The sequence below is a fragment of the Nicotiana tabacum genome, chromosome 14 (genome assembly GCF_000715075.1).
Source record: "Nicotiana tabacum cultivar K326 chromosome 14, ASM71507v2, whole genome shotgun sequence".
Lineage (NCBI taxonomy): Eukaryota > Viridiplantae > Streptophyta > Magnoliopsida > Solanales > Solanaceae > Nicotiana > Nicotiana tabacum.
This window is the reverse complement of record NC_134093.1, coordinates 23,147,944-23,220,032: the sequence shown is the minus strand read 5'-3', so window position 1 is coordinate 23,220,032 and position 72,089 is coordinate 23,147,944. Positions and strand designations below refer to the sequence as shown.

Genomic DNA, 72,089 nt, shown 5'->3' with positions numbered 1-72,089 from the left:
AATAATTCTCCTTTTGAAAAATTATTTGTCTGGATACCTGATTATGCTTCTCTAAGAACTTTTGGGTGTTTATATTATCCATGGCTTAAACGATACTCCAAAAATAAACTTGAACCAAAATCCACCCCATGTGTTTATCTCAGTTTTTCATTGTCCCATCACTGTCACTAGTGCTTTGATCCAATCTCATCAAAAATTTATTTATCCCGTGATGTACATTTTGTTGAAAATAACTTTTCATTCAAAAATTTGTTCTCTAATATTGCAATTTAAAAAGTCACCTGGAATGGACAACTAGTACAATTCTTAATTCACCCAATCCCACTCTTAATATTTCTAATATTTCATATTTGCCCCAACAAATTAAAATATCAATTCCAGTTGCAGAACCCCAACCCCAAACGTCATCTCCTTCTCTAAACCAAATAGACCCGCCACTACAATCCCCCATCTCCAGCATGCCAGCGGCAGAAGCGTATTCAGACTCTTCAAAGACTTCTACTCCAAGTAATCCTTCTTCTTTTTCTTCTTCTATAATTCTGACTGCCCAGGAGTCTAATTGTCCATGCCCATCTTCTTCAAAGCCTTCGAGCACTACCCGTCAACCGCCAAACCCCAACACATTTGTAAATTCACCAAATTCTACATCTAAAACATCACAAACCTCTCCACCACTTATAGTGTATCACCGCAGAACACCCCAATCCAAAACCATGGCACCTCTTCCTACTGTCTTTGTTCGAACCAGCAACACCCAAGCGGCATCACCAGTCGAACCCATACTTTCATGCTACCCTTCCCCTCCTAATCGCATTATCACTCGTTCACAGAATAATATTCAAAAACCAAAAGCAAATTTTTAACTACCTTGCTCACTTAGAAACTTCACTTATACCACATACCTTCAAACAAGCCGAGAAACATCTTGAGTGGAGAAAATCAATGAAATCAGAATTTGATGCTTTGCTGAATAACCATACTTGGGAACTAGTTCCAAATGATCCGTCTAAAAATGTTGTTTCATATAAGTGGCTTTTTAGGATTAAAAGGAAAGCATAGGGGTCTGTTGATTGCTACAAAGTGAGACTAGTTGCCAAAGGATTTACTCAGAGGCCGGGTGTTGATTTTCATTCGACTTTCAGTCCGGTAGTCAAACTCACCACTATCCGAATTATTCTTGTTGTTGATCTCTGATTTTATTGGCCCCTTCGTCAGCTCGACGTCAACAATGCATTTCTTCAAGGTGGTCTTGAAGAGGAGGTCTACATGAAGCAACATCTGGGGGTTACTTATGCCAACAACCCGACTCATATATGTAAGTTGCGCAAGGCAATTTATGGCCTGAAGCAAGCACCTCGGGCTTGGTACAATGCACTCAAAGATCATCTTCTCTACATGGGATTTTTCAAGACTGAATCTAACAACTCTCTATTTGTTAGGATCAACAACGCTGGTTTCATGTTCATTCTGGTATATGTTGACAACATCATCATCACCGGCAGCAATCATATCACTGTGAATGAGGTTATATCTTCCCTTGCCTATCGCTTCTCGATTAAAGATTTGGGAAACCTTCATTACTTTCTTGGTGTTGAGGTGATTCAAAGTTCAGATGACATTATTCTCTCTCAAGCAAATTATGTCAATGAAATTTTAAGTGCTGAATTGATGTCGGATTGCAAAAGTACTAAAACACCAATGAGTAACTCTGAGTTACTCAAACTCAATGATGGGGCTGACCTTACAGATGCAACTCGCTATCGTCGAGTCCTAGGCAAACTTCAATATCTGTCTTTTACAAGGCCGGACATTTCCTATGTGGTCAATAAACTGTCCCAGTTTATACAATCGCCATCGGACCTACATTGAAAAGTTGTGAAACGTGTTCTCAAGTATCTTTGTGGTACAATCCAGTTTGGCCTCCGTGTGTCCCAAAACTTTGATTTTAATATGCACATGTATTATGATGCTGACTAGGCTGGAAATCTCACTAATAGATCCTTCACATCTGTCTATATTATGTTTCTTGATTGAAACCCTATCAGTTGGTCTTCAAAAAAGCAGAAAATTGTAGCTCGCTCATCAACTGAAGCTGAATATAGAGTTGTTGCCAATGCTCTTGCTGAGCTGTTATGGGTGAGAAACCTATTGCTTGAGATGAAGCTTCTTGTCAGAGATACTCCCACAATCTACTGTGACAACATTGGTGTCACTTATCTTAGCGAGAATCTGGGCCTTCATAGTCGCATGAAGCATGTTGAGGTGGACTTTCACTTTATGCGCAACCATGTTCAACAGAAGGGGGTTCAAGTTGTTCATGTTCATTCTGCTGACCAACTAGCTGATACGCTCACCAAGCCACTTGCCAAACCAACCTTTGACCGAAATCTGTTCAAGTTAGGCTTAGTTACATATCGCCTAACTTGAGGGAGGCGTATTGGAACAACAGTTGTTACCAGTTGTTTATCCCTTTGGATTAGTTCTTAGCATTTATGCTTATCCTAGATTAGGTATAGATTTAGAGCTATCCTTTAGTTCATATTTATCATTCAGTTAGTTAGCTCTTGATAAGTGAGGCTTGCTCAGTTGGTAAAACACCTCCACCCACGGCCGTTAGGTCCTGGGTTCGAGTCACGCTGGAGGGAAAGTGTGAAAACACTATAGATCCTCCTAATTGGGAGGGATTTTAAAAATAAAAAAAAAGTTAGTTAGCTCTTGATAGTATTTTGATTTGAATAAGTCTCCTAATTCAAGGAGTACTCTTAGGAAGACTTGTATTTAAACTAAGCTTGGCATTCAATATAGATACAATTTTTCATCATATTCTTGAGTGTTTATTCTATGCCTTTGCTTCTTGCCCCTTATATCAAATACCGATACGAGAAAGATGCGCTCAAATGCCCAACCAATAAAAGAGGCTTGAGCTCAATAGCCACCTTACTCAACTAGGTTGACTCGTTAGGTCCAAAATTATAAACCATTATACGCTATGGTGTCGATTTACTACTTCAACACCACTATCGGACATTGCATGTGGAGCATCTATTTATCGTATATCGTTTCACATCAAGAAAAGGATTGCTTTATCTTCTTTTTAAGAAAAATTTCTCCCTTGTACAATTACAAAATTCAATGTAGAACTTAAAAGAGGGCATTCGGATTTAATGAGTAAAAAGACCTCAATATTTATAAGTTTTAAGACAAATTAAGAATATATAGTTAGCCAAAATCTTCTTTTGCTTAATTTCACTTGAAAATGAAAAAGGTAATGTGATGGGAGATTTTGACAGTTTTTTGCATTTTGCATCCCTAATATGTACATCATTTTTCAATTTGTACCGTAACTTTGATTTCTCACAATTGCCCCCTACAATATGACCTCCTTAATTTTAATCATATCCAATGTTCTTATAATTTCCTCCCTAATGTATGTATATGCACCATTATTTGATTGTATAATCCCATTAGAAGTAGGCCAGCTTTTGCAATAAAAGTAACTAGTCAAAGTTTAATCCCAGGACTAGAAAATATAAGTAATCAACACAACTAGCTACCTACCTACCCAAAAGAAAAGAAAAGGAAAAAGAATTTGAGAAAAGAAAGTCAGAAGTAAAAATATAAAGTATATAATAAGAAGGAAATTTTGAATAAAGCATAAATGGGTTAGGACCCGTTTGTCCCCACTCACAAAACTGCAATATTTTTTCAAGTAAAATGCATGTCCAACCATAATTTCAAATTTCAAATACCATTTTTTCAACTTAACTCCAAATACTATTTTTTTCCCCAAAAAATTACAATCTTTTTTGTCCAAACGCCTACTAAGTCATATGTCATGCATCTTTGACTAAGTTGATAAAAATTCATAAAGATAACTAATACATTATAATTTGAACTAATCTTAATTAGTTAATTAATTAATTAGTCTAACCAAAGGTGCTATATTCTAAACTTTATTAATGAAAATTCAAAACCCTTTGCTTGTTGACCAAGTATAAACTCTCAATATTTTCTTTTAAAATGACAAAGAAAATTCAGAAACTTAGAGACCAAAAAATGGATCAAGATTTGTAGCTATATGGTGCATGGCCTAGTCCTTATTCTTTAAGAATAATATGGGCTCTTAAATTAAAGGGCTTATCATATGAATATATAGAAGAAGATTTGGCAAATAAAAGTGATTTGCTTCTGAAATATAATCCTCTTCACAAAAAAATCCCAGTTCTTGTTCATGTTGGAAAACCAATCTGTGAATCTATGGTCATCCTTGAATATCTTGAAGAAAAATGGCCGAATCAGTATCCATTGTTCCCAAGTGATCCTTATGAAAAAGCTGTGGCTCGATTTTGGGTTAATTATTTCGAAGAAAAGGTAACATTATTTGCACTCATGTTTTAATTTTATTCTTCCATATTATAACTTTGGGGCTATTCGTTATTCTTGCCGTTAGCAAATCGGCATGTATTTTCTCCAAAATACTTTGAGAAAGATATTCAATTTTACATTTTTACTTTTGAGTATATATAGTTCAAATTTTACGCTTCGCAGCTCTATTAGGATTAACGGCACTATATGTTAAAATTATCATTTGTTATGCTTCAGGTTGGAGCTGGTTAGAGTTGAGGACAAATATATATGAAATAATTTGCTAACGATAATTATATAAATCATCCTAAAGTATAACATATAGTAAAATTATAATATTTGTGTAGTATAAGGGTATTTTTTATCCTTTTCTCGTCGATTTCCAATGAGTTTATCTTTGAATGTAATTTTTTACTATCAATTTATTTAAATTCATATAAGGTTTATACACTGATGTAGAATTTTTTTATAAGATTGACTTTTAGTTAAAAGCTTATTGCACGTAATTCTACCGATATGAATAGTCTTCATTTCCTTCACCTTTAGTAGTCTCCTTTTCCTTCACTTCTCTATATTCACAGGATCACTCTCCTCCTAAAAGTTAAGAAAAAATGAACAAAAACGATGTCTAAAAATTGTTACGTCCAAAAAAAAAAAAAAAAAAAAAATTTCACACCTAATATTTTCATTCATAACTATTACCTCTGACCTTGATAGTATATTTGAAAATATTTTGCAGAGTGTATCTCTTTGGATTATTTTTAGAGCCACAGGGGAAGAACAAGAAAGGGCAGTAAAGTCCAGCTTAGAAATGTTGAAAACAATTGAAGAACATGGTTTTAGAAATCAGAAACTATTTTTCAGTGGAGGAAAAATTGGAATAGTTGACATAATCTTTGGATGGATTTCTCATTGGCTAAAAATCATAGAAGAAGTCGGAGGTGTCAAACTGCTTGAAGAAAACTCATTCCCTAATTTACAAAAATGGATGAAAAAGTTCAAAGAAGTACTTGTGATAAAAGAGAGTTTTCCTAATCACCAAAAATTATATTTTCCTTTTAAACTTACAAGAGACATGTTGCTAGCATCTTGAGTTTGTTGAACAAAATAAATAAAAAATTAATTAATTAATATATGTGTGTGTAAGTTTTTTCTTCTTGTAATAGTTTCAATTTTTTTTTATGAGTTTAAATTCTGTTATCAAGTTGAGTTAATTTATTATACTAGGTAATTACTTATTGCATGTCAAAATCCGATAACTTGAAAATAATTTGTATATTGTAATTTATAACATGTTAACTATACCAATCACTACATGAAGTAGCGACGAACAAATTATGTAGCTAAACAGAAAAATCCGTCGCTAATTATATTTAGCGACGGATTAGTGATCGATAATTTTTAAAAAAAGTGTTAGGTGCGAGTGATTTAGCGACGAAATTCGTAACTAATTCTATTTTTTTTTATTTTTTTTATTTTTTTTTGGTAATGTATAAGGGTAATTACTAATTTGAACACTTTTCAGTGTTATATAACTTGATTTTTTCGGCAAAAGACGTAGTAATGAGTTATACTTGTTTAATCATAAGAATTTCATAAATAGCTCTTCTCTTATAAGCGACCAGGAATTTTCCATTTTCATGTATTCACACAATGAATTTAATAAGTTTCCTATATTTAAAATATGAATTCATTTTTCCTATATAAAAATAAAAATTTAGCTTACAACGATGCAGAGAATAAATTTAACTTCAAATATGGTGCCATGATATCAAACTTCAATCTCTAAAAAAATATTCAATAATTTTAACACTTGGGTTGTTAATCTCTCTGCAATTTAGGTAAGAAATCTATACTTCAAAAATGAACTGATTAATAAATTTCCAATCCTCGTATCAACATGCTATAATAAATTCATTTTTTAAAACTTCTTTTAAATGGAAATTTCATGAGTTAAACTTTCATAAAAGATCTTTGTATTGACTGTTGAATTATTTAAATTACTGTCTTACCCTCTTTTCCCTTAGTATAAAATTAGATCAATTGTCATTCCAATCACCAAACTTTATCCTTTCAATATGAGTTTTTCCTCAGTCATTAGTGTTATTTTATTCTCCATTATCTTGTCATTTTACATTATACCAAGCTTAAATGCCTATAACCTCCCAACAAATAATAAATCTTCTTGGGGCTTACCAAAAAGTGTAGTTAATATTACAAATTCCTTACCCAGTGGCCCTCCTTTGGTAATTCATTGTGCATCAAAAGATGATGATTTTGGATTTCACACACTTCAAATGCAAGATACATTCAGCTTTACATTCAAAAGAAATATTTTTGGAAGAACTTTGTATTTTTGTCACTTTTGGTGGGGTTCAAAGAATGTATCTATTGATGTGTTTAAAGGATATTCTTGCAGAAATAAAGCTTCACAAATAATATCGGAGTGTGACTACAGTGCCAGGGAAGATGGGATTTATTTATCATATGACATCTTTTTTGTGCCATATACAGATTTGATAACTAAGTGGTGATGACTAAGGTCTGATGTATTTTCATCGATCACTTCAGTAATGAGTATCTTGTTTCTTATATATTTTTTCATGTATTTTTGCATTCCGAAAATGATAGTTGGAATTAGGGGTGTATATAGGTCGGGTTGGTTCGAATTTTCTAATTATCAAACCAAATCAGGGGCGGATCCAGTCCTCTAGCACCGGGTTCAACTGAACCCAGTACTTTTATTGCGGAGTATAAATTTATGTGTAAAAATTTATTAAAATTACAATAAATAGTAAATATGAACTCATAACTTTAAAAATATAATGATGTAATGCTAAAAACCTTAATGGTTGAACCCATAAAATTTAAATCTTGGATCCGCCTCTGAACCAAACCAATTATATCGGGTTATTAAATCTAAAAACCAAACCAAGCTAATAGAAGTCGGGTTTTTAAATCTCGATTTTTCTCGGGATTTTCGGGTTGTTTCAGGGTTTTTTTTCATAAAGTCTTCATAACACAAAATATAGAATTTGTGCTCCAAATATTTCTTTAATCCTAGTAAGACAGAACTATATAAGGTATTTTTTTAATAAAATAACATAAATATGAGATGATTCATGGCATTGTACTAAAATATTCAACAATAAAGATGAAAAAATTTAATAAGCCATAATGAAAACAAACATAATTTAAAATTACCAAAAAATTTAATAAGCCATAATGAAAACAAACATAATTTAAAATTACCAATAAGTTGCTAAAATAAGTATAACTCATATTATTTACATGAATAAACACTAAAAGAAAAATAAGTTATGCATTTTATCTAAACCACGGAAAAATTAAAAAATAGATATCCAACACTATTTTCATTCACAGTACAATTGAATTGAATGACTTTTATTATCATTAGTATTGATTTGATTTTGGTTTAGGATTTATTTGAGTTACTAACATTTATGAACTATAAAACTTTTTGGAGCATCCAAAAATTATAAGTCCAAGCTTGAAATAATACGTTAAAAGATAAAATTATTAAAAAACTTAAGAAATATTTATAAACTACACTACAATAAATATTTTCATGTATTAAATATATTTAAAATTTCTATACATATAATGTCGGGTTGGTTTGGTTTCGGTTTGACTTTTTTTAGTTAAAACCAAACCAAACCAAATATCGTCATTTTTTTTCAACACCAAACCAATCAAACCAAACCATTAGGATTTTTTTCGGTTTGACTCGGATTATCGGGTTGGTGCGGTTTATCGGTTTCATTTGTATACCCCTAGTTGGAATATTGAAATAGGTCGAGGTCATTTTAGATATGATAAGACGATTCAGGTGAAAGGGATATGTTTAGGGGCGGAGGCAGAAGCCGAGCTATGGATTCGGTCGAACCCAATAGTTTTTGCCCAATAGTGTATTTCGTGTTGAGAATTTTATTAAATATGTAAAATTATTAAATTTAGAACTCAATCATTTACACTTAAAATCGTGTTTTAAAATTCAGAACCTTAAGGTTAAAATTCTGGCTCCGCATTTATATATGTTGAGCGTTTAAGGGATCTTACTCATTTGTTAGAAGAAAAAAAGCTTTCACAATAATGGTTGTTCCCAGAAGACACGACTAGTTTATTTGTGGTGTTCAAAGAAAAAGAGAATCTAAGCTACAGTGAGAGGCTATATTTGTAAAAATAAATAAAAGAGGCAAATTTGAAGGAGTGTAGCCTCAAAAAAGGTTATGTGGTGCAATTCTTTTCTCCATTAAGATCAAAAAAAATTGCATGGGCGCCTTATTTGGCCGCTCCCATTTAACTTATATCCATTTTTTTAAAAAGTTTTAACTTGTATCCATTTTTTAAACAACTTCAAGCCCCTTTCTCCTCCTCCTTTGTCGTCTTCTTCTTATTCTTCTTCTTCGGGTGACAGAGATTTTATATGATGTTTGTGAACATATTTTAAGGTAGTTTATGATGATTTACAGTTGTGAGCTGTTATGACGTTTTATTTTTTACTATTGCTTAGGGTTTCTTCTTCTTCTTTTTCGTAATTGCAAAATTGGTTCATTAAATTTATTGTTGTTTTGACAAATTGATGACTGGGGTTCGTTCCCGATGATATTTGGAGGTTATGTTTCAAATTTTAGCTCATTTGGACTAGATTTAGGTATTAAATCGTATATTTGATTGTTACAATTCAAAGAATAAATTTCTGTTTCTGGGCAATTTGCACTTAACATTGGTTGCACTTCAGACCTTTTGGTCTTAAGTGCATCTGAATTGCAATTTTTTACTTCAAACTTATTGGCCTTAAATGTAGCAAAACGTTTATTGCACTTCAGACCTTTTGGCCTTAAGTGCATCTGAATTGCAATTTTTTACTTCAGACTTATTGGCCTTAAATGTAGCAAAACGTTTGTTGCACTTCAGACCTTTTGGTCTTAAGTGCATCTGAAGTGCAATTTTCACTTCAGACTTACTGGCCTTAAGTGCACGAAATCATTGGTCACAATTTAGACCTATTTGGCCTTAAGTGCATCTGAAGCGCAAATTTTCACTTCAAACTTATTGGCCTTAAGTGAATGAAAACGTTTGTTGCACTTCAGACTTTTTGGCCTTAAGTGCATCTGAAGTGCAATTTTTTCATTTCAGACTGATTTTTTTAAACTTCAGACCCGATAAGTCTGAAGTTGATCGTAAAGTGGGTATATTTGCAAACTTTTTTGCAAAGTGGGTATATGTTCAATTGTGATCCCAAAATCGGGTATATTGCAAAAGCCCCCATATAGATGCAACATAGCCCATCAGTAACATAATTGGGTCCATCTGACCAATTGCAATACTTTCGGGATCTTTACATAAATAGCCTGATGAATTAACTGTTCACTTTTTCTAGTCGGTATGTATATATTTTACACTAATAATATATAATTCTACATATATTATACATAAATTATATATATAACGATTGGGTGCCTACTACTTAAGTTAATTCTTCGATAGATCGTTTCAGTTACTACTTAAGAAAGAAGCGTGAATAATGGCATTTGAGTGTGTAAAGGCGTTACACCAAAGTGATACTGAAAAGAGTTACAAGTGCTGATCAAAGTTGTGTTCATATGTCGAGCTTTAAACCTCTCAGTAAAAATAAAAATTTACATTGGCCACATATTATGAAGTAATCCAGTAACGACGACTTTTATATTCATTTTACTTTATTTTGTGATTAAATTTTACAATGGAATTACTTTTCTGCCTTTTTATCCGAGCTACAATAATTGGGTTTCCCTAATATAGTAATTTTATCATTACGTCTAGCAAGATTGACTAGAATATATTACTATTAATGTAATTGAGCACCAAATCAATATATTGTTGCGTTATTACCATAATCTTTCATCTAACATCATTTTTGCACCCACAGTTACTACGAAAAGTTACCAATTTTGGACAAAATAATAACAGCTATTATTCATTTCCAAACTAATTAGATTCTAATATATGAACTATTAAATATACATTTTACTGAATTTGGACTTGTATCATATTCCGATAATAATTTTTTTGAAAAGGTACAACAAGTCATAAATTATTTTTCATAAGGTCTATCTAAAACTTAAAACCTAAGAGCTGTAATGTCATTTTCTAAATTAAAAAGTTCAACAAAATTAAGAAAATTTATTCATTTTTTATTGACTTAATCATTGTTGCAGGTGTGTCACGTGCCATCAAAAGTACACGTGTCCGACTATAAAACCTTGCTGCAACGTCATATCTGTAACTGCTGGTGGGTAAAACAAATAATTAACGTCATAACAAAAAAAAAACAAAAGAAACACTAAAAAAGCAAAATAACAGAAATTTAAGAGCTGCAAATCTACAGAAAAAGAAAAAAATAGAAAAACATTTGAAAAGAGCCTTTTCTTTTTCTTTAACTTTCTCTTCTTCTTCTTCGATCCCATCAGAGCCCTTATTCTGAATCAAATTTAGGTTTTTTTCTTCATCATTTTCAAAATTCCAAATTTTGGCCCCTCAACTACTCGAATTTTTATCCATTTACCCCGAAATTGAGAATTGAATTTGTTGTTATTACTCACAATTATTTCTTGTATATGAAATGAAATGTAGATTTGATTGACCTGTTTTGTTATAAGAGAATCTGGAGTTAATTTTTTTAATTAGGGTTTTGGGACGAGGATTTAAGAGGAAAGTTTTGATTTTTCTGCGGTTTTGAATGGCGTCAGCTCAGGTGCTAAAAAAGCAAGAGCATTTGCAAGCTGGGAAAAAGAAGGTATTTGAGTTTTTTTTTTTGAATCTTAGAAAAGAGATGCTTTGGTTTGGTTTAGGGATTTACTTTTTAAGGTTGTAGGATTACTTAATTTACTTGATCGTCTGCAAATTAATGTTTAATTTGTAGATAATAATAATGAGCTGAATTCTATGCGTGGAGAAGGTTTATATTGAATCATATTCTACTTCTGATTGGTTACAAGTTGGAGTGTGGTAAAGAAATCTCTTATTTTGAATTATCATAAGTACCTTTGAATTGTTATCACCTAGTTGAAGTTTATGGACTCCCTTTTCAAGAACGTGACACACCGAGTCAGATCCAGGATTTAAACTTTATGAGTTTGGGATGTCATTGAACCCACTAAGCATTTGAGTTACTGAGTTAGAAATTTAATATTACATATTTAGAAGCTCAGTTGAACCCGTAACTCGTACTGTAACGGGAAATTTTAGGTGCATTGTCTATTTATCCTTTATCATCCATAAACAAGGATTGCGACATGGCTTTTGATTTGTGAAAATGGTGCAATTTCAATTATCATGTATGAAGTTAAAACACATCAAGACTAAGATTTGAGGTTGTAGCTTGAGAAGGTGCTTTTTGTTGGTTGGATAAATTCTAGATTTTCAAACTGTTATAGACAGTTCTACTCGAGTGAGGCTGGCAGTGAAAGATATCATTGCCTAGATCATCTTCTATAAGGATTAAGGGCATTCTTTCCTTATCAAAAAAAAAAAAGGATCATCTTTTATAAGGGCAGATCTTATAATGTCACAATACTTGAATGAAACTAGCATGAAATGAATCTGATGGGTGATACTTTTTCAAAGACTTTGTTATACAAAGATTTGATACTCGGAAATATATAATCAGGTAAAGCTGGCCAGGGATTGATTTAGATGATAGAAAACCTTTGAGCCTAATGTGAAGCATCAGCGCTGATCAATCTGATCTTTCAGGTAGAAGTGAACATTAGCTGTGTTGAGATAGCTGTTTTTTTTCTTTTTTGCTTATCCCTATAGCTGACAATACTGCATAACTGGTACTATTGATTTCAGAACATCTTCTATTAAGGCAGTAGTTACAGGGTGTATACTCGTAAAAGAATTGTCTTTCGTCAGTACAAAGATTCTAATATGTTGGCTGACTGGTTTTGGGTGGGGTACACGTTCTCTTCCTCATCTGCAACCAGGTTTTGGTGTCCTATACTACGACATTGGTGCTGATGTCTTTCGAAAGCACATTGGTGCAGATATCTTCTGAAAGACCGCGCCTTAAAAGCTCCGGACGCCATCTTTCAAAATGTTAATCTGTTCTACACTTTGCCGTTGTTTAACAATTTAAATACTTGTGACATCAAGAACTGCAAAAAAATATGAGTTGGTGTTGTCCCACAAGCTGTGGCATCCTGCTAAAATTATGGTTATCATCATACCAACATCTAGATTAATCTTCTTTCGTATTAAAAGAGGTTGTTGGCTGCTCCCTTTTTTTCTATTGTTTCGACTTCACTAAATTGCTATTGCCTTGTCTATGTTCTGAACATCACCTGCTTTTGGTCTTTATAGAATTTGGTGCAATTCTTATTTATCTGATACTTTTGCAACTGTATCATTTGCAGCTAGAGGAGTTTCGCAAGAAGAGAGCAGCAGAGAAGGCTAAAAAGTCGACTCCAAATAGTCAACAGCTTGCTTCTGATGGAGGCGTAGAGAATCAATCTTCGGGAAATGAACACTCTAGAATTAAGGACTCCAGTGGAGCTGGTACATCTGATACTGTTGACAGATCTGTTCTAGAACCTTCTGAAGTACATGCTAAGCATGATTTAGCGAAGCCTGATATTACCCAGAAGTCTGATTCAATTTTTCGCCAAGATGCTAATGCTGGTGCTACGGCTAGTTTGTACAAGTACAACGATGATGCTGTTCTAACTTCTGCTGTTCGTGCCAACAGTTATGATTTTGGTTCTTCCATCTCAGCGTTATCTCATTTAGAAGATAAAGGGTCTAAAAGTGATGAGAATCTTAAGGTTTCTGAAAGAGTTAGTGATACTTATGACTCCACTGAGAAGAGGGAGAATGATGGGGCCTTAGAAGGTCTTCCATTCGGATTTACGACTAATCACTCTACAGCCATTTTTCCGTCATCGTCCCCCAATAATGACAGAATTTCAAGTCAGTTCACTTATGATGATCTGGGTAAAAGCATATCAGAGGAGAATCATGCAAAGGATCATTCTGTAACTAATGATGGTACTTATCATGCTTTTCCAGAAAATGTCTCACCTTCAAATTCATTTGGTTCTCATCAAGACAAGCCAAGTTATACAGATCGCTGGACTAGTGGCATGAGTTCCTCTTCATATGGTGGTAATTTTCTTGGTTATAATGTATCTGTTCTGCACCTGAAGGACCTTTGTTTCCATAATTTCTTTATCTCCTTTTCTCCATTCTTCTATGGTTTCTTTGACCCAGCGAACCGATTAGTGTAGTGCACTATTTACTTTGCCACATTGATGGTGCACAATCTGATATCTATATCCCCTTTTTTGGTAGATTACATGCCTCGTGCTACCAGTGTCACAAAATTTTATCCTGAAGTTGGGCGAAATGATGTTGCTGTGGGATCTAGTAATTTTGTGGTGCCTGATAAAGGATACAGCCAGTTAAGCAGCTCCGGTATTGACTTGACTAAAACTTCTCCTTGGGCGTCGGACTCCAAGTATGACGGTTTTAGTTTTGATGCTAGAAGTTCTTCTAGTTACTCACAGATGTCTCCGCCCACAACTGGGGCAACTGGGAGGAGATCTCCATCTTTCCTTGATTCCATCAACATTTCAAAAGTTTCTGCTGCATCCCTTCCCTCAATAGGATCATTCGCTACAGACACGTATGACTTGGTTCACCCTAAGGACAGTCTGGGTTCATCAAATTCTGAGAACTTGACAAAACCTTCAAAAATTACTGGTAATGGGGTGGATCCATACAAGCATGCTGTTGAGAAAGATGTGGGAAACATGGACAGTAGACATTCATTTTACTCACAAAAGCAAAATGAAGATTTTGCTGCTTTAGAACAGGTTATTATACAATTTTCCCTGTTTTACATAGTAGGTCTACAATTGTTGAATACCATTTACCTACAGAAGCTCAAATTGCTCCTTACTTCCTGGCTTTTGGGTTGGCATATATTCTTATTGCCCACTTTAGTGAGAACATTGGGCCGGAAACAAATGCTGTCCAGTCACCAACAATGTGATGCTTCTCATAAAGCAGATTGCATATTCAGCTACCAAAATTTCCTAAGTACCATGAATTGGTTCAAATAATGGGCAATTGATAGGCACAAGATTTAGAGTTTCCTACTCAGTTGACTGTGAAAACTAACTATTTCGTTGTTTCAGGCCGCTGTCAAAAATAGCAATTTCATGAAATTCAAGTTGTTAGCCACAATGGGTGTAAACTAGGATGTAGAAACTCTACTCATAACAACAGATCTTGGTACAATTTTAGATGAACTGCTAATATAGGGCATGCTAACATAGAGTTGTGTTTTGTCTAAGAGCATGTTAGATCAATTAGGTAGCGTGAAAATACTTTGACAAAAGAAAGAAAAAAGAATGATGTCTGGTGCTTTTTATTTATTTATTTATATTTATGAAAAACTGAAGAATAATATACCTTATTCTCAAGGTTTTCTTTTGGAGTAAATGAGTAATAAACATATGATCTCTATCAAATAGAAGATATTAAGTGCTGGTCAGTGTTATCAAAGGCGAAAAGCGCAAAAAAGCTCTAAGGCCCGTTGGGGCTTTAAGCGCAAAGCGCAAATAAAACGTGAGCTGTAATGAAAAAAAGCGCAACTGGATTAAGAAGTAAAAATATGTATATGTAGTCCAAGACCAACAATTATAAGCAAGAATAACAAATATATGGAAAAAAAATTGAAGAAAAAATAACGATAAAGTGAAATATCAATTGTTCAGTGTCGCATTTTCAGGATTACACTCAGTGGCAAGGAAAGTATGCCTTAGATCCTTGATGCAACACTGAAGCATCCGCAAAGCGAGGCGCAGTGCTCAACATGTTCTGAGCCTCGCTTTAGGGCTTAAGCGCGCCTTTGACAACACTGGTGCTAGTGAAGGTTCTAAAATAGTGCACACTGTCTAACATGTGGAAATAATGCCATCCACTTTAAGAGATTCATTAGCCAGAGCTTTATTTAATTTGCACCTTGTAATATATATGGTAGGCGAGTAGCAAGTTCAAATCCTGCTGGGGAACCAGGTCTGGTATTCATGTGGAGACGGTTGAAGCCTTGAAGGAGCGATGCCCCATTATCTACTGACTTTTGTAACCGGAGCCTATGGTTTTGTCGTTTATTAATATATATACACACACACACACACACATACATACATATTTACATATGTGCATATACAATTTAAGCTGGAAAAAGAGAAATAATGTCAGGTATGTTGAATGTGCTGAAAGGTAATTTGATGCGAACTGAACACTGCCCAATGCCCAATCATGTTTCTTTTCTTTAATTGTGAACTACAGAATGTCCTGTGCATTTATTAAGCTAAAAGAGTTTTTTCCTGCAGTGAACGGATATGAGTAATAAACACACACCTTGTTGCTTCATTCAAATAATACTGTCAAGATTTTTGAAGGTCTCATGCATTTGTTTATTTTTCTTGTTCCAATAAAAGAATGGTGCCATGCATTTGTACATATCCAGGGTTGATGGAGCTAAAAGAAAAAGATAGAATAGGTATTTCTGGTGTATACTAATAATTAAAGGACACTTGAACTTCATCATTCAGATAATATCCAAAATCAAGAATTGGCATCTTCCGTTTCTATTGAGGGGCGGGACAGCCTATGGCAAGAAAAAGACAGGGACATGCGTGACCCATATTTGTCCGGATATAGGATTTTGTATAGGATCTGCAGTGGTAAACAGTAACATGCTCTATGCTTATTTTCTACAGCATATTGAAGATTTAACACAAGAGAAGTTCTCCTTACAACGCGCTCTTGAGGCTTCACGAGCTCTAGCAGAGTCTCTAGCTGCTGAAAATTCAACTCTGACAGATAGTTATAACCAACAGGTATACTTTCATACTTCTGCATTTATTCAGAACTGTCAAAAGTCAAAACTTAGCAGGCTTTCCATAGGGAAGCATATGCAAGCTTAAAATATATGTTACATAGGCCATGTTGTTTCCAAACCCAATGAGAAGCTTTCAGATTAACTGTTGGCAAAATAGAAGTTCTGATTCTCCCTTATACAACTGGTCAGCATTATTATGTGTCAGCTGTTTTCTTATGGTAACTTGTACATTAATTATTTTCTACATTCTACATTTTTGTTGTCAAACCTAATGCATTACTAAAGGATTACGTGCCATCCTCATGGTTTTCTGGTAGAAGTATGTAATGAGTATTGTACGACTATTCTTTTCATGCGTTTTTGATGTAAATCCTAAAATCATTATCAAAGAAATAGTGTCGTTTTCTTATACCAGTGTTAGGTACTAACATAGAATAACTAAGTCAAAATTGTTACATCCTGTCTTTATAGTGTTCATAAAAGTGTTCATCGAGTCCCTTTAGTCTAAGATATAAATTACATGAGAACTTGCTGGCATATATTGATAGAGAAATATAAATTAAAATGGACTACAAAGTCATGGAAAAAATGTTGCAAGCAGAAAGGCACCAAAGTAAACTAGAGTAATGGGGCTTTTGTTGTTGTTGGTGGGTCGTGCTGCCAACATTAATCTCATAATAACATTTTGACTGGATAAATAATATAGGATCCCAAGACAACTCTCATTGTTACGTCCTAGTGGCATACCTACTCTATAAGCTATTTACTTGAGCACGTTTGGCGTAGCTGATTAAAAGTAGCTGAAGAGCATCAAGTGCCGAAAAACACTTTTTAAGTGGTGAACCTGAATCTATAAATAAGTAATTACATGGTTGGATAGAAGTGCTGAAGTTAATAATAAGCAATTAATGTGTTCGGTAAAAAAGTTCGCACTATTTTATTAAGATGATTGAAATGCTCTTAAAGCTATTTACAAAAAATATAAACGTAAAAGTATCATTACATGGAAAAAGATCAACAATGGAAATGGATTGGAGAGGGAGTTTTGGGTTTTGTTCTATCAAGCGTTGGGGATAAAATAATACTTTTGAAGGGCTTTATCAGAAAAAGTACTACCTTTTTTCAATTTATGTGACATATTTTCCTTGTTAGTTCATTCCAAAAAGAATAACACATTTCTATATTTGGAAACATTTTACCCATTTTACTCTTAATGAGAAGCTTTATAGTCACACAAATGTATGGCCCCACAAAGCTTTTACCCTTTAAGCTTAAGACCACAAGTTCCAAATTTCTTCTCTTTTCTCTTAAACTCCGTGCCGAGTCAAAGTACGTCACATAAATTGAAACGGAGGGAGTGATACTTTTGAAGGTGACCAACTTATGGATTTTGGTTTATTTTGCTTATAAATGCTTGTCTTATAAGCACTTTTCATGTTTACTAAATGCTTAGATAAGCCAAAAGTGCTTATAAGATGGTTTCCACCAGCTTAAGAGCTTATCCAAACACCCACTTATTTTCTTCATAGTTAAAATACCTTTTATGCAATATATGCTAGTGAAGATTAGCTCTGGGTCAGTGTCTAAATGTCTTCTTGGAGGCATGATCGAAGAGCTAACTTACCTTGAAAGCTACATCAGTGTGAGAATGAACTACATAGAGCTTCATAGACAACTATGCACTAGTCTGCACTTGGCCCCTGTGTAGGTTCTGATCTGAGTAGTTATGTTACATGGAACGAGTACGGGTATCCGATACGCTGTGCAGATTCATCATTATTTAAATCTTGAACTCTAGGATACAAATATAGGTGCAGTTGGCAAGACATGGCTAGTAGATGTATACATATCTCAGTATTAATTGAAAAGTCATAGAACTAGAACAAGTGTGTGCCTTAGGTGTGTGTGTTTGTTTATCTACATATGTATATTTAGCAATAATTATGAGAATGAAAATAAAAAACTGGAGTTGCAGGGCAATAAGCTCTCGTCAGAGAGCTTCAGAGACAACAATGCGCTAGTCGGGCACTTGGCCCCTGTTTAGGTTTTGATCTGAGTAGCTAAGTTACATGGAGATGGGCACAGATATCCAATACGGGTGTGGATTTAGAAGTTAGATTCATCATCATTTAAATCCTAAAATTCTAGAATACGAATAAGAATATGGTGCCAATCCTATGCGTATCCCACACTCACACCCAAATCCTGCTGGATCAGACATGGTGTGGCAGGTGGTTTTGAAGGACTTGTGTAGCATAGCTGAACAGTTAATTAGTCACCTGTCAAAGCTAAAGGTTGTTAAGAAGTGCTGATCATAAAATTTGAAAAAGGACTTTTTGAGTCCACATCAGTTTATGAATTATATTCTCCTTTCTCTTGGTTGAGTTTTAGTTCGTATGTGTGCTTTTTTTTTTTTTTTTTTAAAATCATTTTGCAATACATCTACATGACCAGTTCATATGGCTGGCCTCTCCTTGAAAATCTTTACACTTTTGGTAATGATGTGTGTGCCTTTACATTTTGCAATAAATCTACATGACCTGTATTTTCTTTTGCAGGGAAGTTTTGTTGCCCAACTAAAGGCTGAGATGGAGAAGTTGCAGGAGGAGATTAAAGTTCATCTGGTCTGTACAATCTTGTTCTGTTTCCGCAACATATTTGAAATGTTGAACTTCTGGAAGTTGTTATTGATGACTTGCGTTTATTATCATTTTTTATAAGGACTTGTATTTATAATCTAGGCACCTTTTAAAGTTTGTTTTATTCTGTTTGATTATTATTTATTATATTTATTATTATTATGATTAGTGCACCCTTGAAAACAACATAACAACATTCCTTTTGAAAAAAAAAAGAATCTATTCGAGGGGAAGAGGACTCGAACCTCCACGCTATTTAGCACGAAATTTTGAGTCTCGTGTGTCTACTACTACTACTACTATTATTATTATTATTATTATGTATATCTGACTTATTCACTTTTTATTTTTATTTGGTAATGATGATGACATGAGTTGAGCCTAAATGGAGATTCATATAGCTGACCCCAATTTGTTTTGTAGCTGAGGCGTAGTTGTTGTTGTGTTTTATTCCCTTTGATATATCAAGAAGTGTTACTGATCAATTTGTTTTGGGGTTGTTGATGTGACATCTTAAAAGTTAGCATCCAGCACTATACAGATTGGAAGAGAACTAGTTTAAAGACGTTCTTTATCTTCTAACAGACTTGATTTGCTCTATGTAAAAGTTAGAAAGTGAAGCAATATATACTGGTTATCCGAATCTTCCATTTCTTTGCTTCCTACTTCTTTTTCCCTTTCTGTGGAGTGTGCAATAGTAATATGGTTTTAACTCTTTAGAGTACAAATGATTTATTAAATGATCAAGAGAGTTGATTGGTAGTTGAAGAATTTAACATGGTTGCTTCTCAAGTATGTCACACTAGTATCTATTACTCCCTTTGTTTCATTTTGTATGACACTTTTCCTTATTAGTCCGTTCCAAAAGAAAGACACCTTTTTATATTTGGAAACTTTTAAATTTTAAACTTCCAAATTTACCCGTATGACATGCTCTTATAACCATAGAAATGTTATGTGATGTTTAAGACCACAAGTTTTGAGGGTGCTTTTGATATGTACCGGAAGTCTTTCTTTCTTTTTAAAACTATTTGCGCAGTTAAAGACCACCTTTTAAAATGAATCAGAGGGAGCATTTATCAATTTGTTTTTTTCTTTACTCAAATTTCTGTCTTTCATGATCAAACCTTAGTCCTTGTTCCGCACTTTTTTTGATCTGGCTTCATTAAGTTTGTTTACCATCTCATAGTCTGACATTTGGTCTGGCAAATGGTAACGGATTCCCTAACTGATTGTGAATGGTTCTCCAGATTTAAATTTTGTCAAGAGGCATACATTTTGAGGTATCTGTAAAAACCTGTTGAAGAATGTATTTAATCACCTTACTTATCAAAAAAATGTACTTGAGCATCTAAACTCTGGTTACATATATCTAGGATCTTCTGGCCAAGGTTTCTGGAGCTATATGATGTACTAATTTCATTTATTGTCTTTGTTTAGATGAGTTGTGTGCCATCTATACATGGAAAACTTGCTCTTTTTTCTTTCCATCAATTTTTGTAATCAGATGGCTGGATGAGTCAGTAGCTTTCAGTATTATTGTAATTTGAGGTATATGATTTGCTTTCTTTATTGAATTCAATGTAACTAGGGTGAACTTGAAGCCGTGAAAATGGAATATACAAATGTACAATTGGAATGTAATGCTGCTGATGAACGCGCCAAGTTGTTGGCGTCCGAAGTGATTGGCTTGGAAGAGAAGGTAATTAACTGCAGTATTCCCTTCTGTTGACCCAAATAATTTGTTAGGCGTGTCTATATCAATATAATTTGTTAGGCATGTCTATATCAATATAATTTGTTAGGCATGTATTGACTTTAAAGTGATTTAACACTACTTCCTCTTTGTTACTGGTTTCACATTGAAATTTGAAACTTGTTTAACTTCGTCATCATAGCTTGAATTAGTGTAATGTCATTTCATTTTTAATTATAATTTAGTGAAAGTCATGGTGTATAAATAAGTTGACTGTATTGACTTTGAAATAAGGAATTATAGACTTTATGTTTCACTATCTAATTGTTTTGTTTTGAATTATAAGTCGGGTTTGTTCAATGTAAAACAAAACTTAAGCTGTTTAAGGTGGAGCACAATGTCTGGAGCATTTTTACCTTATCAGACATCAGGTGTTTAATCACTTAATACTTATTCAGTTCAAATGGTAACAGCATTTCTTGCAAACGTATGCTATTCTTGTAGTTCACATTTTTGTATGGAAAAAATAATTCTTTGTCAAAGAAATTGATTGTTAAGTAACTGCAAAGAAAATTGAAACTGGCTTCTCCAGATGTCTGCAAAACAGTTTGTGTTATTTCACTGATTTGTTTAAACTATCTTCTACCAAGTATTCCAAGATGATGTCTTGTTAATGTTTCTCACATATAATACTATGGCAGTTAAGAGGGAAATCCGGTCTTTTCTTCCAGCTTTCTGATGGTCTAAGGATAACGGTTAACTTAACTTATAGTTACTTAAATCAATAATGCTAGTCTTGGGTGATTGAGATGTCCAACCAGTGTATTCTTTTTTACCCGTCCTTTTAGGTAAGTGAATGCTGTTGCTTTTTTCTCTCTTTTTCTTTTTCGTGTTTCTTTCCTGGGGATATAGAATCTTTGCCAACTAAATATGAACTCTCTTTTGTGCCTGTTCTTTCTTTTTATTTTCTCCCATTCTGTTTGTAAAAAAATGTTATTGACAATTGGCTGAGACCGTAACTTTTGTTCTTTTTTTAATTTTTTTAATTATGGGATAGATTATTTTTTCTGGTCTTTATATTTTTGTCTACAACATTTTGTAGGCACTTCGTCTAAGATCTAATGAGCTTAAACTGGAGAAAGAGTTGGAGAAGTCACAAGCTGAACTGTCTTCTTTCAAGTATGTTCGAGGCTTGACTGTAAATTAATTAAGGCCGTCATGTTTCCACATAACTTTGTTCTGGTTATAGTTGTCATTTTCTTCTGTTCTCCATTTTCCTCCCTCCTGTCATTTAGACTCCCCACCCTTTTAGAGTGGGCATGCATCTTTTCATTTTGTAAAGTTGTAAAATTTTTCTCTGGTTTCTTTTTGGTGTACCTATGAGGTCCCTATTTGTATAGATAATCTGGTTTTCTTCATTGAGAACCATGTTTTGGTGTAGGTTCTCTTTTGTTGGCATACAACTTGTATACGGGGTTCTCCCCTTCTTTTAATAAAATTATTTACCTTGTCAAAAAAATAAAAAAGAGGGAGCTGAGTTGTGGTTTAATTGTTTCTTGGTAATGGAAATACTGATTGTTTGATGAATATGAAAAAGATATGCCAAATGGTGGCAGAATGTATTGCTTTTACTTATGATACTTCTAAAAAATTCGTGGCTTCTGAAATTAACTAGTTGGAAATCATATTGAGCAGCTGCATGTATATGATCTCATACTAATCTGTATTGGCATAAAAGTTTTAGCGTTGAAGTGAATGTGGGTAGTGAATATCAGAATAAAAAAGTTGAATCTTTTTCCCATTGTCATTAACCTTTAGATATCTATGGAGATGTGTATTGATCTCACTTAACTCTCTATCTTCCTGCAGGAAGAAAATTTCTAGCCTTGAAAAAGATCGTCAAGATCTGCAATCAACAATTGATGCTTTAAAAGAAGGTAAGATATGGCTATATCTGCTTGTGCGTACAGAAAAAGCAGTTTGCTTTTTTTATTGGAATTCAGTGTGTCTGCAGGGACACATATGTTGTGTCATTTTGACAAGTTTCACTGCCTTCAATTTTCTTAAATATACATCCCAGGTTCGATAAATACATCCAACTATCACAAATAAAATCATTAATCACACTCTGTTCAAAACGATTAAAAAAAAAGAGATTACACTCAGTTCAATAAGTACACAATAAGCCACAAAAAAAAGTATGTAATACTGCCTATTCTGTTGGCAAAATGGTTCCGAATTTCTTAATTATTTGTGATATTCTAGCTGTAATATCCCAACATTGGTTGCGTTTTGGGAGAAATATAGGTCAACACGTCTGCAGCCTGGTCATTTGATTAAGATAAAGTACCAAAAATAATTTTATTGGCTGGACTTATTATGCATATTCTCATGGAAGCAGTCGTCCAAAGAGTCTATAGGACTCCAAAGAGCAGCTTCCGAGTACCAACAACGAGTACTTTGTTATTGCTTCAAACCAATGAACAGTATCTTCTGACTGTTCATTTTGTTTATTTATGGTACCCTGGCTCCCTTTTTTGGATAAGTTATAGCAGCCTCGCTCCTTCAAGCCATTGAGGGGAAGGACCATTAAGATGCGAGCACTTCGTTTATCTGTAGATCATTTCATCATGCTGGAGTTAAAAATATTCGTCTGCTCCGTCATTGTGGTTAATTTTGTCTTTTCTTCGAATTCTTTTTGCACCCAGATGGTGTCTTTCCACAGGAAATGATTGATCTGTCATCCTTTTTTCTCCCTTTTGTAACAAACTTTAATATTTCATGGCTGTATTTCTCTGATGAACGATCTGAGACTTGAACCTTACAAAATTTTGGAGCTTTATGGCTCTGTCACTTCCAAGTAGGGCAAAATGCTGCAGAAGTTATTATTTCTAAACTATTTTTTTTGTGACTCTTGAAGTGATCTTTGGTTGTCAATATCCTTCCTACCTTTTCCTAATTTCTCTTTAATATGCTTAGTGTTGTGAGGCAATCTCTTTTCTCCATCATATGCTTAATTCCTTTATGTTTCCTGATTCTTCTTCCCAACAGAAAAGAAGCTTTTGCAGTCCAAATTCCTAAAAGCTTCTGCTAATGGCAAGTCAGTTGATCCTAGCAGGAGTATGCCGGCAAAAATAGATGTATCAACTTCAACAGAGGATCTCTGTATGTATTTCAAATTTCTCAAATTACTGCCTCATATCATTTGAAGGCCACTTTTTATCATTGAATTGCTTTTTATATATTCATAGATTTCAAATTGTGTCCATTCAGGTGAAGATACTATCGCAAGTAGTGCCATAAATGACCCTAATTTGGTTGGTGCTGATGGCCCCGCCTTCTCTTCTCTGCCTGATTTTGGGCAGCTTAGTCTTGAAAGTTTGTCACTGGCCATTCCTGCAGATCAGATTAGGATGATCCAAAACATTAATACATTAATTTCTGAGGTAGCATGATATCCTTGAGACTGATCATTTTCTACACCCTCTAATTTAGTCCTATCTTCTTTGCTCCAAATAAAATCAGGCGTTCATGACTATCAAATAACTAAAAATTGCACTACTTGGAATGATTACAGTTAGCCTTGGAGAAAGACGAATTGACAAAAGCCCTGTCAGTCGAATCTTCTCAGAGCTCGAAATTGAAGGTAATTTGAACCGATGTGCTAGACGGCAATCTCATTCTCTGCTTTTTCCTTTTCTTTTTACCTGAAATTTTTTATTCCTTTCTTTTTCCCCTTTGTTATCTGTGAGTAAACTACATGCATATTTCTTTGGTCATGTATGGACTACTAATCTCTAAAAACTCATCCTCTCCAACATGCCCAGACATTCTTTTTAATATCTGGCCAGCTTCATGTAGTGTTTGTGTTAGAAGTCCCGCATTAATCTTCTTGAGGTTCATAGCTAGTTTAAAGGTGGATACTAATAATTTTGTTTCTCTCATTATAATATTCTTGGGGGATTTTCCTTCTGTTCCTTTTGGGTGTCAAGGAGTTAAACAAGGACTTAACTCGAAAGCTTGAAGCTCAAACTCAAAGACTGGAGCTTTTAACAGCTCAAAGCATGGCAAATGATAACAGCCAAGCAAGGCAACCAGATTCAGTGTCTGTACATGACAATATGGCGTATGCTGATGAAGGAGATGAGGTAACTTAACATATGTTGCTTTGTAAGCCTTTTACTGATATGACTTCTAATTACTGCTTTTATGTGCTTCGCTAGCCTTCTAAAGATGTTTTGTTACCTTTCCATCTTTCAATTTTAATAGTTCTACACTTCTGCTGTTACCTTTCTTCGTAAAGGGAACTTAAATGATAAGGCCTCTATGCTCTAGGATTCCTTATTTAAAATTCATCTGTGTTAAATGCTAAACTACATTGATTATAGCAAGCTAAGAAAGACTTGAGTTTGAACTTGACTCTTTCTCTTGGAGTCAAGTTGCTGGAAATTATCCAATCTGGCATCAGGCTGTTAATCTTGCATGTTGGTGCATATCGCCAAGCTGATAATATCCAGTATGATTAGTTTGGTGGTTGCTGTAATTTTTCCTTTTTATCTTCTTTTTTGTTTCTTTTTTTGCATGTCGTTTGGATCAGGTGGTGGAACGGGTCTTGGGATGGATCATGAAGCTTTTTCCTGGAGGGCCATCAAGACGGCGAACCAGCAAGCTTCTTTAATCTTCATGGCACGAGTATGATGACGAGTGTTTTCTTGTGAAAAGCTAGCCTTTTGCTCCTCTCCAGCCTGTATTTTTGGTAGCCAGACGGAGTCCAGATTTTGTACATTATCCATGGTTTAGACACACACCCCATTTTTTTTTTTCCACCAGAGAAGCAAATTGTATCTAAGAGGCATATCAGAAGATGGGATAGCCAGTTCTAGACAGTTTTGGCAATTGTATCTAAGAGGCATATCGGAAGATGGGATAGCCTGTTCTAGACAGTTTTGGCAATTGTATCTAAGAGGCATATCGGAAGATGGGATAGCCAGTTCTCGACAGTTTTGGCAATAAACATGATTTCGTTGTATACAAGGATTCGTTTATCAAACATTGTAATGAAGATTAGAGACGAAGAAAGATTTGGGGACTTCTACATGATGTATTTCCAGAAGATGTGTTTAATTGTCAATCACGAGAAGAAAAGGTTCAAATGTACTTTTCTCTTTTCTGGAAATGATATTTCTTTTTATATAAATATTATTTTCCTTATGTTGTATTTGCTGAAAACTGGGGCTTTAAGTAGCCCAATATATTAAAAAGATGTTTTTGGCTGTCCTTTGTACTTGCTCTGGAACCAGAATTCCATTAGTTTTTCCATTTAATTTATTATAATATTGTGTGTTCTTTGTTCTAGACAAGCGATTTATAACTCAGTTGAATCGCGATTTTGGTTCTTCCTTTCCAAGTGCAATGCATGTCCAACAAATGGGTTTACAATATTTTTTTAATGATAATGGTGTTCGAGCTAGTTTATACGTGCCTCAACCTATTTTATTCGAGCATAAATATTGAGTAACTCTGCCAAGAACAAATATGATAATTACATCATTGGTTTATAAAGTAAGATAAACCCGAAAAAATTGTTGAAGGTATTCAAATATAAAACCAAAATCCATTATTTAATATTTCTTCTATTAAAATTAATTGTCCAAGGTTGATTTTGATGGTCAAAATGAAGAATTTGGCAGTTGTATTATTCATAGTTACTCTTTGCAACCTAACGTCAATTATTTGAATATAACATATTATAGCCTGAAATTTTTGAACAAAAAACTTAGAAAAAAATAGTACTCCTAAAATTAATCAATTTGACCTTTTAAGATACCGAGCACGGACAGATGATTTTCTTTAAATATTTCATCTTCCACCATATAATTTTGTTGGGCGACACGGAGTGAGTATTTTTTTTTTTTGGTAATCTTTTCACTGTTTTTAAAAATTATAAAATTGATTAATTTAGGTTTGCGCCATCTAAACTCGACAAACTGCTGATTTATGAAAATGCTTGTTTTGGAAATGTTCTTTTGAACTTATTCACGCTTCTTTTTATAATCCTCATATATTTCACTGTTCCTTAAATATATTTTTATAAAAATTATTGTTAATCAAAGATTCAGAGTTACTGCTTCTTTTCTATTTTTCATTAAACCGCATTAAGGAACGTGGTATACAAAATGTTAGTAAATGATATAATTACAGTTCCATTTGCATGTACTAGTCTTGTGAATGTTTGGACGCTCAAACCACAAAAGATGAACCAAATTGTTAAATAAAATCTGTTTGTTTTTGACTTTTTTCTTAATTCTCTCTAATGATAATTAGTATTACTTGCAGTATTTACACGGTTGTCTTGTAGTAGCATTTAATTAGTTGAAAAAATTTATTTATTAGTACACCAGCTATTTATAATAATGCAACATTACACTAATATTATACGGTTTGGTTGTGGAAATGAGCGAGTAATCCCACACCGTTATTGAACAATTTTTTTTCTCCAGTTATAACACCCAAAGGAGGCAACACTAATCGCCGAGCTCAGCAATGTGGGCTTGTTACCCAAATGGGGGCGATAATGTGATGGGATGTTGGGCCGCTCCAGATGGTAGGGCTTGGTGGGCTAATTTCTGGCCTGCCCTGTCCAAGCACAGAGTTGGGTCATGTGGCCCAAGCGAAAGCATGGGTTGCTGGACTCCTGAAGTGGGGCGGACCGCGTGAGGCTGGTTTCACAGAGCAACGAATAGCTCCCCTTCTGTGCAGTGGAAGGATAATGGGCCGGTGTTCTCCAGGCCCAACAAATGCCTGATGGGCTGCTCCAATTAAACCACCACTTTTTGACTTGGCCCAGCCTATATAATGTTTTTTTTGGTCGACAAAATATTTCTCTATCAAATTAAAATAGCACGGACTTGCTAGTTTTCAGACTAATAATTAAAAAATAGCCATTTTTTGCAAAGTCATTGAAAAATAGTCACTATTTTGCTGCAACACGGAAAATTCCAGCATAATATACTGGAGATTGGTGCACATGTGTATGAACTTCCAACATATTATGCTGGAACTCCAATACACGGAAAGTTTCAACATAAAGTCACTATTTTGCTGCAACACGAAAAATTTCAGAATAATATACTGGAGATTGGTGCACATGTGTATGAACTTCCAACATATTATGCTGGAACTCCAATAACGGAAAGTTCCAACATAATATATTGGAGATTGGAGCACATATGTATGAACTTCCAGCACATTATGCTAGACTAGTATATTATACTAGAACTCTAGTATATTATGCTGGAATATTTTTCGGATTTTGAACAGTCTTTTCGTTCAAATTTATCTTTATATGAAAAGTGGATAAATTTTAATTACTTTTGAAACTGTGACTATTTTTCAATCACCACTTGTAAATCTGGCTATTTTTGAATTTACCAAAATTAACTTCTTAACCATTATTTTACTAATTTTTCTGTTACCACTTAGATACTACTCCATCTGGTTCATAATAAGTGATTTTTAGTCTTTTTATTTTGGTCCAAAATAAATAACCTTTTGTATAATCAAAAAAGAATTAACTTTGGTTTTTCAAAATCTGCCCTTATTTATATATCCCAGCGTGTCAAGTTAACAATATACAAATTTTTATTTAGGATAATTTACTCAAAATACCTATTTTTTAGGAGTTAGTATTTTCTTAAAGGGTATGTTAAATGTCAAAATGTCACTTATTATGGTCCGGAGGAAATAATAAATTAACCATAATAAATATATCAAACTCTTTATTTAGTCCAACAATATCAAAACAAATTGTAACAAGGGAAGTATTTTATTTTTTAATTACATAAATATACAAATATTATACTATATTTTTACATAAGCTTAATGTAGTACCACACGACATCGTTAAAGGCACGGCTGTAGATTTTCCCATTAAAAGATTCACGTTTGATAAATTTGTGGCGCAAAACACTTCTGCAGATACACACACTCCCCAAGCTCACAGTAAGAGAGTAGAATAGCAATGGCGTTGCTCACTGGAAACATCTCTTCTTTACCTTTCAACTTTTACACTGTTTCTTCCTCATCACAAGGTTCTCTTCTCTCCAATTATACGTAAACTGTATACTGAAGAGGAAAAAAAGATAAAACAATGACAAGCTTATGCTACTACGTTTTTTTAAAAAGAGACAATGTTGAATTATATTAATTTTGTTATTTGAATTATGTTGCAGAATCGAAAGCAGTGAAAATTAGAGAAGATTGGAGGAAAAAATCACGACCTATTCCTCCTGGTGGGACTTATCCAGCTAAGGACCACTGCAGGTTCATTATTCTTTCTTCTAAATTTAAGTTTATTAAAATATTGTTATTCCCGGTCAATATTCCTGTATTTGTAAATATTAATTCTGCAAAATATAAGTTAACGTAATGAAACAATAATAATGAATTCGAGCCCACTGAATTCACAGTGTTTCCTTAAGGAATTTAATCCCCTCCTAGTACCCAAGGTAATGGATTATTTCCTCCCAGGATAGAACGAATTACACACTGGTGTAGCGGTACTTCAAACCCCAGTGTTTCGGCGAACACAAAGTTCGGTAGCAAATCACACTTACAGTTGCTTTGTTTGAAGTTTAAAAACAATGCAGAACAAAGGAGGAGATACTCAGAAAATCGAATGGAAATGCTGAGAGGAAGGAATGCAATGTATAGCTAATTGTATGTTGAGTTCTTGTATCTTCCTTCAACATTGCTGCTCATTTATATAGCAACCAAGAAGGAGTGCAAGACCAAAACGTCCACCCTTCATGGTGGAGCAAGCATTAAGTGTTTGTGGAGCAAGCACTTCATGGTGTGTGGAGCAAGCACTTCATGGTGGGAAGACCATTATCCGGCTGCCAATTATCAATACACGGATTGGAAAATATCCGTTACAAATACGGATAATCTTACGTTAATATTTACTATTAACAAATAAATTTGGTCCAAAAAATTAATCAATCAATCGATCATTTGACCAAATCCAAATCCAAATCCGAATCCGAATCCGAATCCGAATCCGAATCCGTAGCCGTAGCCGAAGCCGAGCCGAGCGAGCGAGCGACGACGACGGCGCGAGGCTTGCTTTCTTCTTAACTCTTTAAGAGCTACAAGAAGAGCAATCATATATATACCCACCAAAAATGTCTTCCACTTCCAATATGGGACAATGTCTTATTGTTAAGAGGGGAAACTTAAAATTTTACTCAAAATTTCATTTTCCCTCCATTTCCCATTCACCCTCATTTTAAGAATATTACATCTTAAAATAAAACCTCAACAATCCCCCACATGAATGGGGAATGGCTATATCACGGAAGTATGCATGAAAAACTGTGTGATTTACAAGCAAGGATTAATTGCATCTGGATAAGTAGGTTTCCCTTTGAACTTTCCGTAGTAAACTTATGTCGGATATACTCGGTCAATCGGTAGATTTGATATCTTTGAACCGTCGATCTTTGGTGTATACCTAGACAACCATAAGTCACACAATCAACCCTTAACCGTCTTTGGTTCTCATTGTTGTGTTCGTTTCAGCCATGAACACCGCCTGGTTCATAAGTGCGTAGAGAACTGGCCTTACAAAGTTCTCCTTGAAGCGGCTCACACTTCACACTTAAATAGGTGATTCCTAAACGTGTCATCCTGTAGATACACTATTTGATATACCCCGTATCAAATTTAGAAATCATTAAAAAGCCTTAATGCTTTATCCTTGGTACTGAACATTGTCTCATCACGAGAATGGACTAAAATTTTATTTGACAATGTTGAACCGTCATTAATGACTTTGTTTGATCTCTTTGAACCTAGATCTTGGGATCTCCAGTCTTCTAGGTAGAGTTACCGCCACAATGACTTGTTCTCGGCCATAGCCCCATTCCCTTGATGATTTCTCAACTACCTCTCTAGTTAGGCCTTTTGTAAGTGGATCCGACACATTATCACTTGACTTTACATAGTCAATTGTGATAATTCCTCTAGAGAGTAATTGCCTAACGGTTTTATGTCTTCGTCGTATATGACGAGATTTACCGTTATACATGACGCTCCCAGCCCTTCCAATTGCCGCTTGACTATCACAATGTATGCATATTGATGTCAACGGTTTGGGCCAAAATGGAATGTCTTCCAAGAAATTCCGGAGCCATTCAGCTTCTTCACCGGCTTTATCTAAGGCTATGAATTCAGCCTCCATTGTAGAGCGGGCAATACATGTTTGTTTGGACGACTTCCAAGATACCGCTCCTCCACCAATAGTGAAAACATATCCACTCGTGGACTTAGAATCAGTTGAACCGGTGATCCAATTTGCATCACAGTATCCCTCAATCACCGCAGGGAAATTACTGTAGTGCAATTCAAAGTTCTGGGTATGTTCTAAATATCCCAAAACTCGTTTCATTGCCATCCAATGAGATTGGCCTGGATTGCTCGTATATCGACTCAGTTTACTTATAGCACAAGCTATGTCTGGTCGTGTACAATTCATGATATACATTAAGCATCCCAATACACGAGCATAATCCAATTGTGATATGCTTTGGCCTTTGTTCTTTGCTAATGCAAGATTCACGTCAATTGGAGTCTTTGCAACTTTAAAGCCCAAGTGCTTGAATTTTTCAAGTACTGTCTTAATATAATGAGATTGTGACAATGCCAGACCTTGAGGAGTCTTATTGATCTTAATTCCCAGAATTAAATCAGCAACTCCCAAGTCTTTCATATCAAATTTGCTATTGAACATACGCTTAGTAGCATTTATGTTGGCAATGTCATTACTCATTATCAACATATCATCCACATATAGGCAAACAATGACTATGTGATTTGGAACATTTTTAATGTACACGCATTTATCACATTCATTTATCTTAAAACCATTTGACAACATTGTTTGGTCAAATTTCGCATGCCATTGTTTGGGTGCTTGTTTTAGTCCGTAAAGAGACTTAACAAGTCTACATACCTTCTTTTCTTTACCTGGAACCACAAACCCTTCGGGTTGTTCCATGTAAATTTCTTCCTCCAACTCTCCATTTAAGAAGGCCGTCTTAACATCCATTTGATGAATTTCAAGACCATACACTGCAGCTAATGCTACTAACATCCGTATGGACGTAATTCTTGTAACTGGAGAGTATGTATCAAAGTAGTCTAGACCTTCTCGTTGTCTATACCCTTTGACTACGAGCCTTGCCTTGAATTTATCAATAGTGCCATCATCTTTGATTTTTCTCTTAAAAATCCATTTAGAACCCAAAGGTTTATTTCCAGGAGGAAGATCAACCAATTCCCAGGTATGGTTGTTCAATATGGATTCTATTTCACTATTGACTGCCTCTTTCCAAAACAATGATTCCGAAGAAGTCATAGCTTCTTTAAATGTTTGAGGCTCATTCTCCAATAAGAAAGTCACAAAATCTGGTCCAAATGAAGTAGACGTTCTTTGACGTTTACTATGTCTTGGATTCTCCTGATTACATGTACTTTCTTTTGTTTCTTCCCGAGGTCGTTTAGATCCTTCACCAAACGACTCACATTCCTTTTTATACGGATATATATTTTCAAAAAACTCAGCATTATCTGATTCTATAACCGTATTATTATGAATCTCGGGATTTTCTGATTTATGAACCAGAAATCGATATGCTTTACTATTTGTCGCATATCCTATGAAAACACAATCAACGGTTTTCGGTCCTATCTTTACCCTTTTGGGTTTAGGAACTTGCACTTTTGCCAAACACCCCCACACTTTAAAATAATTCAAGTTGGGCTTCCTTCCTTTCCATTGTTCATAAGGAATGGATTGTGTTTTGCTATGGGGCACTCGATTTAATATTCGATTAGCCGTAAGAATGGCTTCCCCCACAAGTTCTGTGGCAAACCAGAACTTATCAACAACGCATTCATCATCTCCTTTAATGTGCGATTCTTTCTTTCCGCAATCCCATTAGATTGGGGCGTGTAAGGGGCTGTTGTTTGATGAATAATTCCATATTCTAAACATATTTCTTCAAAAGGAGATTCATATTCACCACCCCTATCACTTCTTATCATTTTTACTTTCTTGTTAAGTTGCGTTTCAACTTCATTTTTGTATTGCCTGAATGCGTCTATTGCTTCATCTTTACTATTCAGTAAGTAAACATAGCAATATCGAGTACCATCGTCAATAAAAGTTATGAAATACTTCTTTCCACCGCGAGATGGTATTGACTTCATGTCACAAATATCTGTGTGAATTAAGTCTAAAGGATTCGAATTCCTTTCAACTGACTTATAAGGATGTTTAACATACTTACATTCCACACATATTTGACATTTTGATTTTTCGCATTCAAACTTGGGCAGTACTTCCAAGTTAATCATTTTCCGCAAGGTTTTATAATTGACATGACCCAAACGCACATGCCATAAATCATTTGACTCAAGTAAGTAAGAAGAAGCTGGAATATTATTATTATTTTCAACAACCATTACATTGAGATTGAAAAGGCCCTCGGTGAGGTAACCTTTTCCCACAAATATTCCATTCTTACTAATTACAACCTTGTTGGATACAAAAACGCACTTAAAACCGTGCTTAACAAGAAGTCCAGTAGAGACTAAATTCTTTCTCATTTCGGGAACATGAAGGACATTGTTCAAAGTCATGACCTTGCCAGAAGTCATTTTTAGAAATACCTTCCCATATCCTTCAACTTTTGCTGTTGAAGCATTTCCCATATAAACTGTCTCTCCGGGTTCAGCAAGAGCATAGGTAGCAAAAGCCTCTCTAACTCCACAAACATGGCGAGTGGCTCCTGAATCAAACCACCACAGTTTAGGATTTCCCACCAAGTTACATTCAGAGAGCATGGCACACAAGTTATCAACATCATCATGGTTTACTACCATGTTTGCTTGACCCCTTTTCTTGTCTTTCTTCGGAGCACGACACTCCGTAGATTTGTGTCCGGATTTCCCACAGTTGTAGCAGTTTCCACTGAACCGCTTCTTGCTTGGGTTGTATTTCGGACCAGAAGCCTTCTTCCTCTTTTTGTTAGCTTCAACAATATTTGCTCCCATTATTGTTGAATTTCCACGGCCTCTCCTTTCAGCAGCTTTATTGTCCTCTTCAATTCTCAACCGAACAATGAGATCTTCAAGGGACATTTCCTTTCGTTTGTGTTTCAAATAATTTTTGAAGTCCTTCCACAACGGAGGCAACTTCTCAATCATTGCTGCTACTTGGAATGCTTCGTTGATTACAAGACCTTCAGCAAGTAGATCATGAATAATCACTTGCAATTCCTGGACTTGAGTAATAACAGACTTGCTATCTATCATTTTGTAGTCCAGAAATTTTGCGGCAACGAATTTCTTCATCCCGGCATCTTCAGTCTTATATTTCTTTTCAAGCGCATTCCACAATTCTTTGGATGTCTCCATGCTACTGTATACATTATACAGATTATCATCCAGTCCGCTAAGAATATAATTCTTGCATAAAAAATCAGAATGCTTCCACGCTTCAATCACGAGAAAGCGTTCATTATCTGGAGTTTTATCCGGCAGATCAGGAACATCTTCCTTGATGAACTTCTGTAAACATAACGTAGTTAAGTAGAAGAACATCTTCTGCTGCCAGCGTTTGAAATCAATCCCGGAAAATTTTCCGGGTTTTTCTGCCGGTGCCAACGCCGGTGTTCGGCTTGTCGTTGCGTTGGCAGTCGCCATCGGAACAGCTTGGTTTTCGTTTTCAGTCATCATCTTTTCTGTAAAAGAATGACACAAACAAACGTTTAATACACGTTTTCAAACTGGAGTAAAAATCACGTAGATTTTAATATCCAACAAAACGCCACGAAGGCTTTACTCTCCAAAACGGGAGTACACAAAACCACAAAGGTTTTAGTTTGCAGAATAATAAGAATAACACAAGTACAGAAATAAATATTAAATTCCTTAAGATTGTTATTCCCGGTCAATATTCCTGTATTTGTAAATATTAATTCTGCAAAATATAAGTTAACGTAATGAAACAATAATAATGAATTCGAGCCCACTGAATTCACAGTGTTTCCTTAAGGAATTTAATCCCCTCCTAGTACCCAAGGTAATGGATTATTTCCTCCCAGGATAGAACGAATTACACACTGGTGTAGCGGTACTTCAAACCCCAGTGTTTCGGCGAACACAAAGTTCGGTAGCAAATCACACTTACAGTTGCTTTGTTTGAAGTTTAAAAACAATGCAGAACAAAGGAGGAGATACTCAGAAAATCGAATGGAAATGCTGAGAGGAAGGAATGCAATGTATAGCTAATTGTATGTTGAGTTCTTGTATCTTCCTTCAACATTGCTGCTCATTTATATAGCAACCAAGAAGGAGTGCAAGACCAAAACGTCCACCCTTCATGGTGGAGCAAGCATTAAGTGTTTGTGGAGCAAGCACTTCATGGTGTGTGGAGCAAGCACTTCATGGTGGGAAGACCATTATCCGGCTGCCAATTATCAATACACGGATTGGAAAATATCCGTTACAAATACGGATAATCTTACGTTAATATTTACTATTAACAAATAAATTTGGTCCAAAAAATTAATCAATCAATCGATCATTTGACCAAATCCAAATCCAAATCCGTATCCGTAGCCGTAGCCGTAGCCGTAGCCGTAGCCGTAGCCGAAGCCGAGCCGAGCGAGCGAGCGACGACGACGGCGCGAGGCTTGCTTTCTTCTTAACTCTTTAAGAGCTACAAGAAGAGCAATCATATATATACCCACCAAAAATGTCTTCCACTTCCAATATGGGACAATGTCTTATTGTTAAGAGGGGGAAACTTAAAATTTTACTCAAAATTTCATTTTCCCTCCATTTCCCATTCACCCTCATTTTAAGAATATTACATCTTAAAATAAAACCTCAACAAATATTAGCTTTACCTCTGAATTAGTATCTATTACTCCATTTATCTCATCTTATGTTGACCTTATTTGACCGGGTACGGTGTTTAAAAAAGAAATAAAGACTTCTGAAAATTATGGTTTAAAACAAGTGATATACATTTGTGCGGTTATAAATCAAAAATTTTAAAGTTAAATTATTTGTGAATATAGAAATGTGTTATTCTTAGAAAGACTAAAAGGAAAAGTGTATGATCATACAAATTGTGATTATGGGAGTATTAAAAAGGGAGAATAATTGAATGAGTTTGTTGGGTATTTTTAGAAAAGAGTTGAAAAATAAAATTAATTAAGTATTTATTTTTAATCGGATTTTTGATTTTTGATTTTTTGATTTTTTGTAGGTTAGAAGAGTGAAAATGTTGTAACGAGAAGATAAAAAGAGGGTCTCGTGTTGTTATTTCTTTTTTGAATTATTATGTGTTTGACAAGTTTTCTTTTGAGGAAACTATGATGGGTCAATTTTCATAAATTTCATAGTAAATGTGAAGCATTTATAGAAATAAATATACGGATATTGGACATTATTTGGCATGAAGTGAAAACAGAATGTGAAATATTCAATTGGAAATGGAGGGAGTATTTCGTTGGGTCTTAGAAAAGCCTTATAGTATTCCTCTATCATATTTTGGAATATTTCTGGTGTTAAAACTTGAAAAGTACTTTGGGGTTAATTTTATATAAATAGGAAGAAGAAAAGTTTGAATGTGTTATATGTTAAGTTTGTTAGGAATATGTTAATGTAATGCTATTGCTGATGTCACATGAATGTTGTACATTAACCCCTATTACATACTAGTAATTCGACGTTTTGGAGGTTATAATTTCGGTATGTTGTTTCACCAGTCATCTTCATACTTATTAAAGTTAATTGCTTGCCATTTTTGTGACATTTTCTTAATAATCGTATTTCGTTTTAGTGGTACCAGGACTAGCTGTAGGTTTTATATAACTTTCTGATGGTAGTATAATATTTTCTGGTTTGCAGCCAATGTGGTTTATGCGACTCTTACTACATTGCCCATGTCAAGAATGCATGTGCTTTCTTGGGGGATGGCATGTCTAGAATTGAAGTGAGTCTTTCTCTGCTTTTGTACTAGTCATGGTACTGCTAGCTTTAGTTGCAGTTCTGATTGTTTATTCCTGGTTTTTCGCTCCGTAAGTTGGTCAAATAACTCACTGAAGTTTGATTATGGCATGCTTTCACTGTGACATGCAGATTTTCCCTGTGAATTTTCGTTTGTTTTTGCTTCCTACCTATTGCTGTCTCATTTGTATGTTTCACATGTCATGAATATGTATTATGTGCTATGCATGCAACAAGACTTGGCATTGTTATTGCAGTGTGTTGTGGAAGTCATAAAAAAAGTTGGCCAGATAAAATTAGAGTGCAGAGATCATAGTGGTCCTTGCTTTCTGTTACCATCCACTATTAGCTTGTGTGAAATTGAATTTATCTTTCTTTGGCCACACTATTTTCATTAAAACCCCTTTTGTCGGGATCATAAGAGATTTTAACACTTCAGTCCTATGAAAAGTTTTGTACTAGAACTTGATGGGTTCTCCTGTTCTCGCCCCAACTAATTCTTGCATAAGCATGCTCGTCTTTTATTTTTCTGTTTCACTTGCTTTAGTAAAAGGTGTGACCTGCTATTCTGCTTTTGATTATTGACAAGATATTGGAATAAATGAAGTATTAAGCATTATTATATTGCTATAAGAGCTGGCTTGTGAGCAAATGTGTTGCATTTTGAATCATGTTAACATAATCTCGCCGTACTGAGATAAATAGGTTGGATAATGTTATACACTTACACTGAGCCGCAGAACGGTTTTAAGTCAAAAAGGACACATCATAGGGGAATGGAGAAGCAATCATAGACCTTCATCAAGCTCTCCGTCGGGGTCTGCATCTTACGCGAATGAGCTGTCCTCTACTCTGTTAGTTCTTGTCCTTTATTTTTAGGTTTAATAATATCATACAGCCTAACATAGTTTACAGGTATATTATTATCTTGTGACATTTCAAGAGGTATCTTGCCCAATTTCGCACAAGTTCGTTTTACTTTTTCTTCTTTTGTCCTCGTGGAGATTCATAAGGGGAACTTTGTCCAAAGGAACTTGTTAAAGGTTGAAATTTTGTCCTGTTTTTAGTTTGACTGGTGGAGGAGGGTGATACATAGTGCATATTTGCTCTTCTATGATAAAGATTGATGGGACTACTTACTAATAAAGTCTGGTGCTAGCTCCGAGTACTATCTCCTAGGAATGCGCTATCAACACAGACCTGCTATGCTATGTGGAATCTGCTCTTTTAGTCAAAGTTATATGATAGTTCAAAATAACCAGATAATGTTGACTGTTTCTTATCTTCTGTTTCAGGCTTTGGAGCCTATTGTCCACGGACGAGGACGGAAAGAAGATTCGTTGGATGAGATTTATATGGGAGTGTATGAGAATCTGTTGTATGCTCGTAAAACGCAGCCTGTGGAAGGTACAACTTTGGATCTGGTAAATAGTATTCCATTTCATATGTACAATTGTTTGTCTTCTTGTGCTCTTCTACTGAATTTAACAAATTAGTTAGTTTTCCGGGAGATATATAGATTTGTTTTTGAGTGAGTTGTTACTGCATGCCAATTTCTTATCAAACATCTGCAATTTTTATTCCATCTTTTCATTCTGGCTTTCAGGAGCTCAATGGACGGGGATAGTGACAACTATTGCAGTGGAGATGCTAAAAGCTGGGATGGTGGAGGCTGTTGTTTGTGTTCAGAGGTACGGTCTGCATCCAACTTGGTTAAAAAGAATTTTGGTTCTCCCTCCTGGTTACTTTCATTGTAATACTTGTGCATTTGAAATTCTGGTTAGTTATTCCATAGTTGCCCTTAGTAATAATGATCTAGAAAACCTCGCATATTTCAGTACGCATAAAAGTGAAGAATTGTCTTGGTGGAAATCATGATTTTCGTTTTAAGCTTTACGTAACATCTTAAAACAGAAAGTAGTATAATATGCATGGCATTGAGGGTTTTTATTCTTATAAAATAATTAATACACCAAAGTATAGAACTTGATCCTGTTCATTCTTCTGCAAATTGCTACTTTCACGTATTTTCCTTTTTTCTTCCCAATTATATCCAACAATTTATGGACTCTTACCTTCTTCTTTACATTGTTTTAGTGATCCAGAAGATCGATTTACTCCCCGACCTGTCCTGGCAAGGTTTGTGAATAAATTTCTGTGGTATTTATATTCATGTTGACATATTGATATATTTACCCATTTCCATCCTCCTCACTGCTTTATGTTTTCAAAAGGACTCCAGAGGAAGTTATAGCAGCTAAAGGTGTCAAGCCAACACTGTCTCCTAATCTAAATACTCTCGCCTTAGTTGAGGTTTCTTCTTTCACTTCCATTAGCATCAGAATTATTTGCTTGTTTATTATCATCATCAATGCATTTATTTGGCATCGCTGTATTAAATTTCTGAATGGAGCATGTTGTCCAGATTGAAGATGTCATATCTCTCTTCAGTAGGTCAATGAAACTTGTGTAGCTATGCTTTGTAATTTTCCTGTAATTGGAGATTTCATTAAGATGTCATATCTCTGGGTAGGTCAGTGAAACTCGTGTAACTATGCTTTGTAATGTACCCCAATTGGAGATTTCATTAAGAGCAGTTATTTTGATTTTTGATTTATTTTTTTATATTTTGGTTCGAGCTGAATTCCTTTTCCTGGCAATGTCATCTTGCTTGTCCCCAAATATGTCCTCTCTTTCCTCTGGGACAGATCGTAGGTTCTTCAGTTAACTTCCTTTTGACACTGTCCGGCTGCTTTTCCTCAATTGCTTCCTCCCTTTCCTTTGCGAACTAGCTGCTCTTTCTTTAGTCCTCCTACATGCCAAGCTTTATCGCACATTGAGTAATCACCCACAGTAGAATCAGTCTAGTTAGGAGCTACTTTAGGTAATGGCATCTACTCTTTGTATAGAAGGTGGTTAACCCTGATTTAGAATCTCTTAAAAGGTGAAGCCAGAGAACGGTATTGTCTCTGCTAGATGCTATAAAGAGTAGTTTCTGTTGAATCCTTTCTGGTGCCTTTTTTGGACAGTTTTTTTTTTTTTTTCAAGACATGGCAAAATGCCAAATTACTGAAAAGAATTTAGAACGGCCATGAATTTTGTGGTTGTCGTAGGACTCAGACTATTTCTTATGTTTCTCCTCTCCCATTTTACCATTAACGTACAAAATAGTGTTTCTGTTGCCTGTGCCTTCTCCCTTGTGTAATTTCTCAATTTTTATTATTTTGTTATCTCTTTTAAAAGATGTAATTTCTCATTTATGAATCTACTTTACTTCAACTATCTGTATTTTAGTTCCTATGTATGTTTGTCTCTGTGTTACTACATGGTTGTATAAGAAGGGTACTTCCAATTTTGTTCTTATGGTGATTTATACAGAAAAATCTTTATAAAAGTTATGTCTGCTCAGCAAAATTTCTTCTAAGAGTTTGTGTTCTGACAAGATTTCAATATCAATGGTTGTTTATGTCTCTAGCATGACCACTTCATGAAATGTGGAAGGAAATGATGTAAATGTCCAATACTTCGTGAGAAAGGATTCACTACTACGAAATCCATCAAGGTTAAAAAGTGTTATACTTTTAGAATGCCCTTTATTCTTAATCCTCCAATGGAATACCTTTGCAATGTCCAATGAAATACTTCTGCAATCTTTTAAACACGGATCTTCCTAAGCAAGCAAGAATCAGCTGTTATGCTTTGAAGAGAGGTATAAACCGTGGTCCATTCCCTTTCTTGGGTCCGAGGCAGGTTCCGTTACAAGTGGAAGCATACTGATCAGCTTGTGGACTTCCTGGTTCCTCCATTCTTTATCCTGAAGGGGGGGGGGGTTGGAAGGAATTATGAGAGAATGCTACACTTGTCTCTCATGGGTTGTGTAAGGGTTTCCAAAGGGATTTAAATAATCCTGGGCTACTCCAACCATTGCCTTAAGATTTTGGGTTGGATGCTCAGGTTCTTTCAAACAGTATCAAAGCCAAACTCTGGTGAGCCCGTTTGCACAGCCGCTCTATCCTATTGTTCTATCGCTCTGGGCTTCTCTCTCTCTCATTTAATTATAGCACCTTTTTGGATGGTTTTTGGCTTCTTTTCATTTATCCCTGCTTCAGTCAGGTCATATCTGATGGTCTACTTGTGTACAAACAATGAGGAATTTGATAGATTTAAGTTAGTAGCTGCGTACAGATTGATTTGCTGAGAGAGCAAGTACAAAAGAAATCATGGCATTCAAATCTGACAATTTTTCCTGAGATCTTTCTTTTCTGGTGCTCTCTTTTTTGTTCTTGTCATTAGATCTCATATTTACTCTTGAAATTCTTTTTTTTCATATACTGAGCTTCTAGTTATCTTCTTGTCATAACAATGAAATCCATACAGTTACACACCTTCTAGTTGTGCATGCTTTATTGCATTAAAAATTGGTTTAAAGGGACTCTGGTTTTCACTGAGAACTGTAGTGCAAGTTTACAGTATAATTTGATGTAAGCAATCTTCTTCCACAAAACAGGCAGCTGGTGTAAAGCGACTTCTGTTCTGCGGTGTTGGCTGCCAAGTGCAAGGTATTCATGTTATTATGATCTCTTTGTTTCTGCTTTAAGATTATCGCTTATCATTATATCTATATCACAAGCAGAGCAATTTTGTAACTTGCAGCTTTAAGATCAGTGGAGCAATATTTGAATCTGGAAAAGCTATATGTTCTAGGCACTAACTGTGGTAAGTAATCAGATGCATTCATAAATTCTTTCTCACATCTTTGATTATGTCGAGTATTCTACCAACTGTCTGAGATTTTGATGAAGGTAGCAATCAAGTATGTTTGGACAAAGATTTGACCTATTTATTTTTGCTAAATAACAAAAAGTTTGATATATAATTCAGAAAGAGTGCCTATTGGCCTAACGATGATATACTATAGTAGTTGAAACCTCTATTAGGATAGCGCATGCAGCTCTCTATGCCAAAAACGGAAGTTCCACAGTGCCATGCATATCCGTATAGAGATATGAGGAAAGAGAACATTGTCTGTCCTAAGTAGTCTGTGATAGAAATATTTGAGTTGTGACTGAGATCTTGTGCCTCTATAATTCATCAAGTAACTGATAGAGTTCCTCAACTCTCCCGATATTGCAAGCTTCGTTTGACTTCGAGTCCAAAATGGTTCTCCTTCCTGTTACCTGCACACTTCATAAATATTAGACTTCTGCTGATATGATGTTTTGTGGATAATGCTGAAAGTGTCACATAAGAGATTATCTCCATACGGTCTCTGTTTCTGTAAAGCCAACTCTTGCTCTATCCTCCTATATCTACATGATGCTTCTCAAAGAGATGTTCCATAAGGTCTTGTCCCTGTTTCAACCATCCAACAGCCTTTTGAACCGCATATTTGTCTACAATAAACCTTCCTCAATGAAGCCTGTTCCTCTACACCAAATCTCAGTAGCCATTCACCTAATAGGGCCTTGCTGAACACCATTATGTCTCAGAGGCCTAGTTCCCCAATTTTTGTGAAGGAGTAAATACCCTCAAATTAATCAGATGATATTTCTTCACAAAGATTCCACTGAAATTCTCCAGTTTGTCCACCACAGAAGCAGGGAGGGAAAGAAAGACATATATTTGGTGGGATTCTCTACAAATTGCTTTTTATTAAAAACTCCTTCCCCCCCTAGATATTTTAGCCGAAATTACTGACAGTAGTTTCTTGACAGTGGATAATGGAAAACGAGAAGGCTTAGATAAGTTTCTGAAGGCCGCTAGCAGTGAACCTGAAACAGTTCTTCACTATGAGTTTATGCAAGACTACAAGGTGTGCTCCTGTTATAGTACTTTCATATGAAAAAGGGGTGTGCTCATGCTACTCTTTCATGACAAGCCCACCTTCTTTGTGAGACAACCTATGCATCACCTCTGTGATCTTGCAATTCTATACATTCAAGTATAAGCACAAGGGAACCAACTTCTATATTCTCATGTACTTGTCATGGCTATCTGTTTTCTGAATGTTGTATTCTCAAACTTGGCTAAAAAACCTTTGTTAACCTGATGACTAGTGTGCTCTGTCTAGAATATGGTTATATTTGGCTGGTGAGTCAATTCACTCTTGAAGATGCATTTCGGTATCATACTCTCCATCCCAATTAATTTGTATGCCAGTCTCGTTATCTGGCATGTATCAAAATGTTTGAGACCATTTTACTAATAATATTACTTTATACAACTTTCACAAGTTTCTAGAATACAAGTCTTTTAAACTAATCCAAATTTTAAGGTTTGATTTGATTGTTCTATGTCAAACTAACTTCTTTAACTACTATTTTAGTATTTTCTTCCACTACTACTTATTTAATACACAAGTTGAAATAATATCTTAACATAAAAGTTGACAGAGGGTGTACTGTTCTATGTTGCATCAATTTGCCTATAAGTAGGAACTTCCAAATGAGGAAGAAAACACTGAGCTCATATGTGTCTCGTTATCCTCTTAGACGAAAATATTTTGACAGTTAATCCTATATAACCATATTTTAGGTTTCTAATTAATTATCATCTAAAGGATATACTACTGAATTATGTATGATGGTGTTCTAATCAGTTTAACATACCTGCCTATGCTCTACATTCAACAGGTCCATCTGAAGCATTTAGATGGTCATATTGAAGAGGTAAAACAGTATCTACTTTTTCATATCTTCTGTTTTGTCTTAATGATGTTTATTCAGATTTATATTTTACTAAAGCAGGTTCCCTATTTCTGTTTACCAGCAAATGAGTTAGTTGATGTTATTGCACCATCTTGTTACAGGTATTTCAATTGCTTATTCTTGATTTGCTGACAGTCTTTCAATATTATTATGTATACTTATTCCAATTAGCATTTTATTTGGCAAAATTCCTTCAGTATTGGAGTATAACAACTAGGGAGCAAGTTGATAAGCATGTTTTTATGTGCACAAGGTAGTGTGATGGAGTTATACTTTCTACATGATCTCTAGTTTTCACTAGTCAATCGTCACCTTTTACTTGAGCAGTTAAGTTAAGTCAAGATCAGTAAACACTATCAATTGAAAGAAAGAAATCAAACAATTAAACAATATGAATATGGGTTTCAGCTGTCTAACAGATGTCCTTAAAGTAATGATGCTCTCTAGGTGTAGAAGTCTGAAAGAACATTCTATACAAGGTTAATGTCCTGTATTCTCATGTATCATATATTGCATTGTTATATCTACTTCTTCGGAGTATTAACTCGTGCTGACTTGTAAAGTATTCTTTTTTCTGTATTACAGCTGTTTTGATTACACAAATGGCTTGGCGGTGAGTTTTCTGTTCATAACCAAAGGTCCTGATATATTGTATAATACACTTTTTACAAAGAGTACTGATAACAGAAACATAGGCGAGCTGCATGCGCCACAGTGCATGCGCATACATTAGATTTCCATAGAGCAATGAAAAGAGTACTGTATCTGCCGCTTTGATCAGTCTTCAAAATTGATAGAATTTTAAATGTTCAGTATTAGAATATTAGAGTTAGAATGTTATAAGTGTTAAGTTTTTAAGAATTCACATTGGACAAATATCATATGTGTCTTGTGTTTGACATCTATAATATCTTTTCGACATTTCTGTATTTCAAAAATGGCAAACCCGAATTGGTCTCCGCTAAATGGGTTTAAGGGGGTATGTTAGAATCTTAAGTGTTACTGGTGGTGTATGAAAAAGTTAAAATGTTAGATGTGTTAAGTTCGTAAGTCAGATTATCCTGCTTTAACAAATGAGTAATATGTTTGATCTTATAGATAGGTGTGTATTGCAGTCATCAAATTGTCAAACTTGAATATGTCTCCTCTTATTTTCTCACAAAAAGAAGCTTTTCCAGTGAGTAGTTCCCTGAGGGGGAAAAAGGTTTTGCAGAAGTAGTCTCGATCATTGTCAAACTCAGAAATTTGGGTTTTAGAGCTGCACCTGGCTACTAATTTGTTCCAACTTTTTCTTAAGTGAAAGCTTGTGACATATCTAGAGATGAAATTCCATGGTTCACGTCCAGAAGGAATTTTGTGGTCAAGTCCTTTGGGTCCTGGATTAATGCATGGTGGTCCAGTTCATATGTTTGCTCTTTAAGGTTTTCACAAAGATTTTTCAGTAAACGTATCTTATTAAAAAAAAAAAAAAAAAATTTCGTAAACGTTTGATGCTACATTTATTATCCATTGCAATTAAGTACTTTTTGCTCCTAAAAGATTTACCTGTCGCTGTCCTGCTCCATTATGGTGGTGCTCCAGATGTTACCGAGGCAGATTATTTCTTCTGAATAAAAGCAAAACTTGATATCCTGTTAGTCTTACATTCAAGGAAATTTCAGGATTTGGTGGTGGGATACATGGGTGTACCAAAATATAGTGGAATCAACATGATGCAGCATCCACAATATGTTACGGTCAGGTGAAGTAATGCCAAATGTTTTAATCCTTTGACTGGGTACAAAGGGCATGTTGTTTGCTTTACCATGGAATAAGCTTTTTAAAGAGATACCTTTGCATATTCCAAATGCAGAAATGAACGTGGTAGAGAAATGCTAAGCCTTGTCGAGAACCTTTTGGAAATTACTCCAACGATAAGTAGTGTAATACATGATGCTCCATCTCGTAACGTTGCCCTTAAACTCTTTCTTGTATAATATAACTATGTTAAGGCATGTATCTTATTTCAGGGTAACCGGCGTCCATTTGTCGTAGAAACCGTAAAGGCAGATGATGAAGCAAAATTTGGTATGTGGTTATCTTGTGAAATATAGTCATCATAAGTAGTTACTAAGCAGACTCTCTGTGTACCCATGCTGGTTCAGAATTTGATATCTGCTCTCGGGTTATTACTGTTCTTGGTGGGTCCATCTTGCGAGGCACATACTTTAATCAACTATCTGAATTTTTATCCCATCTTTATCACCTCGATGTTGTAGAAAAATGGGAACTGTAGGGGTTTATGAAACTTCAATCCTTTCTTATGTCGTGTCTCATTTTCTAATTTTTGCTTGTTCAAGCTATGCAGCCTTTAATGAATTTATTACTACGCTTTGACCATCCTTAATTTTTAAATTTCTTAGTCTATTATTTGCTGATTCTGGTCCTTTACAAACACTCCTCTTTATGTTTAGCTATTTCGACATTGTTTATCTAATCAGATTTTTCTGGATGGGAGAGAGACTAATCATAGTTGACTCTCAAATTAGTTTGATATTACTCATAGTATATCTGTTATGTTGTATATACAGGCATAGCAAAACACTACTTCATTTACTTCTATAGTATGTGGCACATCTCATTGACTATTTATGCTGGCCTAATAGTTCACCTTAATTTGTTTTGATCATTAAAAGTCAAGTGGATTTGGCTGTTTTATTTGCTTACAGTTTCAATTATTTGTTATAATACTCATGGTTGGTATGCTCAAGGTAGAATCCTGAGAAGTAAATCTTTTTCTGTTATGATCTTGAAGTAAATATTTTTCTCTATGATGTTTGAACCTTCCTCCATGATACAAGACTCATGCAAAACTTTCTGAATTTCCAGGAAGAGGTCCTGCTCAACCTGCTCCAAAGTTTGTTGGAAATTTAATTGCATTTTTTCTCAACATAGTAAGAATTTTTTGTTCATATACTTGTTAATTTCAGAAATGATAATAAATTCCTTCTCAAAAAGAAATGATCATAAATTTCCTGTGCTAAACTTGGTTCTCTGGGTTCAGGTCGGACCGAAGGGTCTAGAATTTGCACGTTACTCACTAGATTACCACACAATCAGAAATTATTTACATGTAGTCCGCAAGTGGGGAAAGGAAAGGTTTGTAGAGAATTAATGTTTATTCCAGTATGAGCGATAAACTCATGTTCTTCTCTAACTACTGTGATTTTTGTGAAAGGCAGAGCTGACAGACACATGCCAGCATATGCAAAGAAAATTGTTAGCATGTACAATCAGAGTGGAGAAATTGATCAAATGCTTTCCAGCAAGTGAATAATTTGACGATGAACCTTTGGTGATAGCAACTTCTCATGTACGTAAATAGCGTCAATTTTTAAAAGAATAACTGCATGTATTATCTAAAGTAGAGATGCGTCCAGTCTATAGAAGTTCGAGGTAGTCCAATTTTTACGTGTCAAACTGAACATGCATTTGAATTAACGCATTTTGATAGAGAAAAAGCAATTTCTTTTATAATAATTAACTATGTTGACTATTGGTAAACAAACTTCTTCATATAGTTTCAGATGCTCGAGGATAATGCTTTTGATAGTGATTCCATAACATCTCATTTGATTTGGTTTGGCTTAAAATATCTTTGTATTTGTTTTCTGGGTCAAACTGAATGTATTAATTTGCTTATCAGGAGTCAATTCGACCTCTCACCAGAACGAAATCTGAAGATGATTTGTAGTTTTCGAAAATAAAACTTTCATCTTTTCAAACCATGTCCAAAGTATAATGATATGGAAATTCATTTTTTCAAAAATATTGTAGAAATGGTTAAAAGTATTAGTCAAAGATAATGAAAGCTGACTGGTGGACTATGAATTCAAATGGAGGGGAAGTTTCTTATCCAGGTACATGACTTTCTTTGCTCTAAGAGTTAAAAGATGGTGAAAGCTAAATTTTTGGTTTATGATAAATGCTTGATAGTTTGGATTTCTCGGAGCTCCTTATCCCGGCATGAATGTTCATAGGCATTGTTCAATGGACTTCTTAAGTGGATTTTTAAGTTCATGATTTTTACACAGAAAGTAATCAAGGAAAGTAACAAGGAATTTTGTCACACAAGTTAATCCACACTTATTTGCATGAGGATTTATAACAGAGATGCAAACATCAGTGTTAGGGCGCAACCTTAGAGGTGGATACAAAGACATGAATTTTTGGAAGTTAGGATGGAAAAGAAATCACTAAGTGTTAGGAGTACTAATCAGTGTAATTTAAACATTTTGATTTTTTTGAAGTTCTTTACTGAGTCTTAGCTGCACTACCTGCAGGTCTCACCTTGAAAGCTCGTAACCTGTTATCTCACGTTTTTATGTAACACCTATATAAGCTTTACATATTTTAACTTATACAATCACAGGATACACAATCTTCAGGTAGGACATGCAGCAGTAAGATACAAGGCCAGTGCCCACCATCCAACTCAAGTGAACACTTGCAAAGTGATTGCATGATAGATCAAAGCATGAAGGAATGGGCTTTCTCATGGATATAGTTTGTGACCAGGCCATGTGTATTCCTCTCTCGGTAAGAGCGATGTTCAATAATATGTTGCAAGGTTAGAAAAACCTAAGTAAATTCCACTGCAAAATGACATAATAACAACTGTAGCTTCAGTGTCATGTGTTAAATTCAAACACTTTGCATGGAGCAAGTTGAGGAACATGAACTGTGTGTTTTAAGTTCAATAAGGTTTGAAACTGACTTATTTTTATATTTCTTATTGCAAGACTTTTGTATGTGGTGGTGAAGCAATTCTAGATGGGACACTAGATAAAGGTTTGCTGCATGCTTGATTCAACAGCATGGGAACTCATATGGGTTGTCTATATATGTACTGCTGCTTTGGATTTTCTTCCTTTTGTTAAATCTTTTCTGTCAGTAGATTTTTTATGTTCTTCTTCATTGTGAAATGGGAAATTTAAGTCATGTTGGATCTGATTGAAAATCCAAGTAAGTTCAAATAAAATTTGTCACCAAGGAGACAACCATGGACCACTTTTCTGAACTTATAAACAACCTTCTTCCTCCCACAGTTACCTTCATCCCCCCCCCCCCCCCCAAATTTTATAAGAAAAGAGAGAGAAATGTAAACTTCAGTTTATAGATACTGTACAGGAATCTAATAAAGAAGAATGAGACAGGAGAAAAATCTAGGATGCTAACATGGAAATGATTCATATAGATTTTCTGATAGGTAGCTAGACTAGATGGATAAAATGAATCATTGTTTCTATTTTCCAATTTTCTATTTTTGGCAAGGCAAGCTGTTATATGAGATATTATGAACAAATGTTAGAAATATTTTGACTTCTGAGGAGGGGAATATGTGGATGAAAAGGATTTAGGAAATTTCCATTCATTCATGGTGCTTTGACCCCTGAGCTACCCCATCCATGCAGTTGTCCCCTTTGAAATTCAAGATAATCTCACTTCACTAGGTGATAATGTCTGAGCTAGACTCATATGGCACTAGTCTGAGGTATGGAATTCTAATTCTATCTAATTTGGGAAACCTCTTAAAAGTATACTATTATACATGTGACTCTTTAAGAAAGATTAAGCAGTATCAAACTATTCTCCAATTTTGGCTTTTTTAATAACTGAGAAATTTTAGAGGGCTAGCTAGCTGGTGCACGATCGATACTCAGTAAATAATGGGCTCACTCCTTGCCCTTTTATATATACCAAGCTCTTTGTCTGCGGTAAAAATGTCTCCATGTGACCTATAGGTCACGGTTGGGAACCGTGGAAGCAGCCACTAATGCTTGCATGAGGGTAAAATGTCTACATCGGTGTGCCTTCTCCGGACCCTGCGTGAATGTAAGATACTTTGTGCACCGAACTGCTCTATTTGTTCGCGGTAGAGTTTTAAACTTATGATGTGCGTCTAACGTGTGCCGCTGTTTTATACTGAACCAAGCCTTGGGGCTATCTTCCAAGTTTGACTTGAAGGCAATGGGATATTTTTAACCCTCTTTTTTATTTGTTTTTTGTTTTTTGTGTGGGCTCTATCCATGTGCTTGGCAACATGGAGGTGCTCCAAGAGTTTTACATAGGTATTTCCTACTAAAGTTGTGAAGAGTCTCTATCAAATTTAAATAGAAATAAGGGATGTTCTGGAATTATATATATTTGGTCCACCATATTTAATGGGACCCTAGGTGGACCATGTTCTAAAGATAGATCCCATCAGTAGAATAAATGACTAGGGTGGACCAAAATTTATTGAGTGAGAGAACCTATCTATTACCTTTGACCCTTCTTTACCAACTTGATAATATTAGAAGATGAATTTTCCTTCACACAAGTATTGAAGCATGATGTACAAGAGGCAACAACAACAACAACCGCTCCGGGTAGTGTGTACGCAGACCTTACCGTTATCATCGGTAAATATACTGTTAGTCATAATGCATAATTTGAACAACATACTTGCATATTACATCACTTTTTTAAATACTTTTTATGGAACTGGTTAAATTACTTACCGGGAAAGGAGATATATAAAGTCACATTTTCTATTACATATTATTCAACCTTTTGTACAAATTTTCCTTAGAAGTAGATGCTGAAAAAGCCTCTTCTTCCTACAAAAATTCCCAAATATGAATTTTGGGATTTCTCTGGAGAGGGCTGCCCTCTGTTTTGTCTCTTCCTTCTCTTGTCACAAATGGTCTTTACTTTTTTCCCCCTCATTACAGACTATCAGCTTGTTACTTGGCAAGTAAAGTTACAGGAAGAAAAGGTAAAAATTAAAAAAAGAAAAAAGAAAAAAGAAAAAGAAAAATCATATTAGCTTGGCATTAGAAAGGTAACTTGCTTCTTCTATGGCTTGCAACAGCAACAGATTGAGTTTTCTGCTTAATTTCTTCTTTCCATATTTTACCAATATCTTGTGATACTTTAATTGCATCCAAAGATGCACCAGAGAGTCCTTTTCTTGTGAATCCAACTGCATATAGACCAGCTTTTCCTTTCCATCCATTTGGAAATGGGCTTTTTGGAAATCCCTCCCTTGAAAAAAATTCATTTTCCTGTATAAAAAAAAACAATAAATTCTCATTAGGCCACTATTTTAAGGAAAAATATTCTTGAAAACTCTTATTAATTATCTAAAAAAGAAAAAAATGTGTAAGAAAACAGAAGGAAAAAAAAAAGAAACAAGAATTGCAGCAGATCTAATCCAATTAACCATTTTCTTGGAAAACTCAATCTTGTTTCTGTAAAATTTATTACCATAGCTAAAGAAAAAGAGAATGAAAAAGAAAATCCAGAGAAAATAAAAAGATGGAAAGTGATCAGTTATGTTTCACTGTTCCCAATAAATTAATTTTTTTTTGTTGAAGCAAATGAGAATACTATCCACCTGATCACTAACAATACAAGAAATAGGAACAGAGAATCTACAAGAAAACCAACTTCCATAACTGTCACAAGAATCCATAAATAAATAAAAATAAATACACCTACTTGAGTACACAACCAAAAACAAAACAAAACAAAAAGAAAAACAAAACTTGGGTTCTTTTCTCACCTTTAACCAGGAAGGAACATTGCTGCAATATCCTGTTGCCAAGATGACAGAATCAATCTCAAGAATTTCCCCATTAACAAACTCTACTTTTCCTTGAGAGAATTTCTTGATTCCAGGAACTATCTTTATATCTCCAGATCTAATCTTTTGTAATGCACCTATGTCTAAGACAGGAGTCTTCCCTTCTGTGTTCTTGAGCTGTAAAGGTCCAATACATGGCCTTTTTAAACCATATTTTTCTATATTTCCAAGAAGTAACCTTGCTGCAACTAGCAATATCTTGTCAACCATCTCAATTGGTAGCCATTTCATCATCGAAACTCCTAACTCAAACGTCGATTTTCCAAGAATTTCCCTTGGCAAAACATGAACCTGTTCATTAATAATGAAGTTAAGATATCATAAGATCTTATACTTGTGAGCAATTGGAGATATAAGGAAGATATGTTAGTCTGGAACTATGTTGCTCGGACTCTCCAAAAATATCAGTGGGTGCGTGTCGGATCCTTCAAAAATAGTGCATTTTTGGAGGATCCGACACGGGTGCAGCGCCATTTTGGAGAGTCTTGCGCAACATAGGTCTGGAAAGATGCTCTCAAAATTATAGAGTGTAATTTTTTCTCCTAGCATACTTAGGCTTGTAGCTTATGAAAGATTTTAAGAAATTTATTTAGTCTTTTCAAATGTACCAAAAAAGAAAAAATACTTGTGAGGAATGATTTTTGGATGAGAATATGAGACTTACCGAGCTTCGGACAACCATGGATGGACTTGCATTATGGTGGCAAAGATCAAGTGAAACTTCCATTCCAGAGTTGCCACAGCCAACAACTAACACATTCTTCCCTTCATAAGTTTCCCCTGTTTTATAGTCACAAGCATGCATAACATGTCCACCAAAATCTTGCAATCCTTCGAATTCGGGCATCACCCTTTCTGCATTCTCTCCTGTAGCCACCACAAGCCACCTGCATATATATTCAGTGATTGAACCATTTTTAGACACTGTCTTTACCCTCCACAAGCCACAAGTTTCATCATACTTAGCAGTGTGAACCGAGTCATTAAATCGTGGGTTGATCTCGAAATGTTTTGCATAAGATTCAAGGTAGCTTATGAATTGGTACTTAGTAGGATACTCAGGGAAGTTTTCTGGAAATGGGAAGTAAGGCAATTCACAGAATTGTCGCGGGAGGTGAAGTTTAAGGCGATCATATGTCTTGTTTTGCCATAGGGAAGCAATGCAGTTGGCGCGGTCCAAGATTACAAAGGGAACCCCTTGTCGTTTAAGACCCGCGCCAACTGCTAATCCTGAAGGACCAGCTCCAATAATAACAGGACCATTTACTAGTATGCATCTACCAGTAAAGAAATCTTCTTGTTCAAGTGCATGAACCATTAGAGGTGAACAAGGATTACAATATTGATTCATAAAGAAGTTCTTGAAATATGCAAATAACTCACTTTTTTGATGTACTATTTTTGTTTTTGGATAGATTTAGTGGGACAAAAGAGCAAAGAGGAGAAAAGAGATCAAGAGGGAATATAAGTTCTCTAGTTGGTTGTTTGACAAACAAATGTGTGGAGAGGGTTTAGAGGAATAGAGAGGTTTAAATAGGGGGGGAAGTTGGCCATAAGGGGGTGGCATGTAATTAGGATTTGAAAATGATGTCTTGATTGTCCTTTTCATATGATTAAAGTCTGTGGTCTTCTCCCCTTTGTTTTGATGTACATATATTCTTTAATTAATATATCTACACATTAGATATTACATATACATTTGTTTAACTCTTATAACCTATATATATATATATATATATATATATATATATATATATATATATATATTTTAATGAGACCCCACATTCAATGTAAAGACTTCTATAAAAAGCATTTCATCTATATCCAAGCTATATGCTATTATAGTATGGGTTGTATGACCTCAAGCTACCTACTTATACCTAAATTTTCTTTTTTTTTTTCCAAAATAAGCCTTAGTTTGTCACATATTTGGATTCAACCTACAAATTGAGCTTTCATGTATTTGGACCTCTATAATTTTTTTTTTTTTTGGGGGGGGGGGGGTACCATATTATGCTCTATAGTTATAAATTTGCTCCAACTAAGATATTGCAAGTTGAGGGTATGGGATAGTTAGACTTATTAGCATCACACGTCTTAATTAATTCGTTGACTTAGAGGAAATGCTTGATTATTTTCCATTTAAATGGAGCAAAAAATAGGAATAATTAAGAACTTGTAAATTCTTTGCCTCACTTGTTTGGTTCTTGGACAGAGGGAAGAATTAATTGCTTGTCAATTCCATATAACTTGGGGTTCAAATATATGGATTTTCTATATTCATTATGTGAACTCAATATTCAAAGGATTCATCATAGTTGACTTCGGCTTATAGCAACCCTTCTTTATTCGAGCTTGAGACTGATTTTGCTATGTAAAACTATATAGGCGAAAAAAACAAAATTAAATAGAAGAAAATTTTGAATGACTTTGACTTTGGTCCTGCTTTTCTTGAGCCGTTAGTCCATCAAAAATAACTTCTCTACCTTCACAAGGTAAAGGTAAGATCTGCGTACACATTACCTTCCCGGACCCCACGTTGTGAGAATATGCAGGGTATGTTGTTAAAATTTATTTTGGTCCACTATTGTTTATACTTGTGAGGGGAGTGTGTGTGTTAATATGTGTCTTCTCTTTCTACTCTATCCATTTTATTCCCAAAGCCAACTCAAGAAGAAAAAATAAATGATTTTCCTTTCACTAAATCCAAATTTCATTTTCTTTTTGAATGTGTGTTCTCTCTCTTCCATTCTTTTCCACCTAAAAGCAACATTGAGCATGAAACCCCATAAGCAAACCCTTCAAAAGACAAACAAAACCAACGAAAAACATGAGGTGCAGCTATTTCTCAATATCTTCTAAATTTAACTTAAGTAGGAAACTTTTTATAAAACATATTGAGTTGTCTACATACTCCGAGAGCACAAGTTTTCCAAGCAAGATTTTGAATCCCATATTACACCATCCAAGTTTCTTATTGTAATTAGTGTAGTTAGTGATGGAAATGAGGGCGAAAAAGGGCAGCCCGGTGCACAAGTCATCCCATGTTCACGCAAGGTCCGGAGAAGGGCTGCAGCTCAAGGGGTGTAATGTAGACAACCTACCCTAATGCAAACATTAATGACTGATTTTACGGATCGAACATGTGATCTATAGGTTACACAGAGAAAATTTTATAATTGCTCCAAAGTTTCTTGGAAAAGAGAAGAAAGTTCAAACTATAATATGATGAAGAATGAGAGGGATTATGATGGTAGTGAGATCTCATCATATCAACTTAGTCAATTGCACATATCAAGTTTGAGTTCCTCTAGGTTGATCAAATCTTTTGCAAATAAAATTTGGTTTTGCCAAGCAATCTACTAAGCTTCAACTTGCAAATTTTGGTTTAACCAAGTGATCAAATAACTTGTATTCTGTGCACTACGCTTGAAGTGAGATTCACTCTGTTTCATCTCAGGTAGAGTAATAATATGTTGATTATTTTGGCCATTCAATCATATGAATATATGATACTGAATTTTGAGAGTGCGTTAGTTTAATTAAAATGACTTGTGAATATATGCCAATCATAGGTCTCATGGGCAAGAAAACATTGCTCTATCATATCTGCAAAGGGTTTTTTTGTTTCTCTTTATTGATAGCTCAATGATTATGTTAATTAATTAAAGTCAGACCAAGGTAGAATAATCTAGTTGCTAATATCATCAAACATCATTATCATTTGAGGTGCGACTCAATTGAATAGGTGACCTAATTAAGGCCAAACCTTAATACAAGGTCTTAATCTTGCTTAATAAATATCTTATCCATTTTTATTTGAAACTTGTGCTTCTAGATCTTTGATATGTAAAGTTATTAATTTTATAATAATTCTTTTTTCAATTGATGATATAACTAATCCATTCAATCTTTCTTCCGACATTGTTGATCTTGGGTGGAATTTTCTTAAATTTAATCGCGAAATACTTTTTCCATTGGACCTTCAACTCAATAATACATTGCCTTTAATTAAAGTAATAACCATGTGGGAATTTGTGTTTACATGGATATTAAACACATCAATATATGATTCCAATTTGTAGCATGAAGCATGTCTACATAAGCCTTAAAAGAGGAAATATATAAATTTCAAAGTTGTAAACAAAATTGAAGCAAGTTTTAATTGCTTACCACTTCATCTGTAATTACCTCAAATAAATTTATAAAGAATTATAAAATAAAATTTAGAACTATGTGGTTGTATGCTCGGTGACAAATTAGCAGCAAATGATTGATAAAAATTTGCTTATCAATAAAATAAGTAATAATTACTTAGATTATCATATATAATAAGAGTAATGTTGGGGGCCTCTAATTCTTTTTGGTGCTTAAAGCAAAAGCTTTTGGCTTTGTGAAACCCCCCCGGTGTTTATTATTTTGGCAAAATATAATTGCTACTTTATAATCTCAAAACATCCACTCTTACATCTATTTGATGTATACATGGTAAAAGTCTACCCACATAGGATATTTACATAAATTATACTATTAATTTATTATGGTTCAATAATAGATTAAAATAAAAATATGTATTAATTAACTACCGTTTTGGTATGTGACAATTGTCAAGTATATAAAGAAGGAAGGAAAAAAGCTAACACACACACGCCGGGAAAGTTTAGGGATGCACTCGTGAGAATAATTGATAAAATAGTTAATTAATTATCTTTTTAGTCGTTTAAAAAATTATAGAAACTAAAATAAAATATGCCTTAGTCGGCGTAACTTTCTGTTTAGCTTTTCAGATATATTACACTTTGCTTTTGATTTATTCAACGAACTTTATCTTTGGATTAATCTAATGAAATCAAGTTGTAATAGTTTTAATACTTAGGCGTACTTGCTCTACCCAAGAAAAATATTTAACAAAAAGAAAGTAAGAAATATTCCACAACTTTATGAAATCACGACGAAGTTCGTTAATTATTTTGCCTTTGAAACAGTCGGTGGATAATTAAACTATGTTTAGAACTTTAGATAGACTTATATTTATCATTTTGTACCATTAAGGCCAATGTTAGTATAACAAAAATAAAATTATATAGATTCTTGGACAAGATCAAATAATATGATATATTGGGGCTTAATTATGAAATTAGTTTTGAGTCTGTAGGTTTTGTACAATTTAGAAGAAAAAGTATCACTCTTGAATTATAATAAAAAGTAAAGTATAAGTGTGCCTGTAATTATTTTTGAATAACACAAATTTTGTTTTCAAAAATATAATTCGCCCATTTAAACATCCAGCGTACACAAGAAAGTAATACAAGGCAAGAGGCAAGCATGTGAGGGTTTTGTATTTCCAAGATTTTATTTCTAAAGATTTTTTTTTTTGTTGTTAGTCCCAAAGTAAACAACCAAAAAATGTTTTCTCTCTTTAAATAATGTGGACCACAAAAAAAAACCAAAATATTAGTTAAAGTAGATGGGAGGAAATATCTTCCAAAAGAAGTTGTAAAATTTATTTAATAGTTATTCGGAATCAAGAAAATGAAAAGCTCGTTAATTTTTTTCTTCGTTTTAGCACAAGCTGAAATAGTATCCTGCAATCAGAAAAAAATATACAATAAGATTTACAAATTTAAATAACTATAGGTAATCTTTAGTTAGAAATCATCCACATATAAAGAAGATGTAAATGCAAAGAACGGTCATCCCTTCGGTTGTGGAGAATGAGAGCAGAACAGAAGTCTTAAAAGTAATTTTACGATATATAGGCATGTTTAATGATTTTACTTATTTAATCAGTAGTATCAATTTATTTAATCACAACCATGCACGGTTGGTTTCTTTAAAAAAAAATTAATTGTTAGAGGTAATAACTAACTATAATTAAAATAAGGCAAGTATTTCAGAACGAACTTTAGTCTATCACTCGTTATTTGAGCCAACACTTTTTTAGGAATTAAGACTTTTATGTCAAAAAAATGTTACAATGTAACAAGTTAAATGGTAATGTCGTGCTTTTAAATCGATGAAGATTAACTTATTGATCTATAATTCTTTATTATGAGAATTTATTATGAACTGACAAGTTTTACGCTAGCTATCAGCTAATTGCGACCCTTGTGTTTTATCTGAATTTGAAACAGGCAATGCAGACAAGCACATAAGGAGAGTTGATGAAAATTAACTTATGCGACCTTTTTGAAAATTTAGCTTAAATTTATAATTCTACCCTTAATGAGAAGCTTTTATAACCACACAAATACTTTGAGCCCCTTTTTGACTTATTTAGGACCACAAATTCCAAAAGTTTTCATTTTATCTTAAATTTTATGCTTAGTCAAACAGGTTCACATAAATTGGAACGGAGGGAGTATTATGCTTTTATCTCAATTTTCAAAAACTAGGGATGGACGTAAAGGACGGCGCATGCATGTCAAGATCGACATTTTTTACGAGACATGCCTAGTAATTAGTTAACTCAAATCACTCTCCAAGAAGCCAACGGCAGTGAATGTTTGCTATAAGGCTAATGAGATATGTCATTTTAACAACAACGGCATACCCAGTATTATCCACACCGTGAGGTTCGGGGAGGATAGTATGTACACAGACTTTATCCCTATCTTGGGAGGATAGCAAGATTGTTTCCAATAGACCCTTGGCTCAGGAAGAGATATGTTATTTTAAAATTAAGTTAATTCCCTCTTAGAACAGTTTCACCTCATTTTTATTATCTTCTCGTGTAGGAATATTATGTCCATGGGGGAGGATGGGCTGAGGAGGACGTGTCAAAAAGAAGGATTATATTAGCAGACTTTTGGGCTGGTAGACTTCTGAAGAATAAGCACATGACACTTTAGGCGAATCTCATGTTACAATGAAAGAGAAAAGTAAAATTTTTTATAATACATAATACAAGTTCATATGGTAGATACATTTTGAACTCGATAATGGCCTAGCCCAAAGGACAAATCCGTAAGTCCTGTTAAGCCAAAGCAGACAATAATATGTACCATAAGCTTGGCTGTAATGTTTCGTTCAACTTAATTAAACTATTGAATTTCGTTCTGATTCACTCACAAACTAGATAGAAAAAAAAGGGGGAAAAAAGAAGAAGAAGAAGACAGGTTTCATGGCTAGTTTATGGTCTAGAAAAAATTCCATCTCGATGGTCAAGAAGGATCGAATTTTGTAAAGAGAGAATTTTTTATCCCCAACTCTTTAAAATGGATTTCTTATATTACGTACATCAATATAACATTTCATGAAAATATTACTCCATTTGAGAGTGGATATTTTTAATATCATTTTGGTGGTGAACTTTAACAGATCGTTAAGGTCTTTGAAAACAGAGAAGGATATATTTTATAGGCTAGTAAATTAAATGCTATCGAGGTAGGAAACACAAACTCACGTGTGGCTTGTTAGAAATGGAAATCTCTTGGATAAGAATTGTCATTACAGATAACCAAAATTTATCATTTGAAGTTGGAACAATTAGTTTTGTATTTTCAAGGCTAATAAGTACTAGTAGTAATTAATAACATGTGCCACGATTAATTGCACTCTCTCAACATAAACAACAACACAATGTACAAATTTTAAACCCAAATACGAGAGCTAAACCATAGTCGTTTAGTAATAATGCAAAGATAAAACACAAGAGGATGAGTTCAATTGTATTCGGTGTTTTCTGACATGAAACATAAATATATATATGAAAATGCATTAGAAGTTCAACAATTATTAAATTTTGAACCCATAAATTTAAAAGTACAATATATTCTGTGCTAAGAACCTTAGTGGTTGGCGCATTGAACACTTCTTTCACGGTCCCCCTATGGCCTGCTTTGAAATATATTTTAGGCAGGTGAGAAGAAATACAGAATACGAACTGATTTCATTGTATTCATCGTACCTCACCCTATTTATCTTTTGTATAGGAGGTCAATTGTTGCTCCCACTCTCGAGATTGCAATCCCTACCAAGTCGGGAAGGAATGAGTAATCGGTCAGGGAATCGGACATCGGTTCTCTTGGATCAGGTAGGAGCAGGAGCAGGTAAGTTAGTGTCGATCCGATTCATATTAAAATCTTGGATCAGTCTCTGGACACGCACTATGTATGAAAGGGAGCTGACAAGCATACGCGCAAACTACTCACATGGAGTAGGTGAAAGAAGGGTGCTTGGGATTACTCACATTTCCCTGTTGGAATTTGGAACCAATTGTACACCATATATAAATCCAGCTTCCCTATCTAGCTTGTGAGGTTTTCCATTACATTGAGATTGGAATTATTTTATTCCAAACCTACACTTAGCCTTGAGATTTACACACAAAACATGTTGATAATATGTAATTTAATCCCCAAAGTCCAACTCTTTGCCAACCCTATTCACAGTCCTAGACATCCCTTGCATTTTGTAGCATGACAAAAACACAGAGATGACCATTTCTTGGCCCTAAACTGAATGTCTGTTTAATCAAATGCGTATAATAATCATATATAGAGGAATAGAATATATATAATATAAAAGAGATATGTTATGGGGGAAAGAAGAGTTGCATGTGCATGGAACCTTGGCTAAGGAAGAAACTCTATTCTTTTCATGCAAGAATGAGAAGGTAGTGTTTGTTCTTATTGTGTTATCTTTCCAATGGCTTTGGAAAAAGAGTACGATCATCATTTTAAATTATCATGACATCTTTTTATATCCAAAATTAATTGTAGGGAAAAGAAAAATTTATATTTTTTGGTTAATTTTATCAAACTATAGGATATACATATCAGCCTTGGGAAAAAAGTTGGATGAAGGATCCAATTGATATTTGATAAGGATTGGGAATATTTAGCTAATAACAAACATTTTCCATGGGAGAAAAGAATTTATGTCGTCCTACTCTTGTCAATAGATGTGTTTTTTTTGGGGGGGGGGGGGTCAATTTTGTTATTTTAATTATGGAGAGGGGAATTGCTTAATTTTCTTTTGGTCTTTATGCATCCGCTATTCAAAACTTATTAACTAAACTAATTTTAATTTGCCCTATGTAGGGAACACTAACGTTCCCTATCAGAAGTTTTTTTACTTCTAGAGCTCAAACACGAAATATCTAGTCAAGAGTGGAGGAATCTCCATCCATCCTACCCTACTCTTTGATGGTGAAACGACAACTATTGCTATGCAGTATTTCATATATTTGTGAGTGTAATAGAATATTACTTCATATTTCCTAAATCAATGCGAGGGCTTGTAAAGGCGGATTCAAAATTTTAAATTAATGAATTTTGGATTTTAGAAAATACAGCTTATTTGTTCTAGATAAATTATATATAAATATTCAATAAATTTTTTAATACAAAATATAGTGTCTCGATCAAAATTATTGGATTTTGTCAAAAGTGCAATAGAACTTAGCTTCGCCTCGAATGACTTCGAGTACAAAGATCAAACTTCTTATTTTTCGACTTGACTTCATATAATAAGAAACTATAATTTACACACTCGAAGCTAGGGAGCTCTATACTACTGTCTTTTAAAAATTGAAAATTTTCTTTTTTGAATGAGTCTCAATCAAAGCTAATGATATTTGACTCTGTAAATGTTATTACGTTACATAAAATTAGACTAAAAAGTATTGAGGTAATAGTTTCTTTTGAACTCGGACATAAGGATGACTTAGAAAGGTATTAGTATTTGTTTGACATAATTCACAAGTTAATTAGCTTCAAGAAGCCTCATAAGAAACACGTTGTCTTTTCAATCGGATTTTGGATTCTCTGGTGGCCTAAAAGGGGAAATTCAAAATTAAATTAGCCTCATTTACAATTGCTAATTGAAAATTAGTCGCTGTTTTAAAATTAATCAAAATTTAGCTACTTATTTATGCTATAATAAAATTTGAATATAAATACCCTAAGGTAAAATGAGAAAAAATCCAGCATAATATGTTGGAGTTCGAACTTTTTATATATGGATTTCAAGCATACTATGTTGGAGTTCAAAATACTCTATGTTAGATATGGATTTTAATGATAGACAATAACTTAATCTACTTGCAGGAAACCAATTCAAAAGAAGGATGTCACGAGAATTGGAAAGATTCTAGCAGAAGATCTGAAAGTAAAAATCAAGGAGGCAAACGTGCAAGTCAAGATCCAAAGGGAAGAATCAAGGAGTACAATTATTGTGACCGCGCGTTCTATAAAAATTGGATATTCAATTCAACCATTTACGGAAGACATCAATTAATCAGCATAAGAAGATCAATCAATCAATATAGAAGATCAATCATCTACACAAAAGATCTTCAAAGAATATTCATCTTAACGGCTCGCAAGGAAAAGGAAATCAAGGAAGCAACAAAAGGAAAAGGCCATTCTATTTCTGGAATAAAATCATCTTGATTGATTCTGAGAATCAACTCTCTTGGATTATTGTTCAATCATTACACTATCACGCAGTGAAGAATGGAGACCAACTCGCCATATGTATTCTACAGAAGATGCCAAGGAAGGATATACTTTGATCGAACCAATTTCAATCTCTTTGTTCTACTTTAAACAAGTATTGTAGTCTGCTATAGATTTTCTGTGTAACTAATAAGAGAAGAGAGAGAGAGAAAAGAACACTGGTAATGCATTGTATCGATCATAAGAGAGAAGAAGAAAGTGACAAAAGCTGTTGGTGTATAAAAATATCAACCCATCTGTACTAAGCCACTTCATACTTGAAAGAGATCACCCTTGCAATCTAAGGGGACTAGACGTAGCATTCACTCTGAATCCGAACCAGTATAAAATATTATGTGTCATTTACTTTCTGCAATTTATTTTTTTATATTCAGTTTTGAAAAGCCTAGTCGACTAGAACGCAAGTTAGTCGACTGCCTTGAAAAAGAAAAGAAAAGTTATAATTCATCCCCCCCTGCACTTTCAATTAGTATTAGAGCATGTCTCACACTTTTTGCTTAACAACTTGTGAGAAAATATTATGGCAAATCAAGTAACTGTTGGAGCACTCTTTCAAGAAGGAACGTCGCAAGTCAGACTACCATATTTTAATGGACAATACTTTTCTCACTGGAAAGTGCGAATGAAAATTTATGCAAAATCCTATGATGTCAAAGTATGACACGTTATCAAAAAGGACAACTATCCATTACCAGCAACAACTCAACCATCCATTGATCCTGAAGATATAGATGAATACACATACGAGCAAATGACTGTCGTTCAGGTTAATGCTAAGGCATGAAACTTGATCTATAATACTATAAGTGGAGAATAGTGTAAGAAAATTTCAAGCTGTGATACAGCCAAAGAAATATAGGACAAACTGGAAGTCACTTATAAAGGAATCATCAAAGTGAAAGAAACTCGGATAAACATATTGGTTCATGATTATGAACTCTTCCAGATGAAAGAAGAAGAATCCATTGAGGAAATGTTCGCAAGATTCACAAAATCATTGGCGATCTAAAAGCCTTTGGTAAATCCTACTCAAGTGGTGATCAAGTTTGAAAAATTCTAAGGAGTTTACCTACCACTTGGCAGACAAAAGTAGTTGTACTCGAATCTCAAGATCTAAATAAACTTTCATATGATGAGCAACGGGTAGATCTTATAGCATTCAAGAAAACCGATCTCAAGAAAATAAGTCCAGAAGAAAAGAAAAAAATAATTACCTTCAAAACTACAACTGAAGCACCTGAAAATGATATTGATGACGACGCAGAAGCTCTTGAAGAATAAATTGCCACGGTATCAAGAAACATGAATAGATTGATGAGAAGGTATAGAAACACAAGAAGGGGAAGGATGCCATCTAGGCGAACCAAGCAATACAATGAACAAGATAAGAATGGCGTGAAGTGTTATGAGTGTGAAAGGTATGGGCATATTCAAGCTAAATGCCCATATCTTAAAAGAAAAGTCTCCAGAGGGTTCAATAAGACAAATTCTTCGTAAGCTGGAGTGATGAAGACAGTTCAGAACATGAAGAAACAGCTAATTTGTGCTTCATAACCATCTTGGAAAATGACATAAATAGATACTTTGGTTGTTGGACTAATGAAAATGCATCAGACGATGAATGCAAGGAAGATACTAGAAATTGTTTCATGGCACAAGGTGAAAAAAGCGAGGTAAGATCCTATAACTATGATAGATATAATGAATTGTAGTATATTCTTGACCTTACACTGAAGGAGTCTCAAAAAATATTGAATGAACTAAGAAGACTCAATAGGGAAAAGAAGGACTGGGAACTTAAGCTTGAAGTCTGTGAAATCGAAAGAGATGTACTTCAAGATGAAATTCAGGAATTACAAATGAAACTTAATGGTATGCGCAAGTCCACCAGTAATGGTTCTGTTAAATCTAACCAGGCCGACTTACAAGTCAACTGGAAAAGGACTGGCTAGAATTGAGTTTACAAGTACTAACACAAGTGGGAGATTAAAAACTGGATCAATCTATGTGTGCTATTACTGTAATAAAGTTGGACTAAATACTCACCTTGTAGATTTCGTAAATCTAATGCTTCAGGATGGATTTGGAAACCCAAAAATAATTTTGATTCTAGTGAAACTAACCAACAAGGACCCAAGAAAACTTCGGTACCTAAAAGAAGGTGAAAATTCTTTTTTGTAGGAACAACACAGAAATAGTCACAAAGGAAAATGGTATTTAGACAGTGCGTGTTCCAGTCACATGACGGGTGACAAAAAACATGATGTGCTATTGAAGATGAGGAAGGTAAGAACTTTCTTCCTGGTAAAAGGTATGGAAACGTCTACATTCTCGATGGCATTGAAAATCTAGGTAGCCATATTTGTTTAGCATCCATATCTGATGATCAATGGCTCTGGCATAAAAAACTTGGTCATGCAAGCATGCATCTAATTGAAAAGCTCTCCAAGCATGATTTAGTTATTGGTCTTCCCAAGCTCAATTTTTCTACAAATTATGTATGTGATACATGCCAAATTGGTAAACAAACTAGAAACTCTTTTATAACCAAGGATATTGTGTCTACTACCAAGCCTTAACAATTGCTTCACATGGACCTGTTTGGACCTACTAGAACTGCCAGCATTGGACGTAAATGATATACTTTTGTTATTTTTGATAACTACTCACGTTTTATATGGGTGATTTTCTTATCTCATAAAGATGCAACGTTGAAAAACTTTGAGATTTTTTGTAAAAGAATTGAACGAGAAAAGGGGCATCTTATCACAACTATTCAAAGTGATCTTGGAGGAGAATTTGAATGCAAAGCTTTTGAAGAATTCTGCAACGGTCAAGGATACACTCAAAATTTCTCAGCACCTAGGTCACCACAACAAAATGGAGTGGTTGAACATAAGAACAGAACTCTGTAGGATATGGAAAGAATCATGATACTAGAAAATTCCCTCCCAAATCATTTCTGGGCAGAAGCAGTTAGCACAACTTGTCACATTCTCAACAGATGCTTAATTCGACCTATTTTGAAGAAGACTCCATATGAATTATGGAAAGATAAGAAACCCAACATTGAATACTTTCACCCCTTTGGAAGCAAATGCTTTGTCCACAACAATAGCAAGGATAATCTTTGTAAGTTTAACCTAAGGAGTGATGAAGGTATATTTCTCGGCTACTCGAATAACAGTAGATCTTTTGGAATTTATAGCAAGCATACCCTATGCGTAGAGGAATTAGTTCATATTATTTTTGATGATAATAATTTTATGGCCGAGAAAAGGTGATTTTGCAAGTGATGAAGAGATCATCCAAAATTAACCAAAGATCAGTGAACAGAAGACATCAAAAGAAACTACTAACAATACGACCGAAACTCCACAGTCGACTAATGAAGACATCAGTGAGCATGATCAACCTCAGAATGAGTCGACTAATCAACATACTGAAGCAGTACCAAATGAATGGAGAAGAGAACCAGAATATCCTTAGAAGTTCATCATTGGAAATCCAACTAATGAAATGAAAACAAGAGGAGCTTTAAAGAAAAAGGCTAACATTGCACTCATATCTCAAATTGAGCCAAAGAAAGTTGACGAAGCTTTGAAAGACTCAAGTTGGGTGCAGGCTATGCAAGAAGAACTTGATCAGTTTGATAAAAATCAAGTTTGGACATTGGTGCCCAAACCAACAAATGCAGCAATCATAGGAACCAAATGGGTATTCAGGAACAAACTGAATGAAGAAGGTAAAGTTATCCGGAACAAAGCAAGGCTAGTCGCTCAGGGTTGCTCTCAACAGGAAGGAATCGACTATGATGAAACCTTCTCTCCGGTAGCACGGTTAGAGTCAATTCGTATCTTATTAGCATATGCTTCTTTTAAAGGTTTTAAACTATTTCAAATGAATGTTAAAAATGCATTTTTAAATGGCTTCATTGATGAGGAGGTTTATGTTAAACAACCTCCTGATTTTGAAAACTCACAGTTTTTTTATCATGTGTTTAAGTTGACTAAGTCTCTTTATGGGCTAAAACAAGCACCTAGAGCTTGGTATAAAAGGCTAAGCTCATTTTTGGTTAGTCATGGATTTTCGAGAGGTAAGATTGACACTACTCTTTTCATCAAAAAATCATCTTCATTATTCAAATCTATATTGATGATATTATATTTGGAAGTCCTAACCCTGTTTTATGCAAGGAATTCTCACATCTCATGCAAAGTGAGTTTGAAATGAGCATGATGGGAGAATTAACTTTCTTCCTTGGACCCCAAATTTATCAATCAGATGAAGGGATCTTTATATGTCAGACAAAGTACACAAAGGAGCAAATACAAAAATTCAGAATGGACAATGCCAAGGCAATTGGGACTCCCATGAGTCCAGTTACATCTCTTAACAAAGAAGAAGAAGGAAAATCAGTAGATGAATCAAAATATCGTGGAATGATTGAATCTCTACTCTATTTAACTGCTAGTCATCCTAACATAATGTTTAGCATATGCAGATGTGCTAGGTTCCAAGCAGCTCTCAAGGAGTCACATTTAACTATCGTGAAGCGGATTATTAGATACTTATTGGAACTACTTCGCATGGATTATGGTATCCACACCTTAATAATTTTAAGCTTGAAGGGTTTTTAGATACAGATCTTGCCGGTGATAAAGATGACAGGAAAATCACAAGTGGAACTTGTCAACTACTTGGCAAATCACTTATTTCCCGAAACAGTAAGAAACAGGGATCAGTTGCACTGTCTACAACTGAAGATGAATATATTGCCATTGGACAATGATGTGCTCAACTACTTTGGATGATCGTTTAAGCCTGTTAAAATTTTATGTGATAATTCTAGTGCTATATGTCTTTCAAAATATCCTCTGCATCATTCTAGAGCAAAGCATATAGATATCAAGCATCATTTCATTAGAGGCCATGTTCTTAAGGGTGACATTGAATTTTCTTTATTTAACACGAAAAATCAATTAGCTGATATTTTTACTAAGCCTCTTCTAAAGGATAGGTATCAAACCCTTAGGGATTTATGTGGAATTATTACATTTTCCAAATAAGGCTTTAATTTCTGTTTTACTTGAAAGAACATGTCAAAATTACTTTTGGTAAAAAATAATTTTTACTGTATTATTTTATTATTACTGCATGTTGCATTAATTATGCACCTTCGTTTTTATCTCTTCTTTCCGCCTTTTTGGTTTGCCGAGATGGAAACTAAATCAATCAGTCACGTCTTTTTCTTTTCTCTGCCCTGTCAGTCACGTCGATTCAGTCACGTCGCTTCACTCCTCTCTCCACCTCTATAAGTCTGCCTCTCCTCTGAAGTTCTCTATATACACCCTTCAATCAACCTCTCAAATGGCTAAAGCCTAAAAAAATCCATCTGCTCCCACTCATAAAAGCACCCTGTCCAAAGCGAAAACCCCTTCTCAACCATCAGAACCAGTCACTATTGGCTATAACCACTCTGAGGGTTTCTCGTCTTCTCTCGAAATCATCTCCGACAATGCTCGAGCAGAAAAGGCACTAGAAAGCGACCCATGGAAGAAGGATCAGCAACGTACATTCCAAAGAAAGTAAAGATAGACTTGGACAGTGCACTGGGGTCCGAACTAAACTATTGGGATTTTCTCAATAAAGATAAGTTCGTCTCCTTCAAAGGTAAGACAATTGCTCATGGAAAGATCATCAACTTGGAAGAGATGTAAGCCCTAAATTGCAAGGTAAAAGATTTCTTCACTTTTCAAGGTTAGAAAAACGTATTTGCCCTAACCCCTCCAAAGGTCTATGAAAATTTGGTTCGCATGTTCTATGCCAATCTTCATACCCAGAAATATGATAAAATTGAATCACTCATGCTAGGTCAGCGTATTATTCTAGATTGTTCTACTTTTGATACCCTTTTTAAGTGTAAAAGTTTTGGTTATTCTGCTTTGTTTAAATACTCTTGGCCTGATGATTTTGAATTGTAGTTTGAACAAGCCAAAGAACGCTTGTTGATTCCCTGTCTCATCCCCTTCCAAACCTATTAGGACCCAGTGACATCAATTTTGAAATCCGTATTCTTGCCCATATTGTTGCCACCACTATTCTTCCCATAAATGTTTCCCACACCACTCTGTCTCAAAGGGACACATTTTTGGTCTACTGTCTTCTCACCGAGCACAAGGTGAAACTGTCTTCCTAGGTAATAAATTTCATAATTAAATGTGTTGAAGATTCCTCGAGCCTACCCTACGAGATGGTCATTACTCGCCTCCTCGAGGCCTTCAATATCCTTGTGTATTTATTTCCAAGTGCTATAATAATAGGGGGTTTGTTAGTATGGGATATGTCGTTGTGGATGGTACTTGGGTAAAGAAGCAGGAAGTTGAAGCCAAAGTGATCCCCCTCCAATTCCAAGGTAAAGGTTGATACCTCTCAGACTGCCATCAATAATCCAAAGCAGCTTGAAAAGATAACTGCACTTGATGACAAGTTGATTGTCGCCAACGAACTACCGCTGGCCACTCAAACCTCTGTTGGATGCAATTGCAAAGGAAACAGGATCTGACGTGTGCAAGTTAAGAATTATGGTGCTGAAAACCGAAGAAAAGCCAGTGAAAGCTTTCAAAGAGGTGTATGATCGAGTAGATGGAGCCTCAGTCACAATGAACGCTAGTTTTGATCACCTCAAAGAAGCTATGTGCAACACCCTTACCCATTTCCTCTGTCGTTAATCTGTGTTGCCTGTTTAGACAATTTCTTTTGGTCTCTCTGGATAATTTTCTTTTGCATATTTTTTGGATACTCTGTGGATGACTGTAATTAAGCATATTGTCTACTAATCTTATCTACTAGTAGTTAATCTTACTTAGCTCTCTTTTTGATTTATGCCAAAGGGGGAGAAGTAAAATACAATACACTAACCTTGCAGGATGTACGATATATAGTCGACTGATTACGCAAAAATCAAATAGCGTACTAACTTGCATGATATGGTCAGTCGACTGAATAAAGTCAACTACTGGAATCTGAGTAAGGGGGAGCATCTGAATGAGGGCGAGTCGACTTTAAGTACTCAACTTACCTCATACCAAGTTGAGGGGGAGCCGACTAGAATAGGGAGGTAAATGAATTTAAGTTTTTTTTGTCATTATCAAAAAGGGAAAATTGTTAGATATGAATTTTAATTATAGACAATAACTTAATTCTACTTGCAGAAAACCAAATCAAAAGAATGATGATACGAGAATTGGAAAGATCCTAGCAAAATATCTGAAAGCAAAAATCAAGGAGGCAAACGCGCAAGTCAAGATCCAAAGGCAATAATCAAGGAGTACAATTGTTGTGACCGCGCGTTCTATGGAAACCGGATATTCGATTCAACCATTTACAGAAGGCATCAATTAATCAGCGTAAGAAAATCAATCAATCAGTATAGGAGATCAATCATCTACACAAAAGATCTTCAGAGAATATTCATCTTAAAGGCTCGCAAGGAAAAGGAAATCAAGGAAGCAACGAAAGGAAAAGTCCATTCTATTTCTAGAATAAAATCATCTTGATTGATTCTGAGAATCAACTCTCTTGGGTTGTTGTTCAATCATTACACTATCATGAAGTGAAGAATGGAGACCAACTCGACATATATATTCTATAAAAGATGTTAAGGAAGGATATACTTTGATCGACCCAATTTCAATCTCTTTGTTCTACTTTAAACAAGTATTGTAGTCTGCTATAGATTTTCTATGTAATTAAGAAAAGAAGAGAGAGAGAAAAGAATTATAGCGAGGCATGGTATCGAGTATAAGATAGAAGAACAAAGTGACAAAGTTTTTGGTTTATAACAACATCAACCCATCTGTACAAAGCCACTTCATACTTGAAAGAGATTACCCTTGAAACCCAAGGGGATTGGACGTAGGATTCACTTTGAATCCGAACCAGTATAAAATATTCTATGTCATTTACTTTCTGCAATTTATTTTCTTATATTCAGTTTTGAAAAGCCGAGTCGACTAGAACGCAAGTTAGTCGACTACCTCAAAAAAGAAAAAAAATTACAATTCAGTCCCCCTCTTGCACTTTCACTTTGTACGTGAACTCCAGCATAATATGCTGGAGTTCGAACTTTTACGAGTTAAACCAGCGTAATATGCTGGAATTCGCATACAAGGTGTCTTTGAAGTTTGAACTCCAACACAATGTGCTGGAGTTTTGTACGCAAAGAGTTTCATAATCCAACATATTATGTTAGAATTTTTGGTATTTTAACTAAGGGTATTTTTGTCCAGATTGCATCTTCGCATTAAATAGTGTATATTTTTCAATTATCTTGAAAATAATGATTATTTTTCAATTACTAGTCCAAAAACTGGCTAGCCCATGCTATTTTGACGCCTGAAAGCGAATGTGAGACAAAATCTTTAGCGGGTATGAGGCTGGGTCAGATAGCTTTATTCCACCCAAATGATGGTCATAAGACCTAGAGGTGTCAATGGGTCTTTAAAAATCGATATAACTGTCTGAACCGAACCGTACCGAATATTAAGTTTCTTTTAATAAAATAGTGGATTTTTATATAAATCTATAATCATGCCGATAATTGAGGTAGGTTTTTAATTATACAAAAATAAACAGAAAAATACCAAACCGCATCGAATTATTTTATATATAAAATATGTTTCATATATTTATTTTAAAAATAACAAAATATTAACTTTTTTCCTTGGGCCTTGTGATTATGAAATATTTACAAGCGAATAAGTAATTAAAACCTGAAGTCTTAACTCCCAAACTTATTATGCTAGTACTATCGAAACTAAATTAGTTCTAGTTGAGAAGCATGCCACAAGGTATTCCATCAATCTTGAGTAGCAAGCTATACAATATTGAGTATCTTTCCTCTCATATGATTTAGATTTTTCTTAGTAGTTACTTAATCTTCTAATAGACTTTATTCTTGAATTCAATATTAATTAATTTATTCTCACTCGTGTGATTTATATTTTTTTTTACTTTGCTTATGTCACGGCCAAAAATCCATATGTCGTGATGACACCTAACTCGACCCGCTAGGTAAGCCAACTAACAGTCAATACAATCCAAATGAGATTTATAGGAAACAATGAAGAATTATCTGAACATTTATACAATAACTCAAGGACTGGTAATACAAATCATAAGCTTCTAAGACTTAGAATTTATAAAAGCTTATACGAATAGACACATCATCTGTTTCAAGCTTACCTAAACAGATTAACAAATTCTAAAGCTACCAAGGTCAATTGGCAGCTCTAACCGGAATGCAGGTACATCTTCAATGCCAGCTCCCGACACATACATCGACTTCAGCTCCAAAAACTGCACGCAGGGTGCAGAAGTATAGTATGAGTACAACCGACCCTATGTACGCTATAAGTATATTGTTTAACCTCGTTGAAGTAGTGCCGAGGCTTTTTATTTAAAAGATACTTACTGAATTAGCATGTGTAGTAAACTAGCAATAGAACAGTACTACAACATAACAGAAAAGAGTACAAGAAATGAATACGCAAAGCAGTAAATGATTACTAGAAGAAATCACGATTTAATATTCCTAGAGTCATGATGGCACCTAACTCGACCCGCTAGGTAAGCCAACTAACAGTCAAAATAATCCAAATGAGATTTATAGGTAATAGTGAAGAATTATCTGAACATTTATACAATAACCCAAGGACTGGTAATATAAATCATGAGCTTCTAAGACTTAGAATTTACAAAAGCTGATACGAATAAACACATCATTTGTTTAAAGCTTACTTAAACATATTAACAAAATCTAAAGCTACCAAGGTCAAGTGGCAGCTCTAACCAGAATGTAGGTACATCTTCAATGCCAACTCCCGCCACACACAGTGACTTCAGCTCCAAAATCTGCACGCAGGGTACAGAAGTATAGTATGAGTACAACCGACTTTATATTCCTGGTAATCTAGAAGTCAAGTAAGATATAAAATAAGAAGGTCACGTAATTCTTCAAGGCATAATTAATCATATAATTTTATCCCTGAACATGATTAACCCTGGCACATGCATATATGCTTGTCACCTCATATATTCATCCCCTCCCCCCCCCCCCATATAGCAAACAATGGCAATTAGTAAGAAAAATTCTCTCAATAAAGTTAGACAAGACACTTACCTCAAACAAGCCAAATCGATACACTAGAAGCGTCACCCCACTTAAATCATCCTCGAACAGCTCGAAACTAGCCAAAAGCAACTCAAAATCATCAAATAATGCCATAGGAAGCAAACCTAATCGATAAAGGTCGAATCTTTATACATTCACTCAAAGTCAACCAAAAAGTCAAGCCCGGTTTCGCACCTCGAAACCCGATAAAAATTACAAAATCCGGCAACCCATTCAATTACGAGTCCAAGTCGATGTTCAAAACTCAAAAATTCACTTTAGAAAAGTTTAGACAAAATCCCCCAATTTATCTTTAAAAATCATAATCTAAATACCAAAAACGAAGTTAGGTTCACGAAATATAATCATAACCGAG

At 34.7% G+C, this 72,089-nt stretch overlaps 3 protein-coding genes and 1 pseudogene across 9 annotated transcripts; 3 read left to right on the top strand and 1 right to left on the bottom strand.

Annotated features, from left to right (window-relative positions):
* The first annotated feature begins 4,056 nt into the window (after positions 1 to 4,056).
* On the top strand, positions 4,057 to 5,496 carry LOC107815009 (glutathione transferase GST 23-like; annotated as a pseudogene).
* A 5,267-nt stretch (positions 5,497 to 10,763) lies between these two features.
* On the top strand, positions 10,764 to 25,895 carry LOC107815013 (protein BLISTER). 2 transcript variants are annotated; one of them, XM_075229411.1, is made up of 14 exons: positions 10,778 to 11,164; positions 12,786 to 13,338; positions 13,438 to 13,533; positions 13,720 to 14,243; positions 16,161 to 16,280; positions 18,841 to 18,906; positions 20,513 to 20,623; positions 21,720 to 21,796; positions 22,487 to 22,554; positions 23,669 to 23,782; positions 23,891 to 24,063; positions 24,195 to 24,263; positions 24,610 to 24,765; positions 25,215 to 25,895. In XM_075229411.1, the coding sequence occupies exons 1-14, from the start codon at positions 11,108 to 11,110 to the stop codon at positions 25,293 to 25,295; spliced, it is 2,265 nt and encodes a 754-aa protein (XP_075085512.1). In that variant the 5' UTR covers positions 10,778 to 11,107; the 3' UTR covers positions 25,296 to 25,895. The 2 variants fall into 2 exon arrangements, with proteins under 2 accessions (XP_016496005.1, XP_075085512.1); XM_016640519.2 differs by having other exon boundaries at positions 10,764 to 11,164; positions 12,786 to 13,533.
* A 2,652-nt stretch (positions 25,896 to 28,547) lies between these two features.
* On the top strand, positions 28,548 to 48,468 carry LOC107815010 (7-hydroxymethyl chlorophyll a reductase, chloroplastic). Of its 6 annotated transcripts, XR_001654673.2 has the most exons (22): positions 28,548 to 28,707; positions 28,849 to 28,939; positions 36,602 to 36,686; positions 37,996 to 38,107; positions 38,307 to 38,391; positions 38,798 to 38,839; positions 38,935 to 39,013; positions 41,208 to 41,259; positions 41,354 to 41,416; positions 42,415 to 42,512; positions 43,333 to 43,368; positions 43,447 to 43,508; positions 43,993 to 44,020; positions 45,069 to 45,148; positions 45,260 to 45,329; positions 45,417 to 45,474; positions 46,276 to 46,340; positions 46,451 to 46,545; positions 46,629 to 46,759; positions 47,224 to 47,306; positions 47,819 to 47,985; positions 48,189 to 48,468. XR_001654673.2 is itself a non-coding variant. In XM_016640515.2 (20 exons), the coding sequence occupies exons 1-19, from the start codon at positions 28,638 to 28,640 to the stop codon at positions 46,717 to 46,719; spliced, it is 1,362 nt and encodes a 453-aa protein (XP_016496001.1). In that variant the 5' UTR covers positions 28,548 to 28,637; the 3' UTR covers positions 46,720 to 46,759; positions 47,819 to 48,172. The 6 variants fall into 6 exon arrangements, 2 of the variants coding, with proteins under 2 accessions (XP_016496001.1, XP_016496003.1); XR_001654675.2 differs by lacking the exon at positions 47,224 to 47,306 and having other exon boundaries at positions 47,835 to 47,985; XR_001654672.2 differs by lacking the exon at positions 47,224 to 47,306.
* Positions 48,469 to 50,113: 1,645 nt separating this feature from the next.
* On the bottom strand, positions 50,114 to 52,560 carry LOC107815012 (putative indole-3-pyruvate monooxygenase YUCCA3). The gene is made up of 3 exons (XM_016640518.2): positions 51,741 to 52,560; positions 50,996 to 51,367; positions 50,114 to 50,495 (listed from the first exon to the last, which is right to left on the bottom strand). The coding sequence occupies exons 1-3, from the start codon at positions 52,425 to 52,427 to the stop codon at positions 50,265 to 50,267; spliced, it is 1,290 nt and encodes a 429-aa protein (XP_016496004.2). The 5' UTR covers positions 52,428 to 52,560; the 3' UTR covers positions 50,114 to 50,264.
* Positions 52,561 to 72,089: the final 19,529 nt, after the last annotated feature.

What these genes read in the sequence shown, in the direction of transcription:
- LOC107815013 (XM_016640519.2), top strand. Translation starts at nt 11,108, where the DNA reads ATGGCGTCAGCTCAGGTGCTAAAAAAGCAAGAGCATTTGCAAGCTGGG. An exon ending in CAGATAGTTATAACCAACAG is followed by an intron (nt 16,281 to 18,840) that starts GTATACTTTCAT and finishes TTTCTTTTGCAG; the next exon opens with GGAAGTTTTGTTGCCCAACT. An exon ending in TTAATACATTAATTTCTGAG is followed by an intron (nt 24,064 to 24,194) that starts GTAGCATGATAT and finishes GAATGATTACAG; the next exon opens with TTAGCCTTGGAGAAAGACGA.
- LOC107815010 (XM_016640515.2), top strand. Translation starts at nt 28,638, where the DNA reads ATGGCGTTGCTCACTGGAAACATCTCTTCTTTACCTTTCAACTTTTAC. An exon ending in TGTTGGCTGCCAAGTGCAAG is followed by an intron (nt 41,260 to 41,353) that starts GTATTCATGTTA and finishes TGTAACTTGCAG; the next exon opens with CTTTAAGATCAGTGGAGCAA. An exon ending in CGCAAGTGGGGAAAGGAAAG is followed by an intron (nt 46,546 to 46,628) that starts GTTTGTAGAGAA and finishes TGTGAAAGGCAG; the next exon opens with AGCTGACAGACACATGCCAG.
- LOC107815012 (XM_016640518.2), bottom strand. Translation starts at nt 52,427, where the DNA reads ATGAATCAATATTGTAATCCTTGTTCACCTCTAATGGTTCATGCACTT. An exon ending in CCATGGTTGTCCGAAGCTCG is followed by an intron (nt 51,368 to 51,740) that starts GTAAGTCTCATA and finishes ATTAATGAACAG; the next exon opens with GTTCATGTTTTGCCAAGGGA. An exon ending in ATGTTCCTTCCTGGTTAAAG is followed by an intron (nt 50,496 to 50,995) that starts GTGAGAAAAGAA and finishes TTTTTTATACAG; the next exon opens with GAAAATGAATTTTTTTCAAG.